This window comes from Camellia sinensis, chromosome 6 (genome assembly GCF_055761805.1).
Source record: "Camellia sinensis isolate YWXY chromosome 6, ASM5576180v1, whole genome shotgun sequence".
NCBI classification, from domain to species: Eukaryota; Viridiplantae; Streptophyta; class Magnoliopsida; order Ericales; family Theaceae; genus Camellia; species Camellia sinensis.
Genome location: NC_138966.1, coordinates 193,826,418 through 193,898,506, shown reverse-complemented (window position 1 = coordinate 193,898,506; position 72,089 = coordinate 193,826,418). Strand labels below are relative to the sequence as shown.

Below are 72,089 nucleotides of genomic sequence, written 5' to 3'. Positions count from 1 at the left end.
CTGCCATGAGTGTCTCAAGTCATCTATCTCAGGCTGCAGCTACTATTGATTTTTATCTCAACATTTGCCATGCTGCTAAGACTGCGGATGAGAAGCTGGCTAAGGACCAGAGTTTTGTTTCTCAAGTGCATACTGAAGTATCGACTCTGAAAGAACAACACTCTTTTGCCTCCCACTTTCGAGTCCAACTTCTGGAGAAGAAAGCTCAGCTTGAAGAAGAGTTAGCCGCAGTAAACCAAGCCTTGGTTCGAACTGATAAGAAACTGCACATCACCAATCAAGGGCTGGCTAATCGAAAAGAAGACATGGCTGTGGCTATCCAATTATTTCCTTCCCTTAGCAATAGGAAAGCTATTGTACAAAAACAACTAAAGCATTGTAATGATTTTTGGGCCAATTTATGGCACAATGTACTTGATTCTTTATGAAAGCACAATATTTTGTATATCATTTGAGCAAGCTTGTGTTTTTGCATATGATGTTTGCATATGATGTTTACTCTATCCCTTGTGTTTCCCAAATGGTTGGAAAATAAGGTTTTAAATATCTGCCATTAATCTTTTTTGGATGTACATAACCATTCAAATTTCTTAAATGGTATGCTCCAAAAGGCAGAACCCTATGAATTTGATATGGTCCTTCCCAGTTAGGTGACCATTTGCCAAACTTATGGCTTTTAATCCCAATTGGGAGTATTGTCTTCCATACCAAATCACCTTCATCAAAGCCAATGTGTTTGACTTTCTTATTATAATTCTTGGCTGCTTTCTTCTTTTGGAAAAGAATGCTATTTAATGCCAAAATTCTGGCTTCATCTATGCCTTCTAATTCTAAGCACATACTTTGATGGTATTGTTCAGGATTCAATTGATCTTGACATCTTACTCTCAAAGATTTAACATTAATCTCTACTGGTAAGACTGCATCATGTCCATACACCAAGGCATAGGGAGTGACTCCTGTGCGTGACCTCGGTGAGGTTCTATATGCCCACAGAACATCCAATAATAGGTTATGCCAATCCCTGGGATTGTCATCCACAACCTTTTGTATTCCTTTTTTCAAGGACTTATTGGATGACTCAGCTTGACCATTAGCTTGTGCATAATAGAGTGTGGAATTAACAAGGCTAATTCCAAACAAAAGCCTTCACCATCTTCCCATCAAACACAGTTCCATTATCAACTGTTATGGTTTGCGGGATGCCAAATCTATGGATCAAATCTTTAATAAAACCAATAACCTCTGTTTGGTCTACAGCCTTGTATGGCTTAGCTTCGACCCATTTAGTGAAGTAGTCAGTGGCCACTAGAATGAAACAATGATGTTTCGAAGAAGGTGGGTGTATTTTTCCCATCATATCCATGGCCCACCCTCTGAATGGCCAAGGCTTCACTACTGCATGTAGGTCAGTTATGGGCACGTGCCTTATTGTGCCATGCTTTTGACATGCCTGACACCCCTTTGCATATTCTATGCAGTCTTTAAGGATGGTTGGCCAATAATAGGAATGCCTTTGAAGCAACCACCTCATTTTTACACCAGGTTGATGAGCACCACAGATGCCTTCATGAACCTCAGCCATGGTTGTTAATGCTTCTTTCGGGCCTAGACATTCTAACAATAAGCCATCTCCCCCCCTTTTGTAGAGAGCATTACCATATATCATATATTGCATAGACTGCAATTTAACTTTTCTACTGGCCTTCGAAGATGGACCAGCCAAGTACTGCATTATTGGATGCCTCCAATCTTATTCTTGTAAGTCATTATGATTGACTTCCAAGATCACATTCCTTTTATTCAAAGGTTGTATTAATCTCTGATATGTTGTTTGGCTTATGTCCCTTTGGGTATTATCCCTTCTCTTGAAGTTCGAAGCCTTTTGAGCCACATCATTGGCTCTATTGTTCAAGAATCTTGGAACATGGGTTACATTTGCTATTTGAAACTGAGAAAGCAAATGTAATGCAACAACATAATATGGCAGGATACTTATGCTTTGACACTTGAAAATTCCTTTCACTTGGTCAACCACCAATTGAGAATCTCCAAATATGTCAACTGCATGTACTTGTAATCCAATAAGAATCTCTAGTCCCACAATTAAGGCTTCATATTCAGCCTGGTTATTGGAACAGGTAGCTTCATCCACTCTAAAACCATGGGTAGTTTCTGTCCCCTGTGGAGACTTGATTACAATACCAATTCCAATTAACCCATTTGCTTTCGACCCATCGAACCACATTTGCCATGGCTCAACACTGGCCATACCAAGTTCCATTATCTCCTGGCTCTCTGTTTGAGATGGATGATCTGCCAAGAAATTGGCTAAAACCTGCCCTTTTACTGCCCTTTGAGGGACATATTCTAGATGAAATTCTGATAAGGCAAATATCCATTTGCCAATTCTTCCCCTCAACATTGGTCTAGATAACATATATTTAACCAAATCTGTGGTTGCAATTACCAAGACAGTTGTAGGCAAAAGATAATATCTTAATTTTATTGCAGCAAAATACAAAGCAAGACACAGCTTTTCAACAGCTGAATATTTACATTCACAAGAATTTAAAAACCTACTAAGGTAATAAATAGCTTGCTCCTTGCCTTCTTCATTGTCTTGGGCTAAGAAAGCTCCCAATGAATCCTCTGCTGCGGCTATGTACAACTTCAAGGGCTTGTTCCCCTTTGGTGGCATCAGCACTGGAGGGTTAGCCAAGTAGGCCTTGATACCTTCGAAAGCAATTTGATGCTCTGCTGTCCACACAAATTCCTCTTCATCTTTCAGCCTTAACAAGGAAGAAAATACTTTAGTTTTCCCTGCAGTGTTAGAAATGAACCTTCGAAGAAAGTTAACCTGCCCAAGGAACCTTTGTAATTCTTTCTTACTTGATGGGGGTTTGGCTTCAATGATTGCTTTGGCTTTATTCTGATCAATCTGTATTCCTTTCTTGTGAACAACATAGCCCAAGAAATTTCCAGATGATACACCAAAAGCACATTTAAGAGGATTGAGCTTTAACTTGAACTTCCTCATCCTTTCAAAAGCTGCTTCTAAGTGAAACAGGTGCTCTTCTATGGATTGGGATTTAACCACAATGTCATCAATATAACATTCCAAATATCCTCCAATAAGATCATGAAAGATAGTGTTCATGGCTCTTTGATATGTAGCTCCAGCATTCTTTAGACCAAATGGCATTTTAACCCATTCAAATGTGCCAATATTCCCAGGACATCTGAATGCTGTCTTGTGGATATCTTCCTCTACAATGCAGATTTGGTTATAGCCGGAATGCCCATCCATCATTGACAAGACTTGGTGACCTGCTGAACTGTCCACCAGCAAGTCCACTATAGGCATAGGGTACTCATCTTTGGGAGTTGCCAGATTTAAATTTCTGAAATCAATACATACCCTCATTTTGCCATTCTTCTTGACTACAGGCACAATATTAGATAGCCACTCGACATACCTGACTGTTCTAATAAAACCTGCCTTGAGGAGTCTAAGGATCTCTTCCTTGACCTTCTGAATTACTTCTGGACTCATCCTCCTTGGTTTCTGCTTGTAAGGCTTGAAATTAGGCTTGATGGGGAGCCTATGTTCCACTAATGACTTATCCAATCCTGGTAGTTCATTATAAGACCATGCAAAGCAATCTTTGTATTTCTTCAGAACAACCAATAGCTGGTTTCTGTCCAGAGCATTCAAACAAGCACTTATATAAGTGGGTTGTTGTATAGAACCTTCCCCTAGATTTACTTCTTCTAAAGGGTCTTGTGCCTGAGGACTTACCAAAGCTTCTTCCTTGATTCCTTCAACCTTCGAAGTAGCCCTCTTGCTTTGTTCTGCTCCTAGGTTCTTTAGTTCAACATCCTTGCCCTCCTCCTCATAGACAAAATCTGTCCATAAGGCATCCTCCTCCTGTATCTCCTGGACTTTTGTCTCAATGTCCAATGCACAATATTTCCCAAGGGTTAAAATTCTGACCTGTTGCTGTTTCTGCTTACAGCCGAGTATCATGGCCTCCATTTCTTGCTCCTGTACTCTCTGGACTATAGCTTCTACATCCAATGTTGAGAATTTAATCAGAGCCAAGGATGTGGCTTCTTGCTTTTCACTTCTTTGCCTATAACCAGGCATCATTGTCATCTTTTAGAACGACCTCTTCATCAGCACTTTCTTGGACTAAGTGCTTCAAGTGTGCCACTTCCTCATCAGCCGTCACTTCGGCTGAATCGTCATCTTTCATCAGTATACTGAGCGGTGACACTCCCTCAATATACAATTTAGCCTCCGCAAAGTCTGCACAGGCTATGAAGGGTTGAGGATCTGCATCGATTTCCTCTGTCTCTCCATTGCCTAAAGCCATCATGATTTTCTGATGCAAGGAAGAAGGCACACATTTGTTAGTGTGGATCCAGTCCCTTCCAAGTAAAGCATTATATTTAGCATTACTGTCGATTACGAAGAATGCTGTCATGCAATCCCTGGTTCCCACACTTAAATTAATGGGTAGAATCCCCTGAGCCATTTGCTTATCTCCAGCAAAACCAGCGATGGTTGTGCTGGTTGGGATCAACCTGGGATTCTTTTTCCCTATTTTCTTCAAAGAAGATTTTGGCAACAAGTTTACTGCTGCTCCATTGTCTATTAGGACTCGATTCAGTTGTACCCCATCGAAGAAAGCCTTGATGTACAAAGGCTTAACATGTTGTGTCATGGAATTCGAGGGATACTCGAATGGATACGATAGGTTGATGCTTACCACTTCCTCGCTCTCATATTCATCTTCCATCGGGGTAACCATTTCGAAATTATCTTGCACCATACTTGCTTGTGAGTCTTCACCAGAGATCTGAACTGGATCAGCTTCCTGCCCCTCTTGATTCTCATCTCCAGCTTGGAATTCCTGTGGTAGTATGTGTACCATGTTCACTGATACTGGGGAAAACGAGCCAAACTGGATGGCTGGCTGTACCTGTTTCCCCTCTTGGTCACTTTGGTCGACTTCCTCAGAAACATCCTGCATGATGCATTCTGGTATTTCATTGCTAACTGATCCCTTTGAAGGGTCTTTCTCAACTGGCTCTTCAGTCAGAAACGTTTGTTCAGCCATGAAGGCTTCGAACATCTCTTCTTCCATCATTTCTTTCTTTTGGCTTGTGCCAATCTCTTCTTCTGTCTCACTATCACTCTTCATCAGAGCCTTCTCCAATCCAGCTAAACTAGCCTTCTCTCTGGCTGTTAGTTCGGCATGAACCTTAGCCAATTGTTCTCGACTGCAGACCACTTTGCTCTGTGGAACCGGTTTTGGAGCATGGTCTGACTTTGGGTTCTTCCTTCCTTCCGTTTTGACTGATGAAGAATTTTCTCCACCTTCCTTCAGATCTTTTTGGTACTGGGTGTACCTGCGCTGAATTTTTCTCCTCTGTGATCTTGAGATGACTGGGACCATGTCTGGTTCCCTCGTCTTTGGGTGTTTAAGCAGCACCCAGTTATTCGGAGCCACCATAGGAGGCTTGATCATCCTGCCTTGGTTTTCAGTATCTCCATAAGCAAGCACCTCCCTAGGTTTGTTTTGCATTACAAACCAATCCGGGACTCCAGGTACCCACGAACCTACAGATCCAGATGTGGAACTGTTTCTTTCTACCTTCGAAACCGCCTTCGAAACTGGCTGTGAAGGTAGATGCTTGTTCCTGACTTCATGTCTCGAGTCTGTTTCTGGCCTTTGATGAAAGTGGCCACTTTCAGTTCTGCGTGAGGTTAGTCTAGGAGGCCAATCCTTGGCTTTAATCCCGTAACCTGAACTCTTCCCCAACCTTTTTTCAGAATGGTTGCTTTCTACTCTGTAATAGTTAGGTGGTCTAGACTCATACAAGGACCTCTTGCCTTTAGCATGCATTCTGTCCACTGCAGGTTCAACCATTGATGGTCGCTGCCTATCACTACCTGGATACGGCCTTTTGTTGTAAGCATTGGTTGGCTTAGAATGTCTTTGAACATCTCTGTAGTATTGCTTTCCATCAATTGGAAGCCCCCTCAACCATTTATGACTCAGTCTGCACCTGGGACACATCCTCTGCATTACAGCTGCTTCCAAGGAATTGTCATCTAGTGCTTCTTCGTCAGATTGCTCCTTCTGATGTGAGAAACCTCGTCCAATAGCTGGTGGGTTTCTAGTCTCCTTCTTAGCAGTTGTCTGGTTGGCAGTATGCATTTGCACGTTGACTTCTTCCAACTCCTGCAGAGATAGATTCTGGAAGTTTGGTACAACCACATTAGCTGTGCCTTCTCCAACTTCTGGAAACGGGTTACTATCAATCCCCATGATCTTTTCTGTTTTGGTTGGGAATTTCAGACTTCCTTTCCGAATCTGCTCCTGGATCCTGTCTCGAAAAACAATGCAGTTTTTAGTCGAGTGAGACCAAGAGTTATGCCATTTACAATATATTTTTCCTTTAAGTTCATCTGGAGATGGCAGTTTTACTCCCTTTGGTAACTTAAGGAAATTGGCCGCGAGCAAATGATCAAAGATGTCATCTGCTTTTGTTAAATCGAAAGAGTATTTTCTGTGAAAGTCTTTCTTTTTAAACTGCTGGTCTATAGTTGTATCCTTATGAATTAATGCTTCACAGATTACAGGTTCTTTGCCTATAATCTCTGCTGCATCTATTTCATAATTAGGATCTCTATAATATGTCTTATATGATGCATTATTTCGATCTTGTTCCTCTTCTAATAATGCTTCATATCGAGACACCTTATAGGTCAGTTCGACCAAATCTCTGAATTCGGTTGAATCAAACTTCTTTCGAAGCCTGAATTCTAAACCATTTTGAGCCAATCTGACAAACTCTGGTTCTGGGAGAATGACTCTACATTTATTCCGAGCCCTTTTAAATCTGGCAATAAACTGAGTAGCCTTTTCCTCAGGCCTTTGACTCAATCTAGCCAAGTCTGCCATGGAAACTTCTGGCTCTGATTGGAAGAATTGGGCATGGAATGCCTCTTCCATCTGTTGCCAATTTTGAATGGACCCAGGTGTAAGGTTAATGTACCATACGAATGCTCCTCCAGTCAGAGAATTTGGAAATAATCTCAGTTTCATATAATCATGATTAGTGAATTCACCACCGCATTGAGCAGCAAATCTAGCAATATGCTCTACAGTTGACTGATTTCCAGTTCCATAAAATAGAGTAAAATCTGGTATTCTGAATCCTCTTGGGTATTCATGTACCCTATCTACCCATTCTGGGTATGGTTTTCTGTATATAGGAGTCTGGACCCCCCGAGCCATTGGTCCACATATCTCCCTAACAATATCAGCAATCTGGTCTCTAGGGACCATATTTTGTGCCTGCTGAACCACTACTGGAGGGGCAAACACAGGATTTGGTAGACAAACTTGTGCTTGTGGTCCTCTTGGTCCATAAGGTGGTAAATTTGGGGCTGGTTGTCCTTGCGGTGCAGGTTGCTGTTGAGGGTATGGGTAACCTCTTTGAGCATGACCTACGAAAGGACCTGCAAAAGGTGCTGGAACAGGTGTTGTGTCTCTGCCATTTGTAGGAAAACCCTCCAACCCCCCGGGTGTAAATTCGAATAAGGGATTAGTGTACCCCCTTGTGCCAGGTATGGCTTCGAACATGGGATTTGTAACCATTCTTATGCCAGTTTCTTGTACTTGGCCAGATCCACCAACTTGTGTGGCTTCATTATTAAGTACTGAGGCATTTTGGCCTGCTATAGGCCTTGAAATGGGTTCATACCAAGACTGAGGTGATGGTCTTTCAAAGTTTTGGGTACTAGTTTGACCATTAGAATGTCCATTAACTTGCATAGGCTGTTTTTCTCTAGCCAATCTTTGTTGGGGGACATTTACAACTTCCTCCGTGTGTCTTGTGTTTGTTGGTTGGTGGTTATTCATTCGATCCAAAAAGGATGTTGCCCACCTTTCCATTGTGTTCATTAATTGTTGTCCCATGGCATCTACTAAACCATCCCATGGATTTGCTGGTTGAGTAAATGGCACAGTGGATGGTCCAATTCCTTGGTTTCGTCCAGTAATATGAACATATGGTTCTTGTCCAGAAGTACTGGTTTGTTCGACCATAGGTTCTGACAATATAGGAGTTTTCACAGGATGTGTTACCACATTATCCTCTGGATCTGGTATTTCTACCTCTCCTTCCACGCCTTCTTCGAAGCGTTCATTTTCTCCTTGTCGTCTTCTTCTAGCCATTTTTAATTAGGTCCCACCGGGCGTGCCAAAAATATATGTTGGCTTTTTGGCTTTTCGAAGGGTATTTTTGTAAATGTGAGCGTGCCAGCAAGGATCAATCAGTCCTTACAGAAATTGTGATTGCCAACCAATTATCAGACGATTGTGTTTTAGTTCTTTTCAGCCTCAATGAAGAGGACTTTTACTGGTGGCTTGACTTAGGAGAAATTAAGAGAAATAACAGTAATATGAAGAACAATTGAAGTATTTCATAAAAATGAACACTTACAATGGTCCGAACTCAGCCTCGGAGAGGTCTACAACAGCAATCTACTTGAATCTACTTGAAGCTACTCCTATGAATCGAAGTGCAGTGCGGGTATTTAAAGTGCAGGTATTTAAAGACTGGAAATGTAAAAGACTGGAAAAGAAAATATATGAAGTAAATGACTCCTTTGTCTGATCTCCGTCCTCTCTTTCTGGGGGCTGCCCTGCTATTTATACTCGTCAGTGATGACCTTCGAACTGCACTTCGAACCGTCGAACTGCTCCTCCATGATTGCTGATCATGCTTCCTTACAAGTAGCTCCACTACGCCATTACTGGCAGTTGAACTTCCCTCTTGTACTTGAATTTGAATATGAGTAACCGTTGAAGCTATGTCATCTTGCATCCCGTTATTGATCTAGTGTTACTCAGATCATGTGAGAACCAATATTTATTGCCACGTGTACGATCAGGATTGAAGGCTTGAATAACCTTCCTTTATTACCCTTACTCTGCCACGTGTCGAACTGTAACTGGCTTTTACAAAATATGTAGCCAACAACACCCATTTAAAAAAAAACTCCGCATATACCTCTCTCTATCTCTCTCTCTCTCTCCCCCTCTCTCCCTCCTTTATACCTTTGATGACCAATGTTCCAAAAGATGATGAAGCAGAAGACTCCTTGGAACTGAAAAGATCAGAAGTGAATGAGGAAGATGAAGGAGAACCCATTTGCTTATTCGCGTCCATATTTCTCTATCTTCATCTCTCTCTCTCTCTCTCTCTCTCTCTCTCTCTCTCTCTAAAACTCTCTTTGTATACCCACAAATGAGAGTAATGGAAGAGAAAGAGTCAAATATGTAGAACAACCACCATCAAAGAACACCCAGAAGGAACGAAACAGTCGACAAATTTTGCTAAGAAACAAACAGAAAGTGCAGACAAAAACAAATAAAGAAGAAACGGAGAGAGAGATCACTGATGTGTTTGTGTTTTTGTGTGTGAGAGAGACGGAAATCAAAACAGTTTCTCACCAATTGAGTATTGGGTAGTTGATTAAGGAAGAAAGTGAAAAACGTGGGATCTATTTTTTTTTTTCCAAATTACTTAAATTCCACGTGGCAGCATATGGTAGAGGCTTCAATAGACCAAATTCAAGCCTCACTTCTAAGCTAGGCTTCATGACACCAAAGTTGGTGTTGGCTTTTAATAATAGAATAGATGAAGACCAATCAATAAAAAGAAAATATTATTATTAAAAGAAAATAATATTATAAGGAATATTAATATTATTATGTATTTTTTTTTTGAAAAAAAAAAAAGAAAAAAAAGTTTGAATCGGGATCAATCATACATACTGGAATAGTGGAATGTACTTTGTAAAATAAATTGAAGATTTTTAATATTTTACCAATATATATTCTTTAAAAAAAGTTTAAAAGTTGAGCCCATTTTAAAAAAAGCTTGAATCAGGATCAATCGTGCATACTTTTAGTTTTTTTTTTTTTTTTTGCACATAATTTTTTTTTTGTTTTTTTAATTTTAAAGTTGATGTTTCAAAATTTTGAAAATTAGAATAAATATCAAATTATCATGTTTTTTTATACGACAATGCTAGGTAGCTCAAATTTTTGTGCCTCAAATGGCTCAAATCTGTCAAAACGACGTCGTTTTGACAGATTTTGAGTGTAAAACGACGTCGTTTTAACAGATTTGAGCCATTTGAGCCACAAAAATTTGAGCTACCAAACATTTTCCTTTTTTATAAATAATCATAAATAATGAACAATCATTGTTTGAAGGACAATTCTACTATTAAAAATTTAATGGAACTTGAAAATCCAAATTTTTTTAATTATGACTTGATGAAGTATAAGTTCATAAATTAAGACTTGTATGTAAATGCTCCTAAAAAAAATTAGTATATTTAGAATGACTTTTTAAATTATTATTAAAAAAAAGTGTAAAAAGTAAAGAGAAAATCGAATTTTTGACTTTTTTATATAATTTATTAACTTTTAATTTTTAGCTAGGGTTCGTTTGTAAAGAACTATTTTAGCTTGACTCTTTGACTCTTTGCCTAATTTAGCTAGGCTAAATTAGCTACGTTTGGAAAGAATTTTTTAACTTTTTTGTTTGTTTTAGAAAAAAAGTAAAATGATTATGGTTTGAATGTAAAATTTTACCTTATTGACTTATTTAGTCTATTTTGTCTTTTTGTACTTTTTTAGTCTCAACTAAAAGCCAATCCATTTGCCAAATAGGAGTTAAAATTTAAAGTTGCCAAATGAGGATAAATTTTAAAGTCGCCAAATTTTAAATTTAATTAAAATTTTGATAAAACTTAGATCTAATTTATTCATCAAATTTTTAATAATTATTTTTACTTAAATTTAAAAAAAAAATATTAACAGATGAAGGATTGAAAATTATTTTTTTTTCATTGAATTTGTTAAATAAGGTTTTTAGATGGGTTAGGTATTTTTAAAAATATTTGATGAAAATTTTGATTTTAGAAAAGTGAGCTATATATCAAATCGTGCTTTTAATTTAAATTGTTGAATAAATTTGATGGAAAATATATATATATATAAAGAATTGGAGATGTTTCAAGAATAAAATAAAATAATTATCTTATTACATTCTCACATTTAATTTATTAAAAAATTATTAAATAAAATAATCATTATGGTCCAATTTTGTCAACTGACAATGAATTCCACGTGACATTGAAACTTTCCCGTTGAATTTTAATTTTGCCTCATAAAGTAGGACAAGGGGTACCTGCTGTGCTCTAAGCACAACAGAGTGTGCTGTGCATGCCAAACGACACAATTTCTTCTTCTTCCATTTTTTTTATTTTTTTGGTTTAAAACAAAACAAAATAAAAATTTTCAAATCTTTATAGACATTTATTGTAACAAGAAGAAATATCTCCTTGCATATTTTTTATTTTATTTTTGAAAATTCACATGAATTGAAATTTATTATTTATTGAGTATTACATTTTTAATGTTTTTAAAAATTAAATGAGACTAGTTATATTTTATTTGACATTGATATTTATCAGAGTATATTGGTTGATTTTTCAACAAATCAGTAAATAATATGTAATAATACACATCATTGCAAGTAAATTTAACAGTAATTTTTTAAGGATTTTATGATTTTTTTTTTATTATTGATTTGTCTAAATGAGTACAATATTATTGTTGTTGTTGTTGTTGTTGTTGTTATTATTATTATTATTTGAAGAAATTATAAAAAAATAAAAATAAAATCCAAATAGTGATCCTTGTAATAAAATAAATTATGAATTTTTAATTTTATCAATTTAAACTTAAAAGTTTTGATTTGTTTTTAATCTCAACAATTCATCTATTTTTGTTAGGTAAAACTCACAATTTTTCTTTTAGTCATTAAACTCAATATAAATATACATAAAATGTCTAAAATATTATTTTCTATCAATTTACCTAATGAAAATAGGTCAATAGTTTAAATTAAAAACAAATAAAAAATTAAAGTTTAAATTAATAAAATTAAAAACTCATTATTTCTTTTGTTACAAAGACCAAATTTTGAGATTTTTTATTTTTTATTTTTATAATTTTCCTTTATTATTTTTGTTAATTTTTCTTAAAGTAATGTAATGTTGACAGGTGTGCTCAAACCAAAAAGTAACCAATAGCAGCACACACCAACAAAAAAAACAAAACAAAGAAATATTATGTTGCAAAAAAAAAAAAACAAAACGCACGTTTTACCGCACAACAGTACCTGCTGTCAAGCAGGCACCCCTTTCCTCATAAAGTATTACATTTTTCCACAATTATGTTTTCTGGTCAACAACCAATTAAACCACATTGACACAATTTAAATATTTTAATTATCAAATCAAAGAAAAAAAATTAAAGTCTAAAATGGAATTTAATCAATACTTTAGATAATGCAAATGTAATTTAACAAACTCTTGGAACTCGATTTTCTTTATAAACTGCATATCCACCATGGTTGTGATTGAACATGCAACTTTGTCAAATTAAATTAAGATTATATTAGTTTTTATAAAAAAAAATTGGATAATAAAATGAGATATTGGAGAAAACAAAATTATATTTTATGAAATTATAAAATAATTTTGATAGATAAATTGCATTATTGATATAAATTAGATAAATGATTTAATAAAGATTTTATCCTCATTCAATCATTAGTTTTGTGATATTTAAAATCATATATTTAACTAGTTGTGTGATACAATAAAAGTACAAAATTCAACTAAGTTAATAATTTTTTTTGAAAAGTTTATCTTGCTCTTATTTGTTACCAAAAAGTTTTTTGCCATTTTTTTTTCCTACTATAATGCTAATGTGGTGACATGAAAGTGAAAAATTAAAATACCTTATAATAATGTGTTTCTTTATTGTTCAAAATGACGAAATTCAAAATTTATTGTTAATCGAATTCTAATTAAATAATAGTTAATACAAACATAATAACGCTTAAATTTGGTTATTACAAGTCCAAAAAAAAAAAAAAAAAAAAGAGAACGCAATTGTGAAAGGCGAGCGCACTTCTTTGTTTCTCGCTTGCAAATGTGATGAAACTGAAAACAGAGCCTGAAGTTTTTTCTCTCCCTCTATATATGAGAACTGATGGAGACTCCCAATTTTCCCCACCTCCACCACCCCACACACACATGGGGGTTGGTTATTGGAAGAAGAAAAAAAACAAAAAACAAAAAACAAAAAAAAAAAATTGCACCAATCAGACCCCTCTAGGGGTACTGGGGGCCACCCCAGTGGGGGTCTGAAACATTACACCTCTATATATATAGACAAATAGTACTTCACTTCTCTCTCTACAAACACCTTTCACTTCTGCACTTGAAAGAGCTCTCCCAGCTTCATCACCATAATTCGACTTGGTAATGCCCCCTCTTACTCCACATTTATACACATTTCTTTGAAGATTTTCATCAACTTTTGTTTGCGATGAATGAATCAAAGTTTTCATCTCTCTTATGTTGCATTTTTAGTTCTTGCCTAGGATTTCAAGATCTACATATACATATATAGATATATGACTTTCTCTCTATATATATCGACACGCACGATAATTCATCCGATATCTCTCGTTCTTTCTAATTTCTGAGCGATTGATTTAGTGTTTCTATTTATGTTTTTGTGTGATTGATTCTGTTTCAATGCTTTTCTGTGAAAATATATATACAATTTAATTGACAAATATGAAAGAACTAGACAAGTTATGAGATGTTTGGTAGTGATAAATTGACAAATTGATGAGATTTCAATTGACATAAGAGGCTAATGCTAATTTTAGCCTCCTCATCTTCTCTCTTCCTCTCTACGCTAAAGTTGACATTTTGCATTTTGTGTTTATGTCTATCGTTTGTTTTTACCTAATAAACTTACTTAACTATCATCATTCTTCCAATCATGTGTATTATAGATATAAAAATAATGAAAGTTCAAAAAAATATTTTAGTTTTAAAAATATGGACATGTTCATTTTTTGAATAAAGACATGGGCAAAAATAAAATATGTCCGGTATTTTTTTATTTCAAAGAGCATGGTATAATTATGCCAAATAAACTATCAAATTAGTTCATTTTATTTGTTAAAAAAATAGTATAACTAACAATTTTTTTAAATTTAGAATTAAAAAATAGTATTCGCTTGGAAACAAGCTAATTTAGTAACTTTTTAGTTATTTGACTAAAATATGAGCTAAAAAAAACTAGTATGTTTGAGATAACTTTTTGACTTTTTACGAAAAGATATGCAAAAAATAAAGAAAAAAGAGAATCTTTGACTTTTTTATATGAATTGTTGACTTTTTGGCTAATTTAGTAACTTTTTAACTTTTTGACTAAAAGGGAGGGTTCCCAAACGCGGCCTTAGTTTGACTTAATTCCCATGAAGTCCTATTGAAAATAAATCTTGATAAAATTATCGCTAAAAATAATTTTTTTATGACAATTTTTTATATATGTCGCTAAAAAATTGATAATTAGTGACTTTTTTTGTCATGATTTTTATAAATTGTTGTTAAAACTTATAATTAGTGACTTTTTTTATGACAAATTTTTTCCATAAATCCTATTGGACAATAAGTCCACTTATTAAGACCTACACGTAAATACCTAAAAAAAAAAAAGTTGATTTTTTTTTTGTTCGGTATTTTTTTTATTACAAAGGGCATGGTATAATTATGCCAAATAAACTACCAAATTAGTTCATTTTTTTTGTGAAAAAAGTAGTATGACTAACAATTTTTTTAAAATTTAGAATTAAAAAATAGTATTGAGTGATTTGCTGAGTAGAGCATACCAACAAAAAAGTTTAATTTTTTAAAATAAATGTGATCATTACAAATAAATGCTTTAGATCATCCCATCTGTTCCAACACCACCTCTCCAATTGGATGCTTAATTAGAGAGAAATAAATTCCCAAGGACAACAACAATTTTTTCCGCACGTGATCATCACAAAAATATAACATGGGCATACATGAAATCACATCTCAAAATTATGAGCAAGCCAATAAAAAAGGCAACCGTGTGTTCTTCCTTATTTCAGTTGATCAATTAAATTAAAAGAATACAGGCCAGTTTGGTTATAAATTCATCATGTAAAGTATTATTCAGAAGGAAACAATAAAATATTTGCTCTGCAACAGTAATCCTCATGAAGCACACTACAAAAAATTTGACTTTTTGCGACGGCAAACCACCGTCACAAATACTCAAAATGCCGTCTCAAAAGGGTTTTTGCGACGGCGGATGACTTTTAGCGACGGCAAGTGGGGGGTCGCAAAAAGGTTTTACCAACAGCACGTTACCGTCGCCTTTTTTTTGCGACGGCAAAGTTGCCTTTTTGCGACAGCATTTTTCCATCACCTTTAATATGAAAAAATCTTAAATTTTTTGAGACGGCACTATGTTGCCGTCGCTAAAGGTGTTATTTGCAACGGCAAAAAATACCGTCACTAAAGAATTTTTATTGCGACGGGAGACCTGCCGTTGTTAAAAAATATTTGAGACAGCATGATGCGCCGTCGCTAAAGAGTATTGGCGACGGCAAAGAGTACCGTCGCAAAAAGTTTTGTCTCAAAAAAATACATGTCGCGTTTGCAACAGCTATGTGGTGCCGTCTCAAAAAAATAAAAATAAAAATAATAATGATAATAATGCAGTCCTTCCATTCAAAGGACACCAAATGCCTAGACATAATGATGGTGTTTGGGAAGTGAGTTTTTATGTAGATTTTATTAGATGTAGGTTTTTATGAGATCAAAAATTTTTGATGTTTGGAAAGATAGTTGGGTTTTTTATGTGGTTGGATGTGATGTTTGTGAGAAAAAAAGTGAAATGATTATGGAGTTGGATGTGATATTTTGTTTGGATGTGGTTTTTTTGGTTTTGCAAAACTTTTGTCTTTTAGTGAAAAAAATGAGAAAAAATTGGGAACTTGCTTCCCAAACACCACCTTCAAGAAGTCCTCTGCACCTGATACTGCATTCACATGCAAATATAGTACAAGGAGAGAAAAACTAGTGTGCACATAAAACAAAACAAAAGTAATTACACTTTATAATTCCCAGGTCAAGAAGATCTAAACAAACAGGCAGGATCAACATAAGCAAAAAATTGCATCATCGGCAATGATTGGATGAGTAATAAGAAAATCATCAAAAAGCATTCTTTAAATAGTTAGGTGCCGTTCAAAAAAAAAAAAAAAGTTAGGTTTCAGTAAATTAAGCCCCAAAAAAATACCAATGTTACCTGTTGTCCAACAACATCAAGCCTGTCAATCCGTCTTATTGAAAGCTTTCCCTTTGCAGAACGAACCAACAAATAGTCCGTCGAGGACACCTTATGAGGAAATATAGGAGCCCTATACATGTTAGTTTCAAGACATGATTGGCTGCAGCCTGCTTTTATATCTCCAAGGAAAGGAGATTTATCAGCAGGATCAAGTATGAGGACACTCCGCAAACTGTGTTTCCATTACGCAACAAGTTCCCAGTTTGGTCGCCTGGGGTAGATTTCTGATAATAAGTGCATAGTCTAGCACCCATACCAGCATTCCCAAGGAGTAGAGGACTTTCTTCGCAGTACCTACAAATAAAACAATAGAACTGAGAATTGCTGAAAAATTCAATTCCAAAAGGAAAATACTTAACTTGAAAACAAATCACAAGCCAAACCAAACTAAGCCCAACACTCTTTTTAAGTGTATTTTGTTCAATACAGACCATCAAATTGAACAAGGTCCATGTAACGCAAAGACATGCAAAAGCATCAGTGGCACAAAATCCAATAATTACCTTATAGGAGAGATACAAGTGCACCGCTACATAGGATAGAGGCTTAATCTTATCATCATGTCATGAAAATAATTACAGGAAGTAAGACAGAAATAAGTAAAAGAGATAGTAAATGAATAAAAATAGAACACATACAACCAACATGGCTTGCATTGAATCAAAAATGGAATTATGTAAAGGAATGAAAATGTCCTGTTTGATAAGATCAATGGAAGAAATTATATATAGGTTGTTTCAAAAATTAAATTCTACAAATAATTTATTTTTAAGCAAAAGGATGAGAACAGCTAAATGTGTACCGTTATTATGATATATGTATATTATACACATTTTTAATCAACTAAACCTAATATCCCTAAATCATTTTCCCTAATTGAGAAAATAAACCTTTATAGCAGTGTAAAAGAAAAATATCCAAAATAAGTTGACAACTAAAAATCATCCGAAGAACCTAAACGAAGCAGTCACACATACAGGTCATGTATATATATAGAACCAAAACAATGAACTCAATATCAGAGAGAACACATAGACACGTATATATATATATATATATATCAAATAGATTTTGTGTATTGTTCACCCATGAGCGAGATCTGCTCTGTAAGTTACAAATCTGAGCGAGATTTGGCTGTTGTACCCATGAGTTTGTGTAATATATATATATATATATAATAAAAACTTACAAATCTGAGCAATCGATTGAGAGTGAGGGTTTCTGAGCTTCAAATCGAATGGGTTTCTGAGCGAGAGAGAGAGAGAGAGGGCGGTAACGGAGGTGATGGCGGCTGCGCGGTAGTCACAGTGGCAGTAGCGGTGGCGTCGGAGGCAGAGGGGAGAGAGAGAGGAAGTGTAACCGCACATGGTTTGGACCGTATATGATGTGGAAGATTGGATCGAGTGTGGAGCAGTCTGTGGAGGTTTGATCTGTTCATGATGATGAGTAGGAGGTTAGGATTTTTGGTTCTGGGGTTGAAGTGTTGTACCGTCGAGAGAGATACAGGGAGGAAGAGAGAGAGAGATACAGGAAGGATTGATCGATGATATGGCTCGACGCCGTCGTCTGCCTTGCTTACAGTCGAGAGAGAGAGACGAGAGAGAGAGATGGGGATTTTTGTGGTTCAAAAATTAAGGATTTGAGATTTGGGGATTTCTCGTTGAGGGGGGAAAAATGAGCGCCAATCAGATTTTGAGTTTTTTTTTTTTTTTTTTTTTTTGCGACATTTAGTATAACTGTCACAAATAAAAATTTAAGATAACGTTTGGTAACATTTACATTTTTTGTTTAAGTTTACAAAAATTTTATAAATTGGTTTTTATTTATTTTTAGAAAAACATAAATTACAAACGTGTTTGATTTGAACAAAATATTTTTAAAAATTTAAAAACATAAACTAAAAAACATGTTTGTCTAGGCCTAAAATATTTATATTTATTTTTTTATTATTTATGACGACGGATCATATACATTATAATTGAAAAAAATATATTTGCAAAGAGATAAAAGAGATAAAGAAGAGAGATGAGTGAGAGAGAGAAGAAAGATAAGCAAAAGAGATAGAGAAAGGAGATGGATGGTAAAGGAGATAGAGTGGCAGTGGTGGAGGAGAGGTAATAGTAGTAGTAGTAGTAGTAGTAGTAGTAGTAGTAGTAGTAGTAGTAGTGGTGGTGGTGGTAATGGTAGTGCAGTGGTAGCGATGGTGGTAGTAATGGTAGTCGTAGAGGTGGAGTGGCAACAGTGGTAATAATGGTGGTAGTAGAATGACATTTGCAGTAGTGGTGAAGGTGGTAGAGGAGATGGGTAGTGAGAGAGAGATGAGTGAGAGACAGATAGAGAGAGATACAGAGAGAGAGACAAAGTAATGAGCGAGAGAGAGACAAAGTGGTCGCTAAAAGTGTATTTTCTTGTAATGGAGAGCTCGGTAAATAGAGAAGATGTGAGGGAAAGAGTGAGCAAAGTAAACACAATGGGGAAGAGAGAAAGACAGACAGACACAGAGAGAGAAAGAGAGAGAGAAGAGTGAGAGACAGACAGACAGACACAAAGAGAGAAAGAGAGAGAGAAGAGTGATGAGTGCGAGAGAGATAGAGAGAGAGAGAGAGAGAGAGACAAAGAGAGAAAGAGATAGAGAAAGATAGATAGAGAAAGAGTTAGAGACAGACAGACAGAAAAAGAGAGAGAAACAAGATATGAGCGAGAGATAGACAAAAAGAGATAGAGAAAGAGAGCGAAAAGAGATGATCGGGAGAAAGACATAGAAAGAGAGAGAGAGAAGAAAGATGAACGAAAGAGACAGAGAGAGAGATAAAGAGATAAGCGAGATAAAGAGAAGAGAGATAAGCAAGAGAGAAAGAGAGAGAGAGACAAAGACAGACAAACATAGAAGAGTGATGAGTAAGAGAGAGAAAGAGAAGAGAGAGAGATAGACAAAAAAAAGAGAGATAGAGAGTGAGAGACAGAAAAAGGGACAGAGAGAGAAGAGAGATGAACAAGAGAGACAGAGAGAGAAATAGAGAGAAGAGTGATGAACAAGAGAGACATAGAGAGAAAAGAGATGAACGAGAGAGACACAGAGAGAGATAGAGAGATGAGCGAGAGAGATAGAGAGAGATGAGAGAAAGATAGAGAGAAGAGAGATGAGCGAGAGAGACAGAGAGAGATAAGAGAGATAAAAAGAAGAGAGATGAGCGAAAGAGATAGAGAGAGAAAAAAGATGAGAAAAAAAATAGATGAGTGAGAGACACACACACACATACACAGAGAGAGATAGACAGACACACAGAGAGAGAAGAGTGATGAGTAAAAGAGAGAAAGAGAAGAGAGAGAGGAAGATGATAAAATAGGTGAAAAGAGAGAAAGAGAGAGAGAGAAAGAGTGCAAAGAGATAAACGAGAAAGAGACAGAGAGAGATGAGCGAGAGAGCGAGAGAGATAAAGAGAAAAGAGACAGAGAGAGAAAAGATAGATGGGTGAGAGACACACAGAGAAGAGAGAGACAGACAGACAAAGAAGAGTGATGAGTGAGAGAGAGAAAGAGAAAGAGAAGAGAGATATAGACACATAGAGAAAGAGAGATAGACAGATAAAGAAGAGTGATGAGAGAGAGAGAAAGAGAAGAGAGACAAAGACAGAGACAGAGACAGAGAGATAGGAAGATGAAAAAATAGGTGAAAAGAGAAATGTTTAAAAGAGCAAGATGAAAAAATGGGTGAAAAGATAAAATTTTTAATATTTTATCAATATATATTCTTTAAAAAAAGTTTAAAAGTTGAGGCCATTTCTGAGTTTGCTTCGGGCCTCAAAAAATTCAGGCCGACCCTACCATATGGGCTTGGAATAATGCCTGTTCTAATCAAAAGCGAAAGCAGATGCTTTGATAAGCCTAGTTTGTAAACCCTTCAATATGTCTTCATACAAACAATTGGAATCGAATTTTATTTGAATCACAATTTCAGCTTCATTTTAGGCCGTTTCATTACAGCATCTACAGTGTCCTTCGATGGCTGCAATAGAAAAACATTAAAGACTAATCAAAGGTTACAATTTTGATTTGACTAAGATGAAATGGTCAATGGCAACAAACCTCTTTTGTTTTTTGTTTTTTCCCTTGTCCTTCTTTTTCTTCTTCTTCTTCTTCTTCTTCTTCTTGTGTTTCTTTGACTCAATTTTTTCACCCCCATTTTCCAAAGAATCCTGTCATATTTGCAACCAATTAGGAAGAAAAATAGGTCATAGAAACACACCGGTGTATTGAAATCCAAAATGATTACAGGAACACAAAAATAACCACCTCAAAGTCACCAAAAGAGTCTACTTGTCAAACTATTCTTCCTAAATGTGAAGCCCCACCTGTTATAGAAAGAACATTGGATTTTATTGCTTAATGCAATATGAGAAATACTATAGGGATATATGCAACATCCCAGATATCATTAATGCGAGTAGATCATTCACATACAAGCAAGAAAGACAACCATCATCATAATGTAATAGATGAAGTATAAAACAAGTGAAATTATGAGAATACATTTGAGTAATATACACTATATCAAGGATTTTGTCTAGAATTGATCAAATTGAATACTCATTATTTCCACACACAATGTGCAGAAAGAACCAGTTGCCACACCGCCAAAACTCCATACAAACACCAAATGATAAGAAGGGAAGAGATCAAGCACCCCACCAACAAATACAACCACATCCCAATAGATTGATAGTCTAAGAGTGAACACTGGCCTGGTAAGCCCACCTAGAACCAATTAGGTATAGTACCAATTGTAAATACAAATGAATGTGAGTACAATACTACCTTGTCAAATAGGGATAAAAACACTAAACTTTTGTAAGTTATTATCAGGATAAAACAAACCAAAATTTGCAAAAAAAAATCCATTAATGCTTACTAAGTTACTATAGTTAGCTGTTAGAATTCCAACTCCAACAAGAAATTAGGTTACAAATATCTTCTTTTAACTATTCTGTATATATTCATCTGAATTCTGAAAATTCCAGCTACTTGAATATGGATAAGAATAAAAAAGAAACAAAAGTCAAAATCAATGAGATTTAGTAAATCACTATTATACCAAGTCTGAACCATATAATCCAATAGGAAAGACTCTTCGAAGAAAAATCAGGTCATGAGTTGGGTCATGTATATAAGGCTTATAAGTCATGAATTTGACCTGCATTGCACATAAGGAAAAAAATGGGTGTCCACAAACTTGACTAGGTTTAATCAGGTCCATAGCATAGTTTGAGAATAAAGGTATTTAACCACCACAACCAAGTTTAATCAGGTCCATAGCATAGTAACTTTTTCTTTGATAAGTAACAACAGTAAAATGAGTAACACAAGTATATAGGAAAATAGAAACTTAACCACCACAACCACCAATAACATAAGCTTCATACGCCAAAAAAAGGATTAAGAACAATAGATAAACAAACAGCGACTGATGTGAACTTCAACATAAAGACAATAGGGAACATAGCATACAGACTTTATCGTTTTACATGTAGTTGGTGACATTAATATGGAAATGGTTGTTCTTTTGAAGTCTATAACTAATCAGCCATTGTAGTCTCAAGATGTAATGGGACAGGCAACACTTTCAAAGTTAGAGATTAACACATTTACCAAGGATGACAATAACAACAGCCTTAATGCAACATCTTCCCATTTCAGGGGTCAGTGACAATTAAGGAAACAATCACATTCAAATTACCTGGTGTAGTTCCATTAGTTCATGGAGACAGTTACTAAGCAGAATCTTCTTTATGCATCCCTTTTCTGCAAAATAAACTAAAATCCTCAAAAAAACCAAAGGTCAAAGAGAAAGCTGAGAATCCCTATGAATGAAGGTATTTAGTTGCTAAGGTTATGTCGACCATTAAAAGGGGTTTGTCAGCAATCAACATCATTTCCCTATCAGTGGATGTTCAGACAAATCGGTTTTTCAATATTTGGATTATTTAACAAATCTGTCACCAATATCTACTCCGCCCTTTAATCCCCTTAGTCCCATTGGTGCAACTGAAAGTGGTATCCAGATATGGTTGCAACCAGCCTGTGCAGCTGCAGAACAAAGAAATATGCAGGATAAAGTCTGTGGTGGTGGTGATGGTTTTTTGAGAAAAGGAGGCATTAAGCAAAAAATAATAATAATAACATCACATGCTGCAGCTACTGTAAAACAACATGCCAACAGTGCCATCATACTAAATAAAAGATGAAAATTTGAGTACAGTTCAATATTTTTATGAAAATGCGAAATAGAAAGTTTGTGATTGTGCTAGCAGTGGTTGAGGAAAGAGGTGACGTTACACATAATATAATAAAACCACATTGGAACATATTGCAGTTAAAGAAAATGACAAGCACCAGAGCAATTTCATTTCATTAAATGAAACACTAAAATTAGTGTACATAATGATTTCAATTGAAATCATGCTATAGAAATTCAACTCTTTCTTTTGAATAAGATAAATAAGATTTAGAACATGACAAACCTCGTCTGTGAGAATCACAAAAGAAGAAAAATTTGTGTGCAGCTATGCGGCAGTACGTTTGAATAAAGGTTGCAGGCATGTCCCAAAGTTGTGCCAAATTAGGAATAAGGCCTCGTATATACGCCTCCATTTCCTGCATGCATCAAAATATAGATTGTTCTTTTTACATACAAGATTAAAAAGCATGCAACAAGATTACATTTGAGAGAGAGAGAGAAGCTACTATCCAATTTTGGACAATGAGGGATGGAAAAGTGTAAAGAACCATACATGAGGTTGTAGAAAACCATCAGAATCCTCATCGAGCTCACTCATGTCAATTCTGGCCTGTGTAAGTGAAACCTGGCAAAATACGAAAGTAGTATTACATGAGAGAGAGATAGAGAGAGAGATCCACAAAGAAACTAACACAAGCCAGAGTTCACAATTAAATACCCACAGATGAAACTTGTCTCATGTTTTACGCATTCAGACTGTAATAGCACAATCACGTGGTCAAACCACAGTGACAAAACAACTGTGGAGTTGCATTATTAATGTTGTAATTTATCAGAGATATTTTGTTACAGGAAGGACCATGCTCTCTTATTCATTTTTAATTTTTCTTCCTCGAATAAACACAATCAAATCCTAAAATCAATCAGGTTTCAGAGCAAAACACACACCATTGGGAATCAACTCAGAACAAAGTGGCTTAGTGACAGCTATTATTAATATGCGTCCTTCTGTTGTTTCATTGCTGGTGTAATAATTTTACATTAGATTTGTATTTGTATTTGTATTTGTATTTTTATTTTTATTGCCACTATTTTGAGTAGAGAAAAGTTCACACTGATGTACTATTAAAAAATGATCCAAGTATTTCTAATTAATTTTTTTTTTTTTTTTCAAACAAAAGGAGTTTAAGGCTCTTAGTTCTATTTTTATTTTTATTTTTATTTTTTTGATTGACAAATGTTAGTTGTTAGTTTAGCACCTATGGGAGAAAATCTCTCCACCCTTGACAAAGCACCTAAGTGCTTGCACACCCTTAATCCAACCCCCTAAGGAGAATTGAACCCATGACCTCCTTGGGACTAAGCCCTAAAGAAGGCATGGTGGCCAACTAGGCTAGGCCTAATTGGTTGTTTACTGTGGATCTTTTTGTCTTTTCTCTACTTGGAAATTTGTGGTTGCTGAAATGACGAATTTAAAGTTCTAAATTTCTACATCAATGCTATACCTGCAAGAGTGAATACAAACAGCTATTGTTGTTGTTGGCATGCTTCTTTCAGACTGAACAAAATTGGTAGAAATAATTCTTGGTGATTTGAAGGAAATTTTCCATCATCAAACTCAAGGATTAATCCATATAAAACTTGTTTTACATAATATCAATTGCAATTATTTTTGTTTGAAATTGGATTTGGTAGAAGCAGAGGACCAAAGTATTTACATGAGCTTGTTTTAAACCTAATTATGTGCTTGAATAGAAGTTGACTTTGGATTCTTACCTATTATCTATGTCAGGAAAGTGAGGAAGAAGTCACTGACATTGAACAAGCTGAAAACTGGTTTTCATTGACGTCTGCCCAACGCATTTGTGGTGGCTGCCTTGAATTTCTCCATCTGAAGTTCATTTTGAGAGTGTTAAGAAATATAATTGTAGATTTATAAGGGGAAAATAGTTCTGTATTCCTCCTTGAATGTTTAGGTGTAGAATGATCTTAATTCAATTCTTGTGATGTACAAGGGGCTGTATTTCGTTATGCATTTATCTTGTACTGTTAATCTCAAAAAAAGTAGTTCTGGTTGCATTACATAGCTTGTGACTATGTTATCGTTATTGTTGTAGCTTATAGCAATCAGTTTAGTTCTGCAGACATGTTTCTTGCACTCAATAAAGATATGAATGGAACATTGAGCAAGCAGGAACCTTGAGAATATGCTGATGGGACTCTGACAGATATTTTCATTGAGAGGGGTAGGAATTTCTGCCGTGCATCTTGTATCTTTTCAATTGCTTGAAAATATGGCCTTTTCAACCCTTATATAATGAGTGTGGTTGGTCACACTCCATCGCTTTGCTGCCTATTGAAGTTATTTATATTTGCCTGTTTTAGAAAATGATTTGCTTGTTCAAAGCTCATTTCTTTTGTTAATGATGGAGGGTGTCAGTTACAGAATTTTCTGAGCTTATTTTTCATTATACTGCAGTATTTTGTCCAAACCCAAAAATGCCCTTCACCAGTTCACCAGCTGTGGTTTAACTTGGAACGTTCCTTACCTGTTACCATTATTGTATTATTTTTTGATTAAATTGTTTATGCTGCATTGTGTTTTCTTAAGCTTTTGTTCATTGTTTGCTTTGGTTTGATAACAGCATTTGATGAGCATGTCCGTCATGGCAAAACTGGAGGAGGTAATGCTCGGGAGATGGATTTTGAAAGCTTTCTAGACTTTGTTCTGGCCCTAGAAAACAAAGACACTCCAGAGGGTTTAGCTTATTTGTTTCAGTGTCTTGATCTCCATGGAAGAGGATACCTCACAACAGTTGATATTCACACACTTTTCAGGTGAACACTCTACATTTTATTATTTTGACTTTAATCATAGGGGATAACTTATTTTTCTCCAATTATTCTTCCATGGGATGCGGAAATTATAAAAAAAAAAAAAAAAAAAAAAAAGATTTGAATTTATTTAATTTAGTTGAGCATATAGAGTGAAAAATAATTCATGTAGCTGGTCCATGCTTAATTTGGTTGCTGAGAAGGAATTTTGAAATTCTCTTTTCCTTCTCAGCAACCAAACAGAGTGAAGCCTAATATTGGAAGAAAAGAAGAGGGGCATCCACAAGCAGAGATGTTACCTGATGCAATCTTCCTACAAAAAATCTCTGTAATTTCTTGCTTGTGGTTACTTGAGTTAGTTCTGCAAGTCCCAAATTACAAGATACATGAACCAAACTACTAAGTTTGGAAGCCTTGTTGAAGGCTTTTAGACTAGGGAGCTAGTTACCCTTGAATTTGTTTTTGTAACCTCAATGCATATATACAAGTTTTTTACCAAAGTCGGCTGACTTTTAAACGAATTTCCCCACTTTTAAACATATTTATCAATACAGGTTGTTTCTTCGAGTTGTGGTTTGGTTACATGACTTCAAATACCTTACTGTAACTTTTAAAAAAAAATTTGGGAAACAAGTTCAAAACTACTTTGAGATTGGGAAATATGATTTAAAATCACATGCACTTGGTAAAAAAACTCGCATATATAGAACTATGAGCTTTGAAACAGAGATGTACACCAGAAATGGAACAGAGCTGACATAATTTTCTTCCCTGTGGGTTTGAAACAGAGATGTACACCAGAAATGGATTGAAGGAGGGAACTATGAGCTTTGTATTGAGGACGTAAGAGATTGGGACATGGTGAAACCATCTGACCCTCTACGGATCACTCTGGCTGATCTATTGGCTTGCAAATAGGGTGGAACTGTTGCCAGCATGCTTGTAGATGTGCGCGGTTTCTGGGCCCATGACAATAGAGAGAATCTTCTCCAAGAAGAGGGAGAACCGGAAGAAGAATGATAGACGCACCGAATTCACCGTCAGGCATGTGTTTGCTGTATCACGAGAGTTTGCAGTGTCATATAGGTTATAATTTTGTGAAATAATGGCACTAGTGGTAGTGTTAGATTGGAATCAGGGGCCACAAAAAATTGAAGGAATACTTTTGAAATCATGTTTTATGTCAATCTAGGAACCCTGTACTGCATGATTTTTTTAACAGGTATATGGAAGGCAGAGCAAAGGTTGTCATGTTGTGGGTCAGATTTCAGCTTTTCAACATATTGATGTTCATGGTTAACTTAGTCCATCTCTGTTTGGCTGTAGGAGTAGACAACCCCCTTTGGTGCAAACCTATAGCAGTGATAAGAACAACTCAACTGCCGTGCCTGTAAGAATAATTTTGTATGAAAAGAAGAAAAGAGTAAGAATAAAAAAATTATCACACATTTTCATGTTGAAAGATGAATAAGTCCATTTGTTTAGTTCTACATTCCTCGCACTAATTACATATACTGACTTAGATATATACTTGGATCTATATTAATTAGAATAACAATTTCATTTTCTGCAACTCTATTCTTCTCATCACCTATTTCTATGTCCAAATAGCAATTAAAATGAAAATATGCCCGACTATTAAGGCTATTCTCTTTCATCTAATTTTGTATGATTGTATAATATTAATCTCCCTAATAATCCGCAATAACATATGATCACTACAAGTTTGTATAATATATCATTTTCCATAAGTATTGAGAGAACTCAATTTTTTGGCAGTAAAAATAGCCAGTTAAATAGAACTGAAAGAAATTTAACAGTCACAAAATCCATTAGCCAGTATAGATATCACAAACCATATAAGCTGGATAAAAATGCGACTGGATGAAACTGATAACAAGAATCTCCAATTAGGGTGTACTATTATTTGAATAAACACCCTGATGAACATGGATAATCTTGAATGAGGAAGCTACTCGCTTGTCTTCTTCAATTCTATTGTTCTTCCCCTTGATAACATGATGCAACTCTACCCGCTTTGGCTCATTCTTCTTGGTTTGTGCAAATTGCGTGGATTGTTTTCAAGTCAGGCAGACATGCGCTGGATTAAGACCATTAAGACCATTGACTATCTCTCTGAACAGGCAGATGAAGACACAATTCCAGTGACAGCTTGCACGATCCTTTGGAGCCATAGATCTTTTTGAAGAACATGCCCCCCCCCCAAGTTGCCAACAAAGCCTTTGAAGTTTCTCTTCTAAACTTATTCTGACAATTTTTTATATTCAACTACAGTGTCGTATGTCTCAATGTTGAATGGACTTTCTGCAAAACACCTTAAGAAAAGGCATATAGTTTTTGTTCATTAGAAAACTGTCATTCTGAGAAACAAAGTAATTATAGATCATTCTCACCTAAATAAAATGCTAATATGTTTTTAAAATTTAAAAACAAAAAATACATGCATACATAAATTAAGAATTTGGAAAAATAAATTTCTTATCTGGGCAAAAAACAATCTTTTGTCAATTAAATGCAGATGATGTACCGGAGTTCATGCCAAAACATATTATGCAGATGATGTACCGGAGTTCATGACAAAACATATTCGTCCTTTCATGCAGAAAAGGTCGCAAAGGTTCAATAAAGTTATCCTCAAGAACAAATTGTTTGGAAGGGACCTCGTGCTTCTCTTCAAGGCCTGAGATAAAGAGTGAGGATGCCACATGCACAATAATAGATGGATCTGGATCCCCAAGTATAGCTTTCAGTTCCCTATGAATCCATGGCTCTATTCTTTTTAGTATCCTATCTTTGACACCATTGTTTCCTGCTGTGTTCTGATGAAAACATAAGGGGGAAGTCAGCTCTCAAAAAAAAAAAAAAAAACCTTCCAGAAGGAAACAATTTTCTTTTTCTTTTTTTTTTTTTTTTTGTTTTTGGAAATCAAATGCAACCTAATTCAACAAAGCCAAAGCCTAACAGTAAAACTAGGTTCAAGCATAAGATATTATCCTACACAATAATGCTAGAAACACTAACAAACATAGCAACTAAGACACAAGAATGGCAAAAATGGCATGTGACACAGTGTTGGGTACACATACCAACTAGACACAAGAATGGCAAAGATGTCAAAAATGGCACGTCCTCAGATTTTCTACCATGGACAGGGTATAGCGTTTGCATATTTAGCGTTATGCGACATTTATGTGTTCATAATATCAATACATAGCACTCATCATGCATCCAAGGGAACAACTTCATAGAGGCTGTCGAAACAAGAACCCATAAGAACCCATTGTCCAGACAGATTTCTACGCATTCCAGACTCAATAGAGGGAGCATGCTTGACTGTCAGCTGAATTGGTGAACAACAAAGAAAATAAGAAAACCAAGTGGTATGCAATTTACTTCTAAGGAAACAAAATTTTGGAGATACAAGGTTGTGCAAATCTTTAAAACCCTTACGTCTTGTCAAACACATGGACTTTCACAGGAATATAGATTTATTTCAAGAAATCGGATAACAAATAAACAAACAGAATTATGTCATTGTCCTCTCTCTGAATCTCAGTAGCTTGGGCTAGTGAATATACCCGCTCAAGACAACTCTGAGAAAAACAAGGAACGGCCCGCAAGTGTTGCTCGTATATGCTGCAAGACCAAATTCTACATTAGCAAAACCATTCAACCAAATCGTAACAAAGTTGACATTAAGTTGTGGTTTCAAATCCATTAGCTAAATACATGAATGATAAAAAAAAGTTCAAACAATACTAGCATATTTGCAGATGACAAATCAAAATCTGACTATAGGTTAAAATAAAATAAAATTAAAATTGGGGGGAGCAGAACAATATGGACAGTACCTAGCACGCCACTGAAGAACTCTCTCAGCAACAGAATTAGAAGACTCTGATCCTGACCTTCCAAACCGTCTTTGTCTCGGCAAAGGCCTCGTTCGCCCATTGACACAATCAAATTCTTCCCTTGATCTTCTGAGGACCCTAAGAACATGTTAAATTTCAACTGTAATTCGCAGACTCAAACACAAACCTCTCTCAAAAACCTAAAAATTCATTAGTAAAAAAATTACTATTGAAAACCTTTTATTTTATGTTTTCTGGGTTTACACCACACAAACAGAAATATTTCATTTCTTTCACTCAATTTTCCTACCAACCAAACAAACAAGACAAAAATATCAGAACCTTGCCTCTGCTCCTCAAAGGATATCTATGACTGCTGTATAAAACTTGATTATTTACCTTTCTATCCTAATTTTGACTCTTATGCTTCAGGTTTTCTGGGTTTACAACAAGAAACTTCAAAAATTTCCTTTCTTTCACCCAATTTTCCCACCAACCAAACAAACAAACAAGACAAAAATATCAGAACTTCACCTCTGCTCCGCAAGAGGTTCTTCATGGCTGGCTGTATCAAGCTTCGTTATTTACCTTTCTATCCTAATTTTGACTGTTATGCTTCATGTGTTTTTGGGTTTATACCAAAATCTTCAAATTTCCTTTCTTTCACTCAATTTTCCCACCAACCAAACAAACAAGACAAAAATATCAGAACCTCACCTCTGCTCCGCAAGAGGATCTCCATGGCTGGTTGTATAAAGCTTTGGTATTTACCATTCTACACTAAATTTAACTCATATGCTTCATGTTTTCTAGGTTTACGCCAAAAACGACAAAATTCCCTTTCATTTTCCCCACTTTTCTCATCAACCAAACTGAAGAAAAGAAATACCGGAATCTCACCTTCGCTCCGCAACAAGAACTCTTCGCCTGCTACGCAAAGCTTCGACATTGAGCTTCCCAATATCCTCACTGATTTCTGGTAATTTGTGTTTGAGGAAGGTTCGAGAGGAGAGGTTGATTTGGGAGAACCAAGCATCGAAGACTGCGTTGCAGAGAGGACAGTTTCGCTTCAAATCGCTCCATCTGCGAATGCAATCGACGCAATAGGCATGGAGGCAGGTTGTGATCACCGCTGCTCTGCGATGGTCGATGTGATTCAAGCATATCGTACACGATTTGCCTCGAATTGCTGGTTCGATTCGCTTTGATAGAAATCTTTGAGGACTGGTTGTAGATGTCTGCGTGTGTAGCAGCGATCTTCGTGAAGACGAAGACTCCATTGACACAGCGTTCCAATCAACAAAAAGAACAAGATGATGATGGATCGGGTAAAGACGGTTGGTGGGTTAGATGCTGGATATATATTTACAGGTCCGACGCGACCGTATTTGGACTCATGTAAAGTCGGTGACCCTGTATTTGGGAAGGAATTCAGAATATATAAAATTATGTATAATTTAAATATATTTTATTCATATTTTATTTTTTTTTATTTTGTTTCTTTTTTAATTTTTTTTTCAAATCTCTTAACTCTTTTTAAATTCTTTCTCAAATTTCCCAACTAAATATAACTAAGTGAATTCTTATTTTTCATTTTTTTTTTATGTTGCTCAGAAATCATTTTATTGAGAGTTTGAAAATGCAGTCATTTTCATTGTATTTTTGTTTCTGTTTATTTATGATCAAGCTTCTTAAAAGCGATAAAAAAAAATTATTTAATAAAAATGAATTTGTGAGGGTGAATTGCTTCTTTTTTTAAAAAAAAAAAAATTAGTATTTAGTTTTTTCATATAGTTTTCTAAACACATCTTTGGTAAAAAAAAACAACTCAACTTATTTTTCTTCATAAATCCTTTAAGGAGAAAACACATAATTGACTAAGTATAAAGTAAAATATTTTTTTTCTTTTTTCTTGGACAATATTACCAAAGTACCATGTTACTGTAAAATAAAGTAATTGTCAAACAGAACAAAATATTACTGAAAGACAGAATAACATGTTAATGTCAAACAGAGTAATATGTTATTGTTCCTATTTACATCAATTTCAAATGTAATATTTTAAATTTTTTTTATAAAGAATTTCATAGTCAACATGAATTTTATTTGATAGATCTTGATAAAAGAATTCTAAAAATATTAATTTTATTAAAAATCAATATCTACATCAAAAGTTATTTTATTTGAAAGTTTAATATTTTGATAATAGTAATATTTATTAAACTTTTCAAGCAAAATTTTGTGTGATTATCCTTGGAGCATCCCCATCTCTCCCTTTATAATGCCTCCTTACTAAAAATAAAGAGTTTTTTTGTCAAAACATATCCTTAACAATTCCCTTATCCGACCTCCCAAATATAAGTATTGTTACAGTGACTCCTTATTCCTCACATCTGATAAATTTTTATTTTATATTTGATAAAGGCGTGAAGAATATCCTCCCAAATGTCCCGTGAAATCCCTAGAGCTAAAGAAAAAAAATGTTCAAAATTAACTTGACCGGATCCAACCGATCGAACCTGTTTGTTTTCCTCTTCCTGCTGTGCTGCAACATGTTGGGTTGTTTGTTGCATGTGTATTTATTATTTTATTATTAAAAAAATATTTAAATTTAAAAATAATTAAAAATATTATTTTAATAAAATAAAAAAAGAATAGTGAATTTGTTGAAAAAAATAGATGAAAAAGTAATTTTTAAAATAAAAAATAAATTTTTTAATAATATTTTAAGATAAAATTTAGATACTCTGATAAGAATACTATTCATGTATTAAAATTTTATTAGGAGAAAATTTTGATCAAAAACTCCGTTTAAAAGCTGTAACATGACATTGTCACGTAACAAGAACTTGCCACCTAATTTTTATTTTTATTTTTATTATATGAGAAAGGGAGAAATCTTGCCACACAACCTTAATTAACCTCCCTAAAAAAATGATCAATTAAGTTAATCTCAATTGATTTCCAAATAGATTAATTCTACAAGTCAAACAAATTCAATTAAAATTTATTGATATAGTAAAATTGTAAAAGCATTTTTAAAATAAAAATCAAGGGGAATGCACCAATAAATCTCAAATTAATAACTTATCCACTGTTTAGTCCTAAAAGTTTTCTTATAGACGGAAAGGTCCCATTACAATGTTTCAAATATCAGATTAATGTTTCGAACATTAGATTTTGAACATCAGATTAATGTTTGGAACATTAGATTTCGAACATCAAATTAATGTTTCGAACATTAGATTGATGTGCAAATGGGACTAAATGGAGCATAAGAAAATTTTTAGGACTAAATGGTTCAACTTTTCAGAAATTAGGACTTATGGATAAATTTTCCAAAAACGGAATCCTGCGAAAAGGAAAAAAATAATCAAGTGAGTTAAGAAATCTAACATAAATATGTGCCCATCTAATAATTTATGATCATTGTGACCATTTTTTTCCTTTTTTAAAAAAAAAATAATAATAATAATCAAATGCCCCTTCTCCTAGGGGGAGAGACTGCGTTCCCTAGTTATTGATGACACAATTATAACAAAAAGATAACTAGTGAACTCCCTAAAGTGTACATTTGCAGCTTCATTGCCAATGCCATCTCTACAGACTTGTGATACAAGGAACAAACATGTTCTGGATCTATATTTTACAATATGGAGCACCAACATCAAGTACTTTAATAAACAAAGAAATACTACTACAAAATATTATAAATACATAACTGATGTGCGTGTACAAAAATATGACCTTAACAGCGCGGAGAATTGATCTCTGTGCTATACATGATGGAAAGGTTTCCTTGGGGTTGGTGCTCGGGTTTCCACAGACTGCAATCTTTGTTTCAGATGGAAAACTTCAACCTGCAAATTTGTATGTATATGGAATTGGAATAGTATAGGCCCACAATTGCATCATAAAACATGTTACAAGATTATTTTCATAGTGACTGTACTTGAATTGCAGTGTTCAAAACTCGACGCATTTTTTATTAGGAGGTGTGGTAGGTAAATTGGGTCCTAATCAGAACCCAACTATGAATGAAAATTTAGAGTCTTGCATGCGAGTTAGGATGATTATCTATAACTTCGATGGCTACAATAGGCAATTTTGAGTGCAAGTACATGTCTGAGTGTCAAATTTATTTAATTTTCATGTCAATGACACCAAGACACAATTAGATTTCATATTTCTCAAATACTTATTTTATTTGTAAGAATAAAACGATGTTTACACACTAAACTGAACTACTTATACAAACTTGTGGGGCATGTAGAATACGTATCTCAAACTCTCACCAAGGGTCAAATGTCCTAAACGGGCGCTTCACAACTTTAGAAGAGTTCATATAACATAGTTTAGAACAACAGTATAAATAGCTGTAATAAAGATCAATATCATTTGGAAGCCATACCTGTAGTTGGAGTGCCCTTGCCCTTTCTCCCGCAAGTACTCCTCTAGTTGAATGCAACTCCTAAAACAAAAGGGTAGGATAAGCAAACCCGATGATATATTCAAACTCACAAATCACAAATTTGAATCCACATGAGAAGATGATGTAATTACAGTACCTTCTGTGTATCATCCAACACTGCCTTGAGGAAAGCCACATCATGCTCAAGCCTTACATTGTCAGAGTGGACAATATTTGATACGTTGTTGGCCTCTTCTTGTGCCAGCTCAACTCCAGCCAGCTTCTCTTTCAGCAATTCCATCTCCTTGACCGCATCTGTCAGTTTTTTTTCCATCTCTTGTCTGCTCTTGAGAACAGAAGATAAGTTCTTCTCTGCAGCTTCCCGGCTAGCCAATGCAACTGCCAGCTGTCCTTCCAAAATTCCGTTCTTTTTTATTAGGGCAGCCATTTTTGTTCCATACAGTTGATAGATGCTTGAAGGAACTGACGGTCCTCCTGATTTACCATCAGTTTCTAATAATACGACTATATCATCATTATCAGTTGGAAGATTTCCATTTCCTTTGTTGTGGGTGTTCGAACCATCAGATTCAAATAAAGATGTTTCTTCTGAATTGACTTTATTCCCAGTAATGTTAGCCTGAACACCCATATCAAGTTGTTTTGTTCTCTGCTCTGCTACCTGCTGGAACAAGAACTTGGGAATATCAGTTGGATTGGGTTTTTGAGGTTCTAAGCAGCATCAGTTACTTGTATCTTGTTGTGGAAACAGAGTGGGAAAGAATGACATGTGATTCATGCATGGGAGTTAGGATGGACCGCCACAAAACGAAAATGTTGGAATCCAGACCATTTGGTTTCGAAAGATGGATAGTGGGAAAGAATGACAACTGATGAGTGGGAACAAGAAAATCCTAGGGAAACAGGTTTCTACATCTCAATAACTTATCTTTGGTTTCAATCTATGAAGCACGGATACTCCGAAATAGCTGCCGTACGCATATCGGATACGTATCGGATACGGATACGCGCCCGATACGGCGGGATTCGTATCAGATACGGGAAATGGAGTATCCAATTTTTTTTTTTAATTTTTGAATTTCGGATACGGCTCGGATACGCGAGGATACGGTAAGGATACGGTCAAGATACGGTATGGATACGGCGGGGCAAAAAAATAATTTAAAACCTTTAAATTGGGGTCAAATTGTAAAATATGAAAAAAATATAAAATGAAACACAAAATATAGAGTTCTTCGTACAGCTAGGTCGAACCAAGGTCGAACCAAACACAAGAACCAAACTCTCTCTTACCTGGGTCAAACAGCAGCCGCGAAGGAGGAGGAGGAGGAGTTCGTCGTCGTCTCGGACAGCAGTCGCCGATCGTCGATCAGACAGGAGCTCCACGATCGGCTTTGAGGTTCGTCCCTCTCTCTCTCCCTTTCGCTCCCTCTGTCTCCCTCTCATCCCCTCCCCCCTCTCGAGTCGCGATCTCACGAACTCTCTCTCTCTCGAGTTCGATCTGTCTGTCTGGTTGGAGATCGCGACTCGATCTCATCCCCTCCCCCCTCTCGACTCGATCTCATCTCATTTGTCTTTATTTTATTTTTTTTAAATTTTTTTTTAATTGTTGAATGTATACTCTGCGATTTGCAAATCAAATAAGATTTAAAAAAAAAAAAAAAAAAACTTATATATATTATTCGGTTTAAATAAAACAAACAAATAAATAAGGTAAAAAAACAAATAAATAAATAAACAAATAAGGTAAAAAAACAAATAAATAAATAAACTTATTAATAAATAAATAAATAAATAAAATAAGGTAAAAAAAACTTATTAGTAAATAAATAAATAAATAAACTGATTAAAAATAAAATTTGTCAACTTATAAAATTATAAACTTTGTAAACTTATTAATAAATCAAATAAGGTAAAAAAACACTTATTAATAAATACATAAATAAACTTATTGATAAATAAATGAACTTTGTAAATTTTTTCTCCCTTAATTTGGGATTGAATTGCATTATGGTTGTTATGGGTGATGTTATTGTAGGACAATCTTCACTGTATTTAAAAGATTTAATTCTATTGTGTACACAACAACAAATAGAATTTAAAGAAATAAAGAAAAGGAGAGAATTTGTTTGATTACAAAAATCAAACTCGAAATAAAAATAAATAAATAAAAACAGATTTTATTTTGTTACAAAAACAAAATTAAAATCTGATTTAAATAAATAAAAACAACACCGAAAATAAATTAAATAACTTACTTGATTTAATTTCTTTGAATTATTTTCTGATCAAGTCCAGTGTTTGACACTGTGTCCTTAAGACAGATTCGTCCTCTCCACGGTGCTTTCAGAATTTGGACGTCTATCTCCCAGGATAAAATGATCTACTACAAACAATAGCAGCACTACAAATTGTTTGCCTTACGAACACACTAAGTGTTTACACTCTTTCTGACAAGTAAATAATGCAGCAAAATGAAGAGGAAGTTTGCAGAATTATGAAGGACGAAAATTAGAGTTTCAAAATCCAAATGAGGGTGGTCCTATTTATAGATGTGAAGGTGGCTCTTGGATTTGAAATAAACAGGTATGTAACTCTTGGTTTTGAATTGAACAGGTATCATACCTGTTGGGTTTTGAATTCAAACAGATTTGAATTAATTCAAACAGATAGTAAAACGGGAAGGGCCCTGTTTGGGTGTGCATTAATTCCAAAACAGTTTATTTCTGTTTGAAACCGGGAAGGGCCCTGTTTGGGTGAACAAATAATCCAAACCAATTTAATTTGAATTATGGATTTTATTTTAATAAAAAATAAAATTAAATTCAAATGTTTTTGGCCCAAAAAGATTAGAAGCCCAACCCAACCACACACCACGCACCCGCGCCCAGCCCAGCCCGCCCGACCGACCGGACGGACGGCGGCGGCGGCGCGCGCGCGTGTGTGGTGATTTTTGGGTCCAATGGGTCTAGCCCATTTTGCCCATAACCTCTCCCTCTAAAACACTTGGGTACCCCTTGGGGCACACCCCAAGAATCACACCCTAAGCCTTATAAACCCTTTCAAAACCTCCCACCAAATCAATGTGGGACAAACCAATTTACAACCTTAAGGAATTTCCACCAAAACTCCATTTCCATGGAGCACACTTTGGCTTCAATTTCCCATTCACTCGGTAATGGTTTTGAGCAACCAAATATACCACGTGAATCACAACGCGGCATAGAACGCGTTACCACTTTGACCCGAGTAAATTGACACTCGGGGCCCACCTAAAAAATAGACCAAACTTAGGAAAAAATTCTGGTTTTATCCAGAATTTTATAACCATTTCCAACAATCCCCCACATGAATGGAATTTGATGACAACGGAAATGCAACAATATGCAGACTTAACGAAAGAGTATAAGTCGAAAATATCTTGCATCAGGATAGGTAGTTTTCGGCTTTGAACCTTCCCTAGTGATAACCTATCGGACTTACTGGCTAACCAATGGACGCGATGCCTTGAATTGTTCAGCCGTTTGTGTAAGCCAAGACAATAGATTTCACACAAAATATCTTCTAACACATCGTGGTTCTCACTGTTGTGTTCATTTTGGCCTTGAACGCACCTGGTTTTCATAAGTGTTTCTAGAGAATTTAGCCTCTTCATTCTCATAGAACCGGCCCCAGTTCAACACTCATATAGGTGATTCTTATTGTGAGTATCTCCTTATACTCGTCTTGATTTTATGTCTTAACCAAGATATAAGTAATCATTAAAAGCAAAGCTTATCCTTATACCCCTGCAGACAACATATGTTGCAGATATCACTCTCACCATAGGAATGGGTAGGAATTTTAATCCCTTGGTGATTTCTGGCGAGCCATACATAACTTAGTTGTCCCTTTGAACTTAGTTCTTGGGATCTCCAGTCATATAAGTAGGGTTACCATTATGACGACTCTTATGTAATAGGCTTTAATCCCATCCCCTTTGATGAACTATACACTAGCTCTTTTGTCAAACCTTTTGTTAACAGATCCGCAATATTCTCTTTAGATTTTATATAATCTATTGAGATTATTCCGTTTGACAACAATTGCCTTACGGTATTATGTCGACGACGAATATGTCGTGACTTACCATTATACATATGATTCTGTGCCCTACCTATTGCAGATTGACTATCACAATGAATGCAAATAGCCGGCACAGGTTTTGGCCACATTGGAATGTCTTCTAAGAAGTGACGAAGCCATTCTGCTTCTTCACCTGCTTTGTCTAAAGCAATGAACTCGGATTCCATTGTGGATCGTGCGATGCAAGTTTGTTTCGTGGACTTCCAAGAAACAGCAGCGCCTCCTAGAGTAAAGACATATCCACTAGTGGATTTTGAATCTTTAGTATCCGATATCCAATTGGCATCACAATAACCTTCGAGTACTGCTGGATATCGAGTAAAGTTCAAACCATGATCACGAGTAAATCTTAGATATCTAAGAACTCGAATGATCGCTTTTCCAATGGTCTTCTCCAGGGTTACTAGTGTACCTACTCAATTTACTGATAGCATAAGCTATATCAGGACAAGTACAATTCATTAGGTACATTAGGCTTCCAATGATTTGGGAGTATTTTAACTGAGACACTGCATCACCTTTTTTTTTCGATAAATAAAGACTGATGTTTACAGGTGTTCTAGCTAAATTCAAATCATCCTTGATAAATTTATCAAGAATTTTCTCAATATAATGAGATTGAGATAATGCATATCCGTCAGATGTTTTAGTAATTTTCATTCCTAATATAACATCTGCGACCCCCATATCTTTCATATCAAATCTTTTGTTAAGCATCTGCTTAGTTGATTTGATCATGTTTTGACTGCTTCCAATGATAAGCATGTCATCCACATAAAGACAAACTATGACATATCCTTGGTCAGTGTTTTTAACATAGACGCATTTGTCACATTCGTTTATCTTAAACCCATTAGTAAGCATTGCATGATCAAATTTTTCATGCCATTGCTTAGGTGCTTGTTTTAATCCATAAAGGGATTTTACAAGTCGACAAACTTTCTTTTCTTGTCCTGATACTACAAACCCTTCGGGTTGTTCCATATAGATCTCTTCATTTAGATCACCGTTTAAGAAAGCTGTCTTAACATCCATTTGATGTATTTCTAAATTAAACAACGCTGCTATAGCAATAAGCATGCGAATGGATGTTATTCTTGTCACAGGGGAATATGTGTCAAAATAGTCCAGACCTTCCTTTTGTCTGTAACCTTTAACAACAAGTCTTGCTTTATACTTGTCAATTGAACCATCTGCTTTTATTTTTCTCTTGAATATCCATTTATATCCAAGAGGTTTAGAACCTGGTGGAAGATCCACCAATTCCCAAGTATGATTTTGCATAATGGATTCAATTTCATTATTAACAGCCTCTTTCCACAAAGGTGCTTCAGGACCTATCATTGCTACCTTAAAGCTTTGAGGTTCATTTTCTAACAAGTATGTCAGAAAATCTGGACCAAAGGATTTTGATGTTCTCGCTCTCTTACTTCGTCTAGGTTCATCATTAGTTAAATCCTGTTGGTCAAGACTATTACTAGTCTCTTGTATTTGATTGTCATTAGTCTATTGACTTTGTGTACAATCATAAGTTCTTTTCTGTGAACTTAATTCCTGTCCTTTCTTGTAAGAAAAGACATGTTCAAAAACACAGCATTCCTTGACTCTATAATAGTGTTCATATTTATATCAGGTATATCTGATTTATAAGTCAGAAACCGATATGCACTATTATTCTGAGCATAACCAATAAACACACAATCTACTGTTTTTGGTCCAATCTTAGTCTTTTTAGGAACAGGTACTTCAACTTTTGCCAAACACCCCCACACTTTTAAGTATTTGTAGGAAGGTGGTCGACCTTTCCACAATTCATAAGGAATGCTTTTGGTTTTCTTGTGGGGTATTCTATTAAGAACATAATTAGCAGACAATATTGCTTCCCCCCACAAGTTCTGTGGTAAACCTGAACTTAGTAATATGGCATTCATCATTTCTTTTAGGGTTCTATTCTTCCTTTCAGCAATTTCATTTTGCTGTGGAGAATAAGGGGCTGTAGTTTGGTGAATAATGCCATGTTGTGCACAAAATTCATTTAATGGTGCATCATATTCACCACCCCTATCACTTCTATTATAAATCAATGAATTTTTAAAACAAATTCAAAATAATTATGACTACTTAAGTCAGAATTAATGTTTTGACAAAATCATATCCTCATAAAAAATTTTGCCTAAGAATCAAACAATTCAAAAACCCATTTGATTATATACATTCTTGCAACTTAATAACAAATAAATGTCACTGTCATAAAAATATTTGTGACAGAAGAAAATTAAATTATCTCAACTAATGCAAGAGATACACCCCCATATTAATAAAATGGTTCATGGTTTTAACAAATTCTACTACGCAAGTAAAATAATTATTAATGACATCTCATGTCACATAATTCAATAATCAACATAAAAGATTTCTTAAATTACTTCCCAATTAAACGGACCGATATAATTACATACATCTTCATGTTTAAATTTCTCTGGTGTTCAAACACCCATTCAAAATTGATTAGAAATATTCAAATTAACATGCTTATGTCCAAAGTCGATATAACAATTTATCATTCCAAATCACTTGAAATTATTGTTAAGAAATAACTTGAGTTGATATCATACATGCATATCAAACGCATCAACTAAAAATAATGAATTAACAAAATAAATTAATCATGCACGATCCCATCACTTGCATCATGAAATAAAAGGATTCTCAACTCATAAATAAAATCCAACGCATTTAAACTTTAAACTTCAAAATGACAAAACATACCTTCATTTCATAAGTTTGATTTGTACATAAATAAACAAATTAAATATGCATTCAAATGTTCTTGTGAATATATATATATACTGACTCATGTGCAGAAACTATTCAAGACTATGAATCCACATTGTAATAAAAATAAAATTAGTTTGTAAAACTAATATTTTACTCTAGAAACAAATTCTTCCATGTATACTCACGATGAACTATGATAAAGTCAAAATAATTAACACATTTTCACAAAGGGTTCAAAAATAAGTGGTCTACCAAACAAAACCATAAGTCACTTATAAAATTAACAGATTGTGACCGAGTCACAAAGGTTACATGATAGATTAACAAAATTAATTTTCTAGTTACTAAAACTAGAAAATAAATTACAATACAAAATAATTTTATTTTCCTTGTTACTAAAACTAGTAAAATAAAATACCGAAATAATATCTGATTACAAAAATCAGAAAACCAAACCATAAATTAATTTTCTAGTTACTTAAACCAGAAAATAAATTATAACACAAAATCATTTTATTTTTCTTGTTACTAAAACTAGAAAATAAAATACCACAAAACTTATCTGATTACAAAAATCAGAACAAACACAAAATAATTTTCTAGTTACCAAAATTAGAAAATAAATTAAAACACAAAATAATTTTCTAGTTACTAAAACCAGAAAATAATTATAACAACAAAATAATTTTATTTTCCTTGTTACTAAAACTAGAAAAATAAAATATCACAAGAATTTTCTGTAATACCAAATAATATTCTGAATTGTTAATGACACCAGTATCGTACTACTAGTTGTTGTCAAAGAAAAGAGACAGTATATTACTACTATCTGTCAAATAGCATAAATCACTATTTGTTTTTCCAACCAGAATATTAATTTGAAAACACAGAAAATTAAATACAATGAAGATACCCAAAAAGGAATCTGTCTTAAGATTGTAGGACAATCTTCACTGTATTTAAAAGATTTAATTCTATTGTGTACACAACAACAAATAGAATTTAAAGAAATAAAGAAAAGGAGAGAATTTGTTTGATTACAAAAATCAAACTCGAAATAAAAATAAATAAATAAAAACAGATTTTATTTTGTTACAAAAACAAAATTAAAATCTGATTTAAATAAATAAAAACAACACCGAAAATAAATTAAATAACTTACTTGATTTAATTTCTTTGAATTATTTTCTGATCAAGTCCAGTGTTTGACACTGTGTCCTTAAGACAGATTCGTCCTCTCCACGGTGCTTTCAGAATTTGGACGTCTATCTCCCAGGATAAAATGATCTACTACAAACAATAGCAGCACTACAAATTGTTTGCCTTACGAACACACTAAGTGTTTACACTCTTTCTGACAAGTAAATAATGCAGCAAAATGAAGAGGAAGTTTGCAGAATTATGAAGGACGAAAATTAGAGTTTCAAAATCCAAATGAGGGTGGTCCTATTTATAGATGTGAAGGTGGCTCTTGGATTTGAAATAAACAGGTATGTAACTCTTGGTTTTGAATTGAACAGGTATCATACCTGTTGGGTTTTGAATTCAAACAGATTTGAATTAATTCAAACAGATAGTAAAACGGGAAGGGCCCTGTTTGGGTGTGCATTAATTCCAAAACAGTTTATTTCTGTTTGAAACCGGGAAGGGCCCTGTTTGGGTGAACAAATAATCCAAACCAATTTAATTTGAATTATGGATTTTATTTTAATAAAAAATAAAATTAAATTCAAATGTTTTTGGCCCAAAAAGATTAGAAGCCCAACCCAACCACACACCACGCACCCGCGCCCAGCCCCGCCCGACCGGACGGACGGCGGCGGCGGCGCGCGCGCGCGCGTGTGGTGATTTTTGGGTCCAATGGGTCTAGCCCATTTTGCCCATAACCTCTCCCTCTAAAACACTTGGGTACCCCTTGGGGCACACCCCAAGAATCACACCCTAAGCCTTATAAACCCTTTCAAAACCTCCCACCAAATCAATGTGGGACAAACCAATTTACAACCTTAAGGAATTTCCACCAAAACTCCATTTCCATGGAGCACACTTTGGCTTCAATTTCCCATTCACTCGGTAATGGTTTTGAGCAACCAAATATACCACGTGAATCACAACGCGGCATAGAACGCGTTACCACTTTGACCCGAGTAAATTGACACTCGGGGCCCACCTAAAAAATAGACCAAACTTAGGAAAAAATTCTGGTTTTATCCAGAATTTTATAACCATTTCCAACAGTTATATTGTTAAAATTGTTGAAATTTAATTGAATTGATGAATTTTTTGTTATGGATGATGCATTATGGTTGTTATGGGTGATGCTACATTAATGTTTTGTTTTATTTGTTTACTAAAAATTGTTGAAGTTTTATTTTTGTGTATGCTACATTACTAAAAATTGTGAAAAAAAATATTTTTTATGAACGTATCCCCGCCGTATCCGTATCCTACTTTTTCGAATTTTGCCGTATCGCAGTATCCGTATCGTACCCGTATCCCATATCCGTATCCGTGCTTCTTAGGTTTCAATGTAGAACATATCCTAGGTCGGGAAAATACAAGGCAGGCCAATGAAGTCAACAATGACCTACACAAAACGTGCAAATTGAACTTTCATATGTCCACAGAAGATGCAAATGTTCGATTTTGAACAAGGGATATCTACTTTCCGACATTTAAATGAATATTGAAATGCAACAGTGAGCAATTAGATGGGGAAATTAGTAGTTCACCTGTGAAGGACTTCCATCTTCAGAACTCTTTGCCATCATGCTGTCTTCCTCATCGTGAAATTTCTTGCGGAGTGAAATATTACCAGAAACAGGATTTGAATCCACAAGTAAAGACTCTGACAAAGATCTTCTACCAGAGCCATGGTGCTCAATTATAGATGCCAGATTTTGTTTCGCAACAGCATCAACTGACCCATTAAAAGAACCAGTACTCAATTGTGTAGCCAATCCTGTGGATGATAAGCGGTTTTCAGAGAGTAAAGATCCTGGACCTTTACTGGGAGCTAATCGCTGGCCTATAGATGATTCATTCTTTTCCATGGTCAGTACTTCAATCTGCCACAAAACAATGTGTTATTGGGTATCAACTAATGCGTTAACAGGAAACAATATTTGACAACTTATTTTTAACCTGATTTGAAGGCTCCTTCTTGGATCCCCCGAACACAACAAGAAAATCCCTTTCCTTGTGCTGCATGAGCACAAGGCTAAACCCCTGTGAAACAATAATCCATCAGCAAAATTGCCAACAAATAGCAGGAAGCAAATATCTGTTATTCCCAAGTGACAAAAGTTGAGTGAGAAAATTTTCGTATGTAACCGTAAAAATGATATATTCTGTGAAGAGAACTGGTAACACGGAAACAAAAAAGAAGAGAACAAGATTCAAGTCCTGCAGTATTATATTCTAACTAGCATACAAGTTGACAATCACAGCCATGTTAGGTGTGGCCAATTGGCCAAACCATCCAACCCCAAAGGAAAGCAGAAAATAATTTGAAAAAATGTGAACGAGAAAGCATAACATAAACATTCTCAGGAATTCATTTTAATTACCTTCCAATGAATAATAAAACCTACAAGTCACACTTTGTTGAAAGTCCAATAATAATGTTGTAAAGACCTACTTTTATTAGACTTGGACAAGCTGCAAAATCAACAAACTGTACCTTGTTGGTGGTGATAGAAGATGGAGGAGATGCAACAGAAACAGACCACTCTTGTTTTAAAACATCAAAAATCAACATTTCTGTATGTCCTGGAAAACAGAGAGAATAGAATAGAAAGAAAAGTAAAGGAATTTCTCTGTAAGAGCAAACAGAAATCTAAAATGCATATTAGGTGACATGCATAAGTGTGAGTCATTGGATTCTTTGTAGATACCAAATAACTACACAACCAAAGGCAATAAAAGAACCAAACAATAGCAAAATTATAATAAATTCAAACCAATAGTCTCAAGTGCCAACTAATTTTGCCATTTTTCCTTTCTTTCAAGTAATAGGAGTTACATGAGTAATCCTTCTCTTTGATTTTATATTATTCTTCCCACTTTTAATAAATATAAGTATATTCTTCTTTCTGCTTTTAATCTTCTCCTCTTAGAATGCATACATAGGTCCCAATGTCCCAAACCACACATGAGATGGTCACCATCATAACAAAAATAGATGAAAAGAGTAGGCAATAAGCCAAATTGTCACATTAAACCCGACATCAAAAAGAAATTATGTTCCTCATTCAGAGTTGCACCCTGGAAGAAACAGATTAGAGAAGTTTGAATACATTCTTCTCAGATTGTGAGACATACGTTTTTTCCTGCTACCACCCCCAGCAATGTACCATTTAGTTCCACGCAGGACTCCACAACAGCCAGCTCTGGGTGATGGATGAAAACCTCGTATCTTAATTTTCGACCATATCATCTGAAGAAAACATCCATATGCATGTATCAGAAATTTGCAGATAAGATGTGATTTTGCATCACTAAAGAAATCAGATGTCAACCACCAAGACCAATAATATTAACTAGAAAAATTTAAAAGTTGAACACACCGTCTCAAAGTCAAGTGAATATATGTCATTCAAAGTCTTCGACTTCGATGCTCCTCCAAAAATTAGAAGCATTTTATCACCATAAAGAGCAGCCACGTGGTTAGATCTTGGAGATGGTCCTTGTCCTCTGCACACATGCACAGTGCGCCAGGCAACTAGTTAATAGCTTCTGAATGGAATTTGATGTACAACAAAGAATTAAGGTCTGAAATTGTCGACAAGCAACATTTTTTTTCCATCGTTTCAGAAAATATTTTGATACAATATGCTGCAGACTACTCACGTGCAATGAAGAGGAAGCCAAGTAAAAGACTTCAAATCAAACATATGTAAATCACTGAGTTTCTTCCGTTTAGCATTTTCACCTCCAAATAGAATTAAAACAGAGTTTGCCCTAACTACAGTGTGACCACTGCGAGCAACCTGCAATGCATATCCATTTTAGTTAAAAATTTTGTGCATTGTTGTCAAATAGGATCTTCAAAAGGGAAAGCATATCAATAAAATATTTCTCAAGAAAGGGATCACAGTGCATACAAATTCAACGCACAAGTGCACTACCAAACAATTTCTCAACTAACAGAAAGAAATTGCTACCACTTATTTATTAATGGGGGAACTATATACAGTTGGGAGTTGAGAAAAAAATTACCAACACATGGAGGGATGCAACCCACAGCCTTTCATTTGCACCCCACCACAGACACTTGCACACCTATGTGTTCGTAAAAAATTTTCCCATCTCTCACCCGATTGTAGTTCCCCCTGTTGGGTCGGTGGACCCTGATAAATACTGTTCACTCAAACACTGGGTCCAATAGGGGGATTTGAGGGAGCGCCTCTTTTAGGTTGAGAGAGAGTTGTATTTTTCTGATCATAGTGAAAATCGCACCAACCGTAGACGTAATCCTATTATGGGGTGAACTACATAAATCCTTGTGTTCTTGTGTGTGTGATTTGTTTGAATCGTTAATTTCTTTCTTATTTGTTATTTCGTGTCTCACCGATCTTGGTTAGGAAGGGTCAATTCCTAACACCCCCTTTATTAATTAATTTTTTTTTTTTTTTTTTTATAAAGTAAGAAATTGCTACCACATGTGATGCTAACTCATCATTTCCTTTGAAAAAAACTAAGACCATCATAACCAAAAAAAAAAAAAACTGATTCAGAGTACAAGGTAAAAACCCCTGTCCATCTCAGTAGATAGTGCCTCATATTATGTATCAGGAAACCAATGACAAGTTGTTCACTTTTCAAATCCTCAGGTCAGAAAGAGTACCGGAACATCTCCCTTTGCTTCCATAAGTGACCAGCACTCAGTTTCTGTGTCAAATGCCCATACTGCAAAAGCGAAAGTTTGAAAATTTTGAGATCATGTAAAAGAGCAAACAGAATACAGAAAGCAGTCAAAATCGCGGTAAACAACCACACGGCAACCTGAAACTCTGTCACTTGCTGGGTCAGTTTTCCCTCCAATGAGAAGCACCTTTTTCCCCCAAGAAACCTAGAATGCACAAACGACAAACATACCTTTCAGCATGGGAACAATTCCGAAGTTTTGGTTCCCCACCATCATTCAGTTAAGCAACTAAATGGATGCTGACTCAACAATCATGCAATATAGACTCTCCATACACAAAACAAAAAAACTCTCCACAAGGCTCCTAGGCTATGATAACTTGATGTTTTTCAGTGTCACTCTCATAATGCCCCTTAAATGGACCTAAACCAACCTGCTTTCATGTAATTTTCATATAACAATCCTATATGTGACACCATAATCTTTTTACTTCGGGAGAAGAATCAATAACATAAAAGCGAAATTCAACACCTAGGGGTCTAATAATCTTTTCATTGATCAGCATTTATAGTTTTTTTTAAATCAGTTTCTTGAATACACACATATTCTAGATTTAGACAGAGTTTACCCAGCATTTCAGTTTTGACTAAAAGCAAGCATTGTGCACAAAAATATTACGAGACCAAAGTTAAGATGCAGTCATACCAGACTATGACCCTTGCATGCAGGGATCTTTAGTGGCAGATTAGTTGGTGAAAGGTAAAGCTTTGACGAAGCTGTGGTCCAGGAGAATCTGTCAAAGTTAAGCACCTGCAAAGAGCAATGAAATAAATAAAACATTGCAAAGAGCAATGAAATAAATAAAACATAGCGGCTAAAAATCTGAACAAATGGATCCATATGGTATAATCTCTTATATAAGTGTTAGTACCTAAGGTTTGTAAATTAATGATTCCCCACTAATGCTACCTATTATGCAAATTCAACGTGAAGAACTTAAATGACTAATGTACCCCAAGAACTATCTACAACATATATTCATAGAAAAGGTCACATCCTTCTACCTGCACATCTTCTAACATTCCGTCTGTAGATTCACCACCAACTACAACCATCTTGTTTCCAATTACAGCTGCGGCATGCTATTCAGGGGGGGAAGAAAAAAAATCAGGAAAAAGAAAAAAAAAAGTAATGTCTTCACTTTTGGATAAAAAAATCAGTACCCTGTTAATTGTAATAATACATAATCACAGCAACCTCAGCACTGAAAGAAAAAATGTTTTACATTGAAACGAGGTGTAGGCTTGTCCCCAGCAATTGACAGCCCCATCCAATTCTCAGAGTTCCCCAAAGTGCAATCATTAAGATCAGGTGCAGCAGATGAGCATTGAAAATTGGGTTCATCAGAATTATTAATTGGAGGTGTAACACCTTCACCCTGTAATATTTGATGAATTTAACAAACATGGTTAATGATGCAACACTAAAATGTGTAAGTGAGTTGGAATCCTTACATTGGAATTGCCACTGCGCTTTGGGTGTCTTATTGGACTTCTAGTTCCATGAGCAGACTCTGAAAGTGGAGTTTTCAACCTAAGGCAAGATAAAAATTATATTAGAAAAATAACATTTGAGTAACTTGTGATTTCAAAGGGCTATCTCATTTATCAGAATTTGAAGCATTAAAAATGTATCTAACAATTAGTTTCTAAAGCAGACACCTATCTTTGAGTAAGAAGAACTTCAGCACAGGGAAAAAGAAAATAAAACCCACAAATTAGGAAACCCAACCCAACAAAGAAGGGGAAGGTAGTGATTACAACTACCGCAATTACCACCTCCACCGCCACTTCAAAGGTTTCACCACTTCCCACCCACAGCAACTACTACCTCCTTCACTAGCATTAACCCAATAAGAAAATAATAAGACTGTGACTACCATGGAGACAAGGAGAGCCCAAGTGCCGATTTCTTATTTTAAAATTATATATCTCAATGCACATCCCAAACTTCTCATCATTTGAACCCAAATCTGATCACAAAAATATAAAGTTCTATAAAAAAAAATAATAATAAATAAAAAGATATTGGGTTATTATGAGATACAAAATTTAAGAAAATCTAAGAAAATTAGGACTAACACAAAAAGTGAAAGAAGTCTATTCTAACTAATTTGGTGGTTTCAAATTCGTAAAGCTTCTAATTCTTCAACTTCTATCCTATTCAGAGTCTTCAGAACTAAGCACACAAACCAACATAGTTTCACATTCAACACAACTACCATACATTTTCAAATTCCATATCTATATATACATAACATTATGGAACATAGGAGTATATATATTCATGTATTTATACAAGAGTATGGGTAGGGATTTACCTCCCAATCTTCATTCGTCTGCGAGAAAACCCAAACATTTTGACGCTTCTTCTCCAGCTAAAACCTCTCCAATCCTGCTAAAACAAACTTCATCACAACAACAACAACCCACCATTCACAAGAGTCAAATGACCTCAAACAACAAAGAAATGCAGCCACATTTTCATCAAAAAAAAAGAAGGAAAAAAAAAAAAAAAGGCCCTAAAACAAACACACTCCCTATCTCTCTCTGTCTATATATAAACACAAATTCATAAGCAAAAAGTGCCAAAAGAACATACCTGTGAAGGAAAATCCGACAGTAACAGTTAGGGTCTCTTTACACACGCATTTTGCGTTGATAGGTCAAATTAATGGAGAGAGTCAGAGAAAGTGAAAACCCATTGAAGAGGACTCTGAAGCAAGCAAACCCATCAACAAAAAGATTGAAAAGGACAGAGTAGTGAGTAGCCTCTGCCACTGGCTATTGCTGCTGCAAATGAATGCAAATGTGTGTGTTGTCGATTTGGGTTTCTGGATTTTCGGTGATTGACAAAACATAAACAAAAACACAAACACAAACACAAACAACCATATAATGATTTTAATTTATGCATATCGAGTTGGGATTTTCGTAGTAGGGGTGAAAGTGAGCTGTCGTGTTGGCGCATGTTAGCATTTGTTTGTTTGTTGTTTGTTTGTTTGCATCACATGGCCTGCGTATTGAAAGTGAGCATGTGTTGAGTACAACTTGGTTTTAAACTCAAAATTTATAATTAAAAATAAAAAATTAGACACTATTTACCATTTCTTGTATTGGTATATATTTTATATTTTTTTAAATTAGGTCACTTCTTTATTTTTATTTTTTTGCATCTAGTAAAAAGTTAAAAAGTAGATGTTGGAGTGTTTGACATAACTTATATAAGTAGACTTATTTAAATAAGTGTACTTATTTATGTTACATCATTTTTTTATTTTTTTATATATTTTTTTGTAAAAAGTTAAAAAGTATGTTTATTTAGATCATTGTAAATATCAGGCCAAGTTTGGGAAGATTAAATAAGTGCATTTTTTTATTTTTCTTGTATTATGTGTAGAAAAAATAGAGAGGAGATGTTGATTGATGTGACCCAAAAAAGATAAAAAGATGAAATAAGTGCACTTTTTTAGTTTGTGAAAAATTCTACTATACACACTCCTTGAAAGAATATATTATATGCACCTTTAATTATGTTATTTTCTTATATAGTTATGATCAATTTTCTTTTTTAATCATGACAATATTTTAGTTATGACTCTGAAATCTTTGATTATATCTCATATAGTGTTTGGTTAAGATTTTTTTTTATTTTAAATTATGACTCAAAAGTATGAAATTATATCATTTTCTTCTTAGATAGTATTTTTCCTAATTTGTAGATAACTAATATTTTTAACTTATTTTAAATTTTTTTAATTAATAAAATTATAAGTAGAAATCATATCAAATATTTCAAGTTAAAAATTGATAACTACAAATCAAAAGATAAAATTTAAAGAGCAAATTACACTTTGTTCCCTTTATGTTTGATTATTTTTTTTCAATTTGACCCTTGAATTTTTTTTTTTCCACTTTAACTTTTAATATTTTTTTTTCTTTCTAATTAATCCTAAAGCTAATTTATATTCAAAATTACTACTATCAATTTAATTTATTTAAAATATTTATACTCTATAAATTATAAGTAAAAAGTTGTATCTAAAAGTCTGTTATAGACTCTCAAAATAAAATTAAACAATTTTTATAATTTAAAAAAATGAATAAATTATATTTATAAGTGTGTGGGTGATTTTCCGACCACACTGCCCGCCTAGTAATCAGCTGGAGAGCACCGGCAGAATAGATGGCTTCAAGGAACCTGCAACAGAAAGAAAAGGCTCCGGCGGTGGCTCCTCCACTAGGGGGCACTCCGACGATCAAGTCAGTATATCTCTCAAAGATAATCAAGTGCTAAACTCACAAGCTTGAGTATAAACCTGCGTACCTTAGACCCACGGGGGTGCCTCTCTTTTATAGTTTACTAAATCCAAGTCTCACTATAAGTCTGACTTCTACGGACTCCAATTCAATGTCGACTTTGGACACTTCAAGAGATAAAGATAAATTCCCTAAGAGCTTTATCCTTATCTTAGCAAAGTCTTCTCTTTACTCTAGGACTCTTGTCCCTTATCCGCTTATCTCGGATTCCGATATCTTCGGAGATTAGCTCGGTCTTGCCTAGGTAACCTCGGCAGAACTACCAGGACACGTGGCACCTCGGCTGACACGTCACCATCACCATGCCACGTGTTGGTATTCAGAAAATGCATCCCCACAACTGCCCCCTAGGTTCTATTACCTCGGCATTCTGAGGTGATGGAACCTATTTCTGTATTTTCTTCCAGTACCTCGGCATGAGAACTCTTCGGCCGAGATCATTCATTTTAGGCTGACATGCCTTCATCAAAGAACAAGAACTCAAACGAACTCCTCCACGTGCATGAGCTGTCATGCACCTTTTCTCAACCGTTCCTCTCACGTGCTTTATCCTCATTGGCCCGTGTCTGTGACGCGCCTGAAAACTGTATTTCACCCATCTGCGCCGTCTGACGTGTGCGTTGCTCCAGGTGTAATAAATGCCCTGCTTTTTGCCGCCGTTTCAAGTTTTTTACAAAACTTTTCTCTCCATCCTCATTTCTTTACTTTTGCATTCGTTTTTCTGGCTCTCTCTCTCTAAACTTTCTCAAACCCGTCATTGCCCTAGCTCCAAGTTCTGCAACTGCCTTCATTCTTCCATTCTAGCGAAGCTTTCGTTGCTCCGTCTTCTCTACAACCGTTGCCTTGCCTCGGCGACTTTCATTCCGGCTTCATTTGTTCTGGTAAGCCTCTGTTCCTCTTATTCTCAATTTCTTTTATGTGTTTTCATTTACTTACTGCCATTATTGCGCTGTTCAAACCTTTGATTTGCTGAACTATTCATCTGGATGCGTCTTTTTCATGATTTTACTCATATCTTGAACACTTTGTATTGTTTAATACTTTTCTTGCCACTGTTCTTGACCTTTTACTTCTGTATTTCTGTCGCTTTTAAGAACCATGCCTCTGTTCTTTGTTTCTGAAACGTCATTCTTTATTTCTTGTTTTCTGTTTTTCCTTTCCAGATCTGTGCCTTTGATCTTCATCTTCATAGTTCTTAGGCTTGGGATTTGTTTGTAGAACCTTTAATTTAGGGAAAACTGAAACAATCCTTACCAGCATATACCTAGGGTTTCGCCGAGGTCCGGATAACCCTTTAAGAACACCTTTCTTTCTGAAACCTTGCCCTCTGTTTTTAGGCCGACGTTATGGGTATGTGGAGACATAGGGTAGATACCCCAACCAAACTCGAGTACTTTAGGCGAGAGTTCTCTATTCCTGCTGATGTCCATCTGAAGCTAGCTGAAGATAGTGACTCTATCATGCCCTCAAATGATTCAATGCCCTTTCCTATAGTAGCCTTTACTGAGTGCGGACTCCGGCTCCCACTCAACATTCTTTTTCGCGAAATTCTTCATTTTTACAAGTTGAACCCTATGCAACTGGCCATAAACTCTTATCGAGTGATCAATGGTATCATAGCCCTGGCTAGGCAGGAGAATGTTAGGATCACCCTTGCCGATGTACAATATTGTTATACCATGTGCCCCCTTAACCTGAAGGAAAAAGGTTACATCTACTACCTCAAGCCGAGGTCTACTTAACTCAAAATTGTAGCCGACCTCCCGGACTCCAATAAGGGAGCCGGGGATGACTTTGTCATTGCTTCGGGAAATTGGGAATTTGGTCCAGACGAAGATGTTCACCTCTACCCTCTTCCTCGAACAGTTAAAGAGGGCAAGGGTAAGAGCCCAGTGTTAATACTTAATTATTTCTTTTTCAAGTCTTCAAAACTTTGTCTGTTTCTAATGTTTGTTTGTTTGTCCTGCAGATCTTCATCAGCCACCAAAAAACTTCCGCCAATCCTTCTTCCCAGGAAAATATTTAAAGAAGCTCCTAGACCTTCCAATCCACAAGCGCAAGGCTCCCCTGCTACTGAATTTTATTCCAACATACAAATCCACATTGCCCGACGTCCCAAAAAGAAAGAAGAAGAGCTTATCTCCTCCCTCTGCTACCACTTTGCAAACAGCATCAACATCTCGGGCTGACCAAGGGTCAACCTCTGATCCAGCCGACCAACCATCAACTTCAGCCCCATACTTAATCCCAATACCAGAAAGAAAATGTCGGCGAAGACTCGTAAAAACTGCTGAGAGGGGTCGCCTGAAGCCTGTTGCCCAAGATCTCCTAGCCGACCTTCCAACCGACGTCGATGCTATTCCGACCCAACCTTTGCCCTCACCGAAGCCAAAAAGAACTAAGAAGGCCCAGTCTAAGGCCAAGGCTACTGAGGTTGAGGCTGAGGATGCTCTACCCATCTCCAAGCTGGCTGAAAGCAGCAAATCTCAACCTTCCGCTGGGAAGAGGCGTGCAAAATCCCAGCCATCACAATCTACTCAACCCAAGAAGCCGAGGTCATCGTCTGCGACGACCTCGGGGTCCAAAAAATCTGATGTTCCTTAGGCTCCCCAGATTACTCTGGAAGATAGGCCCATAATGACCAATGAAAGCGCCGATGACATAAATGTCGGCGTTGCCCTTACTACGGCGTTGCTCCTTCCTCGTGATTTGGAGCGGAATGCCGGGTATAGTAAATATGAGAACTATGTCCTAATGCTCCAACACTCAGTTCAAGTAAGTGTTCCTGCTCAGTACTTTTTCTTCCATTCTATTTTGTACTTAAAAATATTTTCTAACACTTTTATTTTATTTTATTTTTATTTTTTTTAGGCCATCCAGCATGCCCACTCATTTTCAATGCAATCTTTCCAGAATCGAGAGAAGCTGGTCGACCTGAGGAGGGAGGTTTCTGCCCTTAAAAAGGATAACAAAACTCTTCTTTCAAAAATAAAAAAGCTGAAAGACCAGGTTGAGGCTGCCACCAAAGCCCAAACCTTAGCCGAGGAAAAGGCCGAATCTGCTGAGGCCATCAAGACAGTTGCTGAATCTCAAAAAAAAGAGGCCGAGGCGAGAGCGGCCCAGGCCGAGAAGGAACTTCAGGAAGCATTGGCCACAAAGGAAGTCGAAATCAAAGAGGCTGATAAGAAGGCATATGCTCAGGGCGTGGCCGACGTCACTGAGGATTACAAGCTTCAAGTCAGGCAGGCATGCAACAGGGGATTTTCCCTTAGTTGGATGTCCTTGATAAAAAAACTTGATCTCCCTGCTGACTCGCCTTTCCGTAATGCCGATGCTATTCCTCTCTCATTTCCTCCTCTTCCACCTCCAAGTCAGGCCGAAGAAGAATCTGAGTCTGAGTCTGAAGCCGAGGATGAGGATAACAATGATGATGAGGCCTTGGTGAGGAAATCCAAGGATGCTGCTGAGGCCAAGTCCCCTCCTCCAACTGAGCAAGTCATGGACTTAACTTTGGATGAAGAGGGTGATGAGGTTAGGGAGGCGCTCAGGGAAGCTGTTACAGGGCAATTATCATCCGACCTTCTCTTAGCTGAAAGAAGTCTTGACAAAACGCTTGCAGAGATTGATGCCGAGTTGGCTACAGAGAAGGCTGCCGAAGTAGTTCCCCAGGAATCTGCCGAGGTCCAGACCCAAATCGCTCCTGAAACTGAAGAATCATAACTTTGGATGTCTTCCGTACTCTTTTTGTTTTTTGGATAATATAAGCTTTTCTGTACTTCTGGTTTTGAAACAATGTAAGCTCTTCTATTTAGCTGATGTATCTTCTGCTTCTGTTGAACACAACTTTATTTCTGGTTGGCCGTAGTGCCTTCTTTGTATACAACTGCAACTGTTTTTGTCTGAACGCTTTAATCTTTAATTTCTCTTGATTGCGTCTGTATGATTCTATACTTGGAATTTTTTGCATGCCTTCCCATTTTGCCTCCTTTGTGCAATCTTCTTCGGGTTACGTACATCGGGTACAATAACGTTTTACTTCAGCAAGATACAAACCTGCAAACTCTTCATAAATTCCAACAAGTGTTTAACATATACTATTCAATGTTTAACTTTGCAAGCTTCTTCTCAAGTTTCAACAAGTATTTAAACAGTGATCTCGGTCTAACCTACTTGTAAATTGCTACAAATTTCAACAAGTGTTAAACAATATACTTTAGCTTTTACCTCAACCTGTAAATTGCTGCAAATTTCAACAGATGATCACATGTCGGCTTAACGTCATCTTGTAAATTGCTACAAATTTTAACAAGTGAAGATAAGAAATCAGCTTAATTCCAACTTGTAAATTGCTACAAATTTCAACAAGTGAATTAAGGAATAATCTCGGCTTAACTTCGACTTGTAAATTGCTACAAATTTCAACAAGTGAAGATAAGAAATCAGCTTAATTCCAACTTGTAAATTGCTACAAATTTCAACAAGTGAATTAAGGAATAATCTCGGCTTAACTTCGACTTGTAAATTGCTACAAATTTCAACAAGTGAAGATAAGGAATCAGCTTAATTCCAACTTGTAAATTGCTACAAATTTCAACAAGTGAATTAAGGAATAATCTCGGCTTAACTTCGACTTGTAAATTGCTACAAATTTCAACAAGTGAAGATAAGGAATCAGCTTAATTCTAACTTGTAAATTGCTATAAATTTCAACAAGTGAATTAAGGAATAATCTCGACTTAACTTCGACTTGTAAATTGCTACAAATTTCAACAAGTGAAGATAAGGAATCAGCTTAATTCTAACTTGTAAATTGCTACAAATTTCAACAAGTGAATTAAGGAATAATCTCGGCTTAACTTCGACTTGTAAATTGCTACAAATTTCAACAAGTGGAGATAAGGAATCAACTTAATTCCAACTTGTAAATTGCTACAAATTTCAACAAGTGAATTAAGTATCTCTGTCTTCTCTCTGCCCCCAATGTGAACCTGAGTTCTACTTGGGTTCTCATTATTCATGTCTCCAAAAACACCAATATGTCACTTTATCCATCATATGTGTTTTAAAGAAAAGGGAAAAATTTTTATTGATGACATCGGCCAAAAATACTGCACATCTAATGATAGAAGAATTTTAAATTACAAGTGTTCCAAGGTCTTGGCAGTGCTTTGCCCTCGTTATCTTCTAACCGATAAGCTCCATTGCCTAATACCGAAGTAATTCTGTAGGGTCCTTCCCAGTTTGGGCCAAGCTTGCCTTCTCTGGGATCCTTCTTGTTGCCGACGACTTTTCTTAGGACTAGGTCGCCGACTTGAAAATCTCTTGGATTGACCTTCTTGTTGTAAGCTCTGGCGAGTTGTTGCTGGTATACTGCGAGCTGAATTGCAGCTTTCTCTCTTCGTTCTTCCAAAAAATCTAGCTCTCGGGCTAAGAGTATGTTGTTGGTGCCATTCTCTACTCCCTGGGTCCTGATCCCTAGGATGCCGACCTCCAATGGGATGACAACTTCTGTGCCATAAGCCATGGCAAAGGGGGATTCCCCTGTTGATCTTCTTGGCGTAGTCCAATATGCCCAAAGCACGTTGGGTAACTCGTCTACCCACTTTCCTTTTGCTGCCTGCAGCCTCTTCTTTATTCCATCCAAAATTACTTTGTTGGATGCTTCTGCTTGCCCATTACTTTGGGGAAAACTTGGTGTTGAAAAGTAATTCTTGATCTTGAATTTCGCACAAAAGTTCTTGATGAGTTTGCTATCAAACTGTGTTCCGTTGTCGGCAACTATTGCTCTTGGAATCCTAAATCTGGTGATGATGTTTCTCCATATAAAGTTCTTGACGTCCACATCTCGGATTTTGGCAAGAGGTTCTGCCTCTATCCACTTTGTAAAGTAATCTGTTGCCACCAGCAAGTATTTTCTCTGCCCAGTTGCCTGGGGAAGTTTCCCAACCAGATCCATGCCCCATTGGGCAAACGGCCAAGGGCTGGATACTGAGTTTAGGTCAGCAGCTGGCTGATGCATCAAAGGTGCAAACTTTTGGCATTGTTCACACTTCTTTACATAGGCTTCAGCATCCTTCTGCATGTAGGGCCACCAATACCCCTGGGTAATGGCCCTGTGGGCTAATGATCTGCCCCCAGCATGGCTTCCACAAATTCCTTCATGAATTTCATACAGGAAATCTTCAACCTGCAAAGGGTGTACGCACCTTAAAAGTGGTCCAGTAAAGGACCTTCTGTAAAGGTGTCCATCTTCTGTCAGACAGAATCTTGCCGATTTCAGTCTGACTTTGTGTGCTTCTTTATGATCTTCTGGCAGCTTTCCTTCTTTTAGGAATGTAACAATTGTATCCATCCAGCTTGGCCCCACGTTCACACACATTGCTTCCTGTTCTGTGCTCTTTGGTTCTATGCTCGGGCCCGACATATAGTCGATCATAATTGTTCTTGTTTTTCCAGTCTGCATTGAACTTGTCAGGTTTGCCAACGCGTCGGCGTGGGTGTTGTCATCTCGGCTAACTTGAAGTAGTCAGCAGTTTTGAAATAGAGCTGCCAATCTGATGACCTCTTTTGCATATGCCGACATCCTTTCGTCTCTGGCTGTAAATTCACCTGTGGACTGGTTAACAATAAGTTGTGAATCACAAAAAACTATTACCTCATCTGCTTCTGCTGCTGCTGCCAGTTTTAGCCCTGCAATTAATGCTTCGTATTTCGCTTCATTGTTTGAGGCCTTGAACCCCAAACGGATGGACTGTTCTATTATTTCTCCATCTAGAGATATCAGCAGTACTCCTGCCCCCGCTCCTTGTCGGTTCGAACTTCCATCGACAAATAGTCTAAATGAATCGCTGATGTAGATGCTGCAGGGTCTGAGTTTTTCCTTTCTTTGTTCTTTTGCCCTAGGCTGGGATTCCTTTTGCTTGCTGGGACAATGCTCATCCTGGCTCAACGGAGCCCGATGTTCAATGGTTTTGGGTGTGAATTCTGCCACGAAGTCGGCCAAAACTTGGCCTTTAATTGCTGTTCTTGGCTTGAACTCCAGGTCATACTGGCCTAGGGCTACTGCCCATCTTGCTATCCTTCTTGTTAAGTGTCCTTGTTGCAACAAGGACTTCAGTGGGTGCTCTGTTAGGACCACAATCTTGTGCGCCTGAAAGTAATGGTTCAACTTCTTTGAAGCCATTACTAAGGCTAGCATTAATTTCTCCAATAGTAGATACCTTGTTTCTGCATCGGCCAAGGTTTTACTAACATAATAAACAGCTTTTTGCTCCCATTTTTCTTCTCGGATTAGTACTGCACTTACTGCGTGTTCTGAAACTGCCAAGTACAAAAACAGTTCTTCCCCTAGTTCTGGATTGAAAAGAACCGGAGTTGTGGTCAAGTACTTCTTTAGGTCGGTTAAAGCGGCTTCGCATTCTTCTGTCCACAGAAAGTCTGTGGCTTTTTTCACCAAGTTGAAGAAGGGTCTGCATTTATCCGAGTTTCTGCTGATGAACCTATATAGTGCTGCGGCCCTTCCAGTAAGCATCTAAACCTGTTTTGCCGACATCGGGCTCTGCAGCTCTAGGATGGCCTTGATTTGGTCTGGGCTGGCCTCAATGCCCTTTCTCGTTACCAGATACCCTAAAAACTTACCTGATCCAACGCCAAACGCGCACTTTGATGCGTTGAGTCAGAGCCGGTATGCTTTGAGTATATCAAAGACCTCTTTAGGTCGACAAGATGACCCTTAGATTTCTTGGTCTTCACGACCATGTCATCGATGTAGACTTCTACTGTTTTGCCAATCAGGTGCTTGAACATCTTTGTAACTAACCTTTGGTAAGTTGCTCCTGCGTTTTTCAACTCAAAAGGCATTACCTTGTAACAGTACAGACCTTTAGGGGTGATGAACGCAGTTTTTTTCTCGTCTGGAGGGTACATGGCAATCTGGTGGTACCCCCTGTATGCATCCAGAAAACTCATCCTTTCATGCCCTGAAGTAGCGTCTACGAGCTGGTCAATCTTGGGCAGAGGAAAGCTGTCTTTAGGGCAGGCTTTGTTGAGGCTGGTAAAGTCTACACAAACCCTCCATTTGCCGTTCTTATTTTTCACCACTACTGTGTTGGATAGCCAAGTTGGGTAGTGAACTTCTTGGATGGCCCTAGCCTCTAGAAGTCTATCTACTTCTTCTTCTACTGCTTCGACGTGCATCAACGTCGGTCTTCTGACTCGTTGAATCACAGGTTTTGCCGACCTGTCGACATTCAGTCTGTGGCAAGTGACCTCGGGGTCAATGCCGAGCATCTCGTAAGGTGTCCAGGCAAACACCTCAATGTTGGCTCTCAAAAAATCTTCTAGTTCTCTTTCCTCTTCTTCGGCTAAGCCTGAACCGAAAAGAAAGAAGCGTTCTTCGTCGCCCTCCTGGACAAGGATTTTCTTCAGTGTCTCTTCACTCTTTTCAGTTGGCTCATTGCCGACATCTTCTAGGACCTCTATGTCCTCGTCTTCAATCTCTGCTTCTTTTGGCTCTTGAATGCTGCAAGTAGACTTCATTGCTGCCATGGAACAACTTTTTGCCTGTAGTTGATCTCCTCTGACTTCTTCAATCCCATGTTCTATTGGGAACCGTAATAGTTGATGCAACGTTGAGGGAACTGCCCCCATTGCATGCAACCAAGGCCTTCCCAAGATGATGTTATATGGCGAGGGCGTATCAATCACAATGAATTTCGTCTTGATTTTCTTCGTGCCGGCTTGGACTTTCAAGCTTGTTGCGCCAAGTGGCCACGTTGGCGTTCCGTTGAAGCCCACCATCGGGCTATTCGATTGCTCCATGTCGTCTGGGTGAAGGCCCAACTCCTTGTAACATCTGACGTACATGATGTCACAAGAGCTGCCTTGATCTATCAGGATACGTTTTACTTGGCATTCCCCAACCTGGAGGGATACTACCAAGGCATCATTATGCGGATGTTGGACCAACTCCAGGTCGGCTTTAGTGAAAGTTATCATCGGTCCTTGGCATTCTTCAGGCCGAGGTCTTTTGTATCCGACCTGGTTTACATGCTGCAGGTGTTTTACTCTTTGGGTTTCTCCCCGAATGTTGTTTTCGTTCACCTTTGAGTGGATTACATTAACCACCCGTGGTCCTCCTGCCTGTGGTTGCTGTGCTGGGGGAGGCGGTGCTGCTGGTGCTTGAGGCAATCTTGCCTGTTCTTCTCTTGTCCTGGCCTCATCAACAAGGTCCCTCAGATGGCCTTGCCTTACTAGGTTTTCTAAGTGTGCTTTTAAGGCTCTGCAACCCTGAGTTGGGTGTCCTTCTTCATTATGGTAAGCACAGCGCCTACCAACATTTCTTCCCATAAATTCCCCTGGTTCTCTTGCCGGTGCCTTGAAATATGGTTGATTTCGTATTTGGTCCAGGACTTTATGGATAGGGATTCGGAACACCGTCGTCACTGCCTGTTTACTCTTCAATTCTGTTTCTTGTTTGGTCGGCCCGCTGGTACCTTGGCCTCTCTTCGGCCAGCCGTTTCCCTTTTCCTGCTTTATCTCTTTGTTTCCCGACGTATCTTCCTCGGCTCTGGCGTACTTCTCGATTCTCACCATGAGTTCCTCCATGCTTTTTAGCAATATTTTTGCCAGAGACTTCCGTAGTGGGCAGTCATCTTTCAGGCTGTTCTTGAAAGACACGACCGCCACTTCTTGGTTGCATTTGGGTATTCGATTGAACACCTCGTAGTACCTCTTCGCGTAGGCCCTAAGGCCTTCTTCCTTGGTGATTCTTAAAGCCATCAGGGCGTCGACCCTTAAGGGCTGTAATTTGTTCGTTACAAATCTGGCTACAAACATCTCGACCAGGCCTTCCCATGTCTTTACGCTTCCCTTCGGTAGTTTATGGAACCAATCAGATGCAATTTCCCCAAAGGATGAGGGAAATACTTTGCAGAGTAACGGCTCGTTCCCACTGTATAATGCCATTGAGTTGAGGTATAGTCCAACATGAAAGTTGGGATCTGACTTACCATCATAAATTTGGAACCTTGGCATACTGAATCTTTTTGGTGCTTCAAATTTGTCCAGTTCCACCGAGAACGGTGTTCTCGGCTTAACTGGGGATGTCACCTCGGCTTCAACATTCTGCTGCCTCCTTTTGAGGTAATCCCTCAAGTCCTCCTTACTCCTACTTGGAGCTCGGCTATCTCTGGACTTCAATCTTTTTGGCACACTGCTTTCGGCCTCGTGGTGGGCCCGTTTCGATCTTTCTCCATGGGTTGTGTCAAAGTAGAGTGCCTGCCCTTGAACATGCCGATGTTCTTTGGGCCCTGGATCCTTCATTCTTCGGGACTCTTCTTGCCTCGGCTCTTCTCGTCCGACTTCCCTGGAAGGTCGGTGTGAGTGCCTTCCACTCTTGGTGTGCTGAGGGGCTTCGGAGATTGCTTTTCTTCCTCCCTTCTGGGTGTTAATTGCCGGCATCGGCGTATCTTGCAGCGGGTATGGTGGCTGCATAACATTGTTTTGCATCATGAAGTTGACCACTGACTGTAGGTCTGCCAACTTGTTTGCCAAGTCTTTTACTTCCTCATCTCTCCGTAGGCACTTATCCCTCCATACCTGAAGGTTATCTTCGTTATAATACTTGCTTTGGTCTGTTCGCTTCGAAGTACCGCCCTCCTGGCCGACGTCTTTCTCTCCGTGGCCCTGGTCATGATTTTCTGTACTGTGGTTGTCTCCTTCAATGTCAAGATCAATTGGTCTGCCACTCCTAACAAGAGTGTTGCCCTCAATGTTTTCCCTCTGTCCGTCACTGGCCATCTATTCTTCTAAGATTCCCACAGACGGCGCCAAATTGTGTGGGTGATTTTCAGACCACACTGCCCGCCTAGTAATCAGCTGGAGAGTACCGGTAGAATAGATGGCTTCAAGGAACCTGCAATAGAAAGAAAAGGCTCCGGCGGTGGCTCCTCCACCCGGGGGCACTCTGACGATCAAGTCAGTATATCTCTCAAAGATAATCAAGTGCTAAACTCACAAGCTTGAGTATAAAACTGCGTACCTTAGACTCACGGGGGTGCCTCTCTTTTATAGTTTACTAAATCTAAGTCCCACTATAAGTCTGACTTCTATGGACTCCAATTCAATGTCGACTTTGGACACTTCAAGAGATAAAGATAAATTCCCTAAGAGCTTTATCCTTATCTTAGCAAAGTCTTCTCTTTACTCTAGGACTCTTGTCCCTTATCCGCTTATCTTGGATTCCGATATCTTCGGAGATTACCTTGGTCTTGCTTAGGTAACCTCGGCAGAACTACCAGGACACGTGGCACCTCGGCTGACACATCGGCATCACCATGCCACGTGTTGGTATTCAGAAAATACATCCCCACAATAAGTCTTGTAATTTGTCTTTTATATCAATTTCGCTTATTGTATTTTCATATTAACCTATTATAATCAACCACATTCGTTCTAAGAAATTGAACAAAAATCAATAAAAGATTATGTTCCATTTAAAAGAAAATGTATCACTTTCAAATTAGATATTATTAAATTAAATTAATACAATATAATATAAAAAATCAAAAATAAAATTGATATGAGTTTAGAGGGGCTAAAAAAAAAAGTTGTAACAAGGTCACACCAAACATGGCCTTTAAATTTCGATCCAAAAAACAAAAAAATGGCCTTTAAATTGCTGTGTTGTTGAGGGTGATTCTAAAGTGCCCCGGGAGTGAGAAACACGCAAATCTTCTGATGTTTGGGTAAAAAGATGACCGTTTGGTGATGTGGTTTTAGTTACTCGAGAAAGAGATAGAAGAGAGAGAAAGAGAGAGGTGGCATTTATTGCGTGCGGCAAATGGGGGCCAATTGGGGCACACAATTTTTCATTGGGAACATGGTGTTCCATCCAGCAGAGAATCTTATGAATGAATGGTCTAAAGAGAAGTGCTGCAGACCCAGTGCGGTCGCGCCCCCAGCGACGTGGTCACAGGCTGAAAATTTAAAAGAAAAAACAAATAAATAAATTTTTTTTTTTACTTAATTATGGAACTACACCTCATTGGGGTCGACCCAGGGGAGTCCGAAGCATTTTGCATGGTCTAAATAAGGTATTATTTTGGATCAGGTTAATTTAATAATTTTTTAATTATTTAGTTAAAATATGAGTTAAAAAAAATTAGTGTATTTAGGATGATTTTTTGACTTTTTATAAAAAAATGTGTAAAAAATAAAGAGAAAATAGAATCTTTGACTTTTTAGTTTGGAATATTGATTTTTTGACTTTTTTAGTAACTTTTTGACTTTTTAGTTAAATGGTTGGTTCCCAAAAGAGGTCTAAGTATACTTTTTAATTTTTTATGAAATATGAGTTTGATATAGATTGAGTTTGATGTGATATATTAAAAAAATGATATGATTTAAATAAAGTGTTATGATTTAAATAAAATAATAAAATTTTAACTTTTTTTAAGTCCTACCAAACTAGGCCTAAGGCCAAGTTTAGGGACTTTAAAAAAAGCCAAAAAGTCAAAAAGTTACTCAAAAAGTTAAAAAGTTAACACTATTCACCAAAAGTCAACAATTACGGCTGCACAACTCCCAATTCAAATTTTTTCCTACAAATTAATTTTTACAATTTTTTATTACACATTTTTTAATAAAAAGTCAAAAAGTTAACCCAAACATCCATATTTTCAACCTCAATTTTTTAGTCAAAAAAGACAAAAAGTACACTTTTTTAGTCTTCCCAAACTTGGCCTAAATCTCACGCGGCTAAAATGAAACTTAAAAGTTATAATTCACTGCCACGCAATTCACTGTGTGACCAATTTCATTTTAGTAAAAACATAAATACAAATTTTATTACTACTAACTCAATTGAAACTTGAAAAGTTATAATTCACTGCCACGCAATTCACTGTGTGACCAATTTCATTTTACTAAAAACACAAATACAAATTTTATTACTACTAATTCAGCGAGTGTGATTTATAATTTAAAAAATCAAAAAATTAATATATTAAATATAATTTTTTTAGTCTGATTTTTTAATTTTTGGACTAATTTAGTCTATTAATTAGAATTTTTTGATTTCTTTTTTTTAAAAAAATGAAATAATTATGATTTGAATGTGATATTTTATTATATTGATTTATTTAACCTATTTTGTATTTTGTACTTTTTTAATCCCAACTCACTTTCAATTAAGTTGCCAAATGACAATAAATTATCACATTATTCTCTTTATTTAAGACGCATTTTATATGAAAGGATTCTCTAGAGTAAAATTTTTCTAAAGTTTCCTAGAGTGCTATATTGTGTGGTTGAGATTTACTGGCAAGTCACATCAGAAAAACTGATGTGACTTGCCAGTAAATCTTAACCACATAATGTAGCACTCTAGAAAACTTTAGGGGAAAATCACTCTAGAAGATCCTTGCTCGCATTTTATAAGTCTAATTTTAATTAGTAAACTTATATTTTATCTAACTTTAATTGATGCCTAAAATGTATGAGTTGGGCCTTATTGTTCAGGGTCTTTTTTTTTTTTTTTTTATGGGCTTCCATCGTTTTTGTACTTGTTGAGTTCAGTGGGCTTAGTAGGTTGTTGAGTTTAATGGGCTTAATTCAACCTATTTTAATGATATGAATTGTTTATTGGTAAAATTTTCTCTATAAAGTATTATGTAAAATTTAAAATGAACATTGTGCAAAACCTATAAACCCTAAAGAGTCATCTTGTTCATGCAAAGTGTAGGCACATTTGACATTTGCTCTCAAAATAATGAAGGCCTTGAAGAAATTAATAATAAACTAATTATTATAATCCCAACATTACTATCTTTATTAACAAAAACTCGATGATATTACATAATCAAACATAAAATCCTGAAGTACATAGTTATTTCTAGTGTCATTAAAACTTCAGTAAGCTCTCTCTATGATTCTATACTCGACACTCAATGTCACTATTATATATAACCAAAACACAAGATTGAATTTTTTATTCTTATTTTTTTCTATCTCAAGTAAAGAAAAGTTAGGGATTATGAAATTTTTTTCATAAAATGATAATGAAAGATTTATGATTCTTGGATTACTTTGATTAGTGTGTGATGCTTTATTCTAAGTGTAATTCAAGAGTCACAAAGTTTTCATGATTATTTTCATGAAAGGTTTTTTTATGATACTTAGCATTGTTGTCTCAAGTACCCTCTCTACTAAACAACGCAAAGAGACTTGGAAACAAGTAGATCTAAACAAATGATCCCTTGTTTATTAAGCCAGATATGCATGGCATAACATCAAACCCATATAGCCCTTGCACGTCGAAGCATTGGAATTAACTCTTGCCTAAGGTGAAGAGTAGTAATCTCATTGTAACCACCCACAAATTCACCACCAATGAACACTGCAGGCACGGTAGGATTGGAACCAAGCCTTGAAAGAGCTTGCTCGATTTCCTTACCCATTGCTATTTCATCGAGCTCGTGTACGGCTGAGTTGACACCAAACTCAGAGAAGAAAGTCTTAATGGTGTGGCTCAGACCACAAAAACTCTTGCTGAAGATCACCACTGGCCTTTCGGACGCCATCCTTGTCACCTTATCCATTTTTAGTAACTTAAAATATGCTAAGAATTCTAGTATTTGCCTATAAACTGGAGATGAGTACTAGATTGTTTTTTTGAATTGCTAAAAGGTTTCTGAGATTGCTCAAGTAGGAAATGGAGGTTTAGAACTAGTATGGAAGTGGAAGTAGAGAAAATGTGAGGTTTGGTGATTGTGAGAACACTTGGGTTTTGTTGTGAGGAATTTGAACTCACATGGATACACTTATATAGGATGGGGTGAGCGATGGATAAGACAATCGATAAGTTCATAATAATGTAGAAATCATATATAGAATCAAATATAAAAAAAATTATTTTGCTCATTTTGTATAGTTGATCAAAAACTGATAAATAAAATGCAGAAGTGAAAAATATTTGTCTCTTAAATTTTTAATAATCAATTTTATTCATTTTGTTTAAGTTATTTTTCTCATAAGTTATAAAGATATGTAGCATTAAAAATTCTAATACATACTCTAAAAAATTATATATATATAAAAAAAAAAACTATAAACTGTACCAAACACCCTAATTGATTGACAAATTTTTTTTTAAAGTGAACCCACTAATAAATATTGGAAAATTTTTGTCTATCAATTCATGTATTTTCTATATTTATGTTTTTTTTGGAAAATAACTTATGAACCCGTTTATTGACTTTTTAATTTATTTGTACATCACATTTTTATTTTTGTATGTTTTTTCATAATAAACAAAATAAATAAATAATTTATTTGACACTTCTGAAAACCACCTTTAATTGTGCATTTAGTTTCTTAATTTCTAAAATTACTGTTAAGCAATGGGAGAAAAAGAGGGAGAGAATAATGTGTTCCATAAGATATTTTTGTTTAGAGTCCTAATTATCCATTGAAGATTGGTTGGCAGAGAGATTGATGTGTCACAAGAAACAAATAAAATAAAATAAAGTTGCCCGCTAACGAATCTCTGCATACAGGAAACAGAGACATGTTGATGTTGCAGCTTCGTATTGCATATAGTGACAAATTCTTTTTTTTTTTTTTTTATCTTCTTCAATATTCGCTTTTAAATCCAAATAAATATATGATTCTCTCACCAAGAACTGATCATCATGAGGTTTGTATCAATGACCCGACCCGATGAATTGGCTTAGGCACCGTTTGGGAAGCAAGATTTGAGGCTTTTTTGGCTATTTTAGCCACAAAAAATAAAATAGGCTATTTTAGCCGCAACAAACAAAATATCACATCCAACCCATAATCATTACACTCTTCTCTCACAAAAAAATTCAAAAAATCCAAAAAACCCTTTCCAAATCAAGCTTTTTAGCCTAGGCTAAAATAGCCAAAAAAGTCAAAAAACTAAAAAGCCAGCTCACTTCCTAAACCAAGCCTTAAAGTCCAGCTAGATAAAAAAAAAAATTACTATCAAAATTTAAAAATTATAAGCAAAACCCATCTTATCGTCATAGTACAAACAAGGTTATCGTCATAGCCCAGCTTGTATCTAGTCTATTGTTACAAATTACATCATTTAATTTGGATATGTGAACCTGTTATTCAATAACTTTTCGCCTTTTATGTATAAATTATTTGTGAAAAAATCAAATTGATCCGATTATCGTATATATATATTTAAATAAATAAAAAGTATAATTTTGAAATTAGACTCTCTTTTTTTTAAATAATAAAATCATATAACTACCAATTATCATATCAATTTAATGTTCATGCATAACTTACACATCAAGACTTAAAAAATAAAAAATCAAATAATCAAAAATAAAACTCAATGGGTTCGTGGATTCAGACTACACAGTCCAATCCAGTATGGTGCATTGCTTTCCCTGAGGGAACTTTCTGATGTGTATGTGTAGGAGGCATCTATTGAGGTGGAGATCAAGAAGTTGGATTTATCCAATCGGGACCTTCTTTTTTTCGCATCCAATTCACAAAATGAAAGTGAAATCCCCAATTAAAAAGAAAGAAGAGAAATTACCAATAGATATTCATAATTGAATTGAATTTTTATCAAATTCTATTAAAAATAAGTATTAGTAAAATCATCGTTAAAAATATTTTTTTGTGATGATTTTTTGTACATGTTACTAAAAATTGACTATTAGTGACTTTTTTGTCACGATTTTTTATAAATTATCACTAACACTTACAATTAGTGATGTTTTTCTATGATAAATTTTTTAAATCATCGCTAAAAATTAAAAATTTGTGACCTTTTTTGTGACAATTTTTTAAATTATTGTTAAAACTTATCAGTGACATTTTTTTATGATAATTTTCAAACTGTCGTTTAAAATTAACAATTAGTGACTTTTTTTAATAGTATTTAATGAAAAATGTCATTATTTTTCACAAGACTTATTGAACAATAAGTTCACTTATTAAAATTTACACGTAAGTTTTTAAAAAAAGAAAGAGGATGTGGATAAAAAAAAATTTCTTGATTTTGATAACACATGCTAAAAACTGTCATATATGATAATACACATTTTCCATTTTGGTTGCTAAGAAAATGATGAGTGGGAAAAGAAGGAAAGAAAAAATATTGGTTTTCGTTTGGGATGTGGGTTGATTTTTTGATTTCTTAGCTATTTGACTATTTTAACTTGGGGCTAAAAAGTCTCGTTTTAGAATGGACTTTTTGAATTTTTTGACTTTTATAAGAGAATAAATGAAATTATTATAATTTGGATGTGAGATTTTATCTTATTAAGTTAAAAAATTTATTTTATCTTTTTATGACTAAAATAGTCTCAACCCAATCTAAACCTTCATGCCAAACGAACCTGAAATACTTAAACTAGAAAGGGTGATTATGGACCTAGAGCTCATCGTTATCAGTCACTTAAGCCTCATGACATCAATGAACAAACACTTGATTATCTTTCATTCTGTATCTAGAACTTGGACAGCTATCAAATTTAGGAGAAATTACTATGAGAGGGGATTCGAGAAAATTATTACATATATATGAAAAATGTTATAATTTTAATTATTAATATCAATAAAGTTTTCTACTATTTTGTAATTATTTTAAAATTTTCATGCTCATCTGAATTTTTTCTTTAAATTTAAAGTGGGGTCATTAAAGATGATAGACCAACACCAAGCAGGTACAAACATCTTGCTTTTTAACCTTTTGTTATCTTGGTGTAATTCTTTTTCGAGTTAATATATTTTAATTTTTCTTATTCAAGGTTTTTTTTTTTCATCCTTCATTCTTCTTACGGGAAAAAGAAAAATGATTGGGTTTCTATCCTGTCTATTAAATGGATTGCACGATCTGGTTTAGTTATTAGGCCTATTATATGTAACTTATATCGATAATCAAATTAGTTAATTCATGAAAAAAATCAAATCAATTTAATAATCGTAATTAATCATCTAATCTATCATAAAAATAATTAAATCTTGTGATAGTGATTATTTGATCAACTTAATCAGTAAATAGACTGAAAATAAACTTAATTAAGGGAGTAAAGGTCTTTTCCATCAGGAATATTTGTAACCATGCATTTGCTGACAAAAATAACAATTTTTTTTTTGCAATGACAAAATAAAATTATTGTTAATATTTTTTATAAATGTATGCAAAAATCCCTCGCAACACCAATCCAGTCCACTTTGTAGATCAGAGACAAGTCCAAAACTATTACTATCTTGAAAGCTTGAGTTCACGTGAAGTTGTATAAATTTGAAAACAATTTCACTTTTTTTTGGGCTTGTCGTCACCAATTCGAATATTTTGCATGATAACTATTCAAAATTTATATACACATATTGTAATATACATGCATGCCTATTTGCATATATAAATATATATATATATATATATATATATATTTTCTGTTTTATAGCAAGTATATGTAATTTTAGAGTGTGGAAAAATTTAACCTAAAATTTTCTAAAATATGATTAAATTGGTTGGTGTATTCACGAGAAGAATATATGACGGACATCTTATGATAATTATTATAATTTTAAAAGACTAATAATGTCGATCAAAATACATTGAGTACAAGTTTTTATTTTTTTGTGTCTATGTCAATACATTCATTAATATAAAATGGTATCATAAAACTATCATACAATTATCGTCTAAATATGGTTCCAAGAGTAATCTCTATCAACCACGAATAGACTAAGAGGCGGCTGGTGGCAACTACTTCTCAAAATTAAGTTTAAAAAATTCTCGTATTTCAATAGTATTACTAGTTAGAAATTTTATCAACTTTTAGTATATAAAATTTTTATTACGTGCACGTTAATTCCTGAAGTTAGAATCATTCGTCCGGTGCTTGATATCAACTGCTTTTCAATATTCTCAATCCTTGGTGTACATGAATATCACTTCCTCTCCTTCATCATTCATGAATGTCAAACTATATATCAAAACATTTTTTTTAATCGGTAAAAGTCAGTTGTTAGTCGTTAGATTAGCACTTATGGGAGTTGGCCTCCCCTCCCTTTGCAAAGCAGTGCTTACCCTCTTAATTCAACTCCCCTAAGGTGAGTTAAACCCATAACGTCCCCTTAGGGACTAAATTCTTAAGAAAATCAAAGTGGCCAATTAGGCTAAGCTTATATATCTAAACATTCATGCACCCTAAAATATACATACATGAAAATCTAAGGATAAGGAAAAAGTGAGTCCATGCATCAACATTAGCATGGACACAATTGAGAGAGAGAAGGGGGATAAGATATGGCACATGAAAACCAGGTGGGTGTAGAAATGGTCCAATACAGAAGATAAAGAAGAATGCGAGGGCGGTTCGTGGCATAGCACAATTTTGAGAGGTACATCAATGGTTGTACAAAAAATTTTGAAATTGCAAGCTCTCTTATTATTCCATCTTCAAAAGAGGATAGAGGTGTTTTAAAAGCTGAGGAATATATTTTGTTCTCTCTCTCTCTCTCTTTATTTTTTCAATTTCTTTTGTGGATGCCAAAGAGAATTAAGACGTCTCTGTCCAAAAGCAAGAACAAAAATGTTTGGTCAATTTCAAATAGGAGTCATTCATTCTATAATACATTTTATGTTTATCCTAGGAAAGCTATACTTTTAATCAACTAGGTTCGAAACCTAGGATATATATTGTTTACTCTGATACTATATTGAATTATTGATTATCAAAGTTGCACATTAGGTTGCTCATGCACATACACTTTTACTTTTACTGGATAACTAGGTTGCTTTGCCTTCCCATGAGTTGAGTTGTTTGCTTCACAATGATGTAATTACTACTAATTCTTAATATATATCCCCCTTTCTGTTCCCAAAAAGAAAAACTATAGATGTTAAAAAAATGAATAACTTTATTATTTATATTACATCCATATAAATTATTGTAGTGCTTGGTTACATGTTGTTGTGGTGATGAGACTAGCAAATTATCAAATCAAAAATAATTTTGATACATTGTAGTGTTTGGTTATAAAGTAAGTGGTATAGTTTACAACTCATTATGATAAGTTTAATTACGACTCTCAAAATGTTGTTGAAAATAAAGTAAACATGATTTTTGAAATCCTGTCATGAATGATTCTACTTGTATATAAAAATATTATGCATCTTTATGTATCCATTATTTTACATTTGTCAATCTATATACATCAATCAACCTTCTTACAATTTAATAAAGTTGAATTTCAAATTTCAAATTTCTAATCCATGTATCAAAATGGAACATTATAGTCTATAACTCAATTTATCTTGGATAATTATTAAGTACTCCTAGTACCATGTTATTTTCTACATGGTGATGCGCATTTTAAAATATTTGATATCTCTGTAGCTTTTTTTAAATTTTTGGATGCTTCTATCCTTTCAAATTGTGTTTACATAAGCTGCTAATAGAATTTTACAAATATTAGAGACACCAAATAAATTATAAAAATTTTTATACAAAACTCACATGAGTGTAGCTCTAATATAATATGGATTCCACACCCAGTATTGTGTAAAAGAAAATTAATCAGTGTGTTTTGTTTGAGTTTTTTGGATTAAATTTTTTGAAAACTAAGTTTTTTAGTTTTCGTATTCTTTTATTTTTGGTGAATATTTTTTAAATTTTAAACATTTTTTTTTTACTTTTTTAGATGTACCTTAGTTAGATGTATCTAAAAAGTAAAAAATTTGTGAAAAAATATTTTAAAAATTAATAAATACATAAAAATATAAAAAAATGTACTGAATTCTTGTATTTTTTTGTATTTTTTGTATTTAGTGAATTTTAAAAAAAAAATATTTATAATTTTTTTACTTTTTAGGTGTATTTATGTTAGAGCATCTCCAATGGTTAACCTTTTTTTTCATCACATCTGAGCAAAAAAAGGACCATTTTCTCAATCTGATATAGGCTACTCCAATGGTTGTCATCAAAGGCAGGGGTCGACCGGCCAGTCGATTGGTAAGGCAAATATTATTTATTTTTTTTTTACTTGTTTGAACCTTTTACCAGTTGGTCGACCGGCCGGACGTCCAGTAAGTTGACTGTGGCCCCACTTGCAACGTTACAGCACAGTGAATTGGTGAAGGCTCACGCAGATTCTCAATTTGATGAAAAATTTGCTCCGTTCTTAGTTTGATATCGGTTTGGTGAAAC

At 35.5% G+C, this 72,089-nt stretch overlaps 4 protein-coding genes and 1 non-coding gene across 14 annotated transcripts; 2 read left to right on the top strand and 3 right to left on the bottom strand.

The window, feature by feature from the left end:
• Positions 1-16,018: 16,018 nt before the first annotated feature.
• Positions 16,019-19,920, bottom strand: LOC145793944 (uncharacterized). Its single transcript, XM_082876858.1, has 2 exons — positions 17,545-19,920; positions 16,019-16,649 (listed from the first exon to the last, which is right to left on the bottom strand). Exon 1 carries the CDS (start codon positions 19,918-19,920, stop codon positions 18,748-18,750), a length of 1,173 nt encoding a protein of 390 aa, XP_082732984.1. The 3' UTR covers positions 16,019-16,649; positions 17,545-18,747.
• Positions 19,921-24,385: 4,465 nt separating this feature from the next.
• LOC114308031 (putative serine/threonine-protein phosphatase 2A regulatory subunit B'' subunit TON2) lies at positions 24,386-26,688 on the top strand. The gene is made up of 3 exons (XM_082875750.1): positions 24,386-24,458; positions 25,236-25,428; positions 26,214-26,688. Exons 2-3 carry the CDS (start codon positions 25,289-25,291, stop codon positions 26,341-26,343), a joined length of 270 nt encoding a protein of 89 aa, XP_082731876.1. The 5' UTR covers positions 24,386-24,458; positions 25,236-25,288; the 3' UTR covers positions 26,344-26,688.
• On the top strand, positions 25,697-25,815 carry LOC114308086 (small nucleolar RNA snoR104). Its single transcript, XR_003645373.1, has one exon. It is a non-coding gene; the product is annotated as a small nucleolar RNA snoR104 (small nucleolar RNA).
• A 583-nt stretch (positions 26,689-27,271) lies between the features above and the next one.
• Positions 27,272-30,761, bottom strand: LOC114308062 (uncharacterized). 5 transcript variants are annotated; one of them, XM_082875746.1, is made up of 5 exons: positions 30,198-30,761; positions 29,298-29,435; positions 29,025-29,082; positions 27,974-28,265; positions 27,272-27,761 (listed from the first exon to the last, which is right to left on the bottom strand). In XM_082875746.1, exons 1-5 carry the CDS (start codon positions 30,575-30,577, stop codon positions 27,715-27,717), a joined length of 915 nt encoding a protein of 304 aa, XP_082731872.1. In that variant the 5' UTR covers positions 30,578-30,761; the 3' UTR covers positions 27,272-27,714. The 5 variants fall into 5 exon arrangements, with proteins under 5 accessions (XP_082731872.1, XP_082731870.1, XP_082731873.1 ...); XM_082875744.1 differs by having other exon boundaries at positions 27,272-27,750; XM_082875747.1 differs by having other exon boundaries at positions 28,012-28,265.
• Positions 30,762-32,850: 2,089 nt separating this feature from the next.
• LOC114308059 (acyl-CoA-binding domain-containing protein 4) lies at positions 32,851-49,613 on the bottom strand. 6 transcript variants are annotated; one of them, XM_082875738.1, is made up of 17 exons: positions 49,163-49,613; positions 48,882-48,968; positions 48,016-48,094; positions 47,787-47,939; positions 47,566-47,643; positions 47,207-47,311; positions 46,639-46,705; positions 46,481-46,542; positions 45,484-45,623; positions 45,201-45,327; positions 44,956-45,070; positions 44,315-44,403; positions 43,777-43,860; positions 43,365-43,700; positions 33,866-34,393; positions 33,709-33,768; positions 32,851-33,157 (listed from the first exon to the last, which is right to left on the bottom strand). In XM_082875738.1, exons 2-17 carry the CDS (start codon positions 48,917-48,919, stop codon positions 33,074-33,076), a joined length of 2,145 nt encoding a protein of 714 aa, XP_082731864.1. In that variant the 5' UTR covers positions 48,920-48,968; positions 49,163-49,613; the 3' UTR covers positions 32,851-33,073. The 6 variants fall into 6 exon arrangements, with proteins under 6 accessions (XP_082731864.1, XP_082731866.1, XP_082731867.1 ...); XM_082875740.1 differs by having other exon boundaries at positions 33,866-34,390; XM_082875741.1 differs by having other exon boundaries at positions 33,866-34,390; positions 48,882-48,955; positions 49,163-49,591.
• Positions 49,614-72,089: the final 22,476 nt, after the last annotated feature.

Coding starts and splice junctions, on each gene's coding strand:
- LOC145793944 (XM_082876858.1), bottom strand. CDS start 19,920: ATGTGTCTATATCTCTCTTCTCTTTCTCTTTCTCTCTCTCACTCATCA.
- LOC114308031 (XM_082875750.1), top strand. CDS start 25,289: ATGGATTTTGAAAGCTTTCTAGACTTTGTTCTGGCCCTAGAAAACAAA. Junction 25,429..26,213: donor GATATTCACACACTTTTCAG/GTGAACACTCTA, acceptor GGTTTGAAACAG/AGATGTACACCAGAAATGGA.
- LOC114308062 (XM_082875744.1), bottom strand. CDS start 30,577: ATGGAGTCTTCGTCTTCACGAAGATCGCTGCTACACACGCAGACATCT. Junction 29,436..30,197: donor GTTCTTGTTGCGGAGCGAAG/GTGAGATTCCGG, acceptor ACATGTTCTTAG/GGTCCTCAGAAGATCAAGGG. Junction 28,266..29,024: donor CTCAGAGTTGTCTTGAGCGG/GTATATTCACTA, acceptor TGTTTTCATCAG/AACACAGCAGGAAACAATGG.
- LOC114308059 (XM_082875738.1), bottom strand. CDS start 48,919: ATGTTTGGGTTTTCTCGCAGACGAATGAAGATTGGGAG. Junction 47,312..47,565: donor GAATGTTAGAAGATGTGCAG/GTAGAAGGATGT, acceptor TGCTCTTTGCAG/GTGCTTAACTTTGACAGATT. Junction 46,543..46,638: donor AGCAAGTGACAGAGTTTCAG/GTTGCCGTGTGG, acceptor TCGCTTTTGCAG/TATGGGCATTTGACACAGAA.